This window comes from Ricinus communis, chromosome 3 (assembly GCF_019578655.1).
Source record: "Ricinus communis isolate WT05 ecotype wild-type chromosome 3, ASM1957865v1, whole genome shotgun sequence".
Taxonomy (NCBI): Eukaryota; Viridiplantae; Streptophyta; class Magnoliopsida; order Malpighiales; family Euphorbiaceae; genus Ricinus; species Ricinus communis.
Window position 1 is genome coordinate 2,921,165 of NC_063258.1, and position 60,948 is coordinate 2,982,112.

Sequence of the window (60,948 nt, forward strand, 5' to 3'; positions counted from 1 at the left end):
CACTTTTTCGGACGATTTTATGTCCATATAGGTTTCCTAAATGATAATAATTGTTTTTATCGATAATTATTTAAATTTTAAAAATAAAATCTGATATTTATCGATATATTCCTAAAATCTATCTCTTTCTCTAGGATTTTCTTTGAAATCCTACCTTTATAAATAGAAAGAGGAGCTTAGGATTTCAAGGAAAAGGCAAGAATTGAAATTCGATTGTAAGTGAGATTAAGATAAAAGAAACACTGAAAAAGAAAGAAAAGAGAGAATATCAAAAGAAAACAGAAATAGTTCTACTCTTGATCATAGTAGTCATTAGAAGATCCAAGCCACTGAAGAAAGAACCATTTTAGGAAACAAACCATTGAAGAAATATCATTTTTGAAAACTTTTTTTAATCAACAAAAGGTTTCTCTAAGCCAGATCCAGCTCCAGATTTCTACCTGGTTTTTTATTCAACTGCTTCCTCATCTCCCGAGACCCGTAGATCTAACATACATGGTGACAACTTGAGGGTTTCTTCCACCGTACATCTGTATCCATCATAAAAACTGGTTTTTTTATTCTTTTTTTGTCTCTTTTTTTTATAATATTTACTCTTAGAAATATGATTAGATTTTTTATCTTTAATAAACATGATTAGATCAGGTTTTCATGAATATGCATGTTAATAGGATTTTGAATCTGATAATAAGAACTAGGATTTTTTTAGATATGATATTTCGACAATCAGGGTTTTAGATTTAATTAAAACATGTTATACGGTTAATATTTAGGTCTGCCCTCAATATAATTTAGTAGTTAAGCCTAAATAAAAACATGATTCATTGCTTTGAAATTTACTGTCAATTTATAGGATTTTAGGATTTTTAGTAATTTAATTATTTAGCTTTTGCAACTTTATTTTTTTATCTTTTTACCTATTCTGTCTCATTCTAATTTTGTTTAAACATCTATGCATGTGAAAATTGCCTTTGGAATGTGGGATTGGACTGGCAAATGAGGAAAGATTGAAGAAAAACTGTTCGAAGTGCCTCCTGGACTCCAGAGCCGATCAGTTGAGTATAGATTGGCTTTTCATGCACAGCCAATCGGCTAACCATGCTGGCCCCAATATTTATTACTTTTAGCAGTTTTAGTATTTTTGGCCCCTATTCAGTTTTAGACCTTTCTGGTTCTATAATCGTAGTCGTAAGCAGGTTGTAATAGCTAGGGTTTTCTTTCCTGATTTATTTCATTTCTTATTATTTTGTTGTTTATTACATGTTAACCCAATATATAATTTCATGATTTGATTAATTGAAATGGGCCACTTAGACTTAAGATTGAAAACTGATCCAACACGAATTTGATAGTCTAATAGGTTAATCAACTTCAACTAGGCCTTAGCCTTAAAATTCAATTAAACTATTGGGCTTTGACATGTTTAGTTAGAGTTTGAACTTAGTTAGGGCTGAAATCACAAAGAATGGACCTTCTCATAATAAGTAGTCGAATAGGCTCAAAGGCTGGAATCTAACGAAGCATACCATGTAATTAGGCTAGAATAGGTGGGCCTCATGCATAATTGGTTAGTAAATTAGATTTATAACTTTAAATAAGGGTTGGGCTTCAATAAAATAGGCTAAACTCAGGTGTATTGTGTGTTGCTTTGGTATGCCTGTGTATAAAATGCTTGCATTTCTAGGGAATATTTTCTTAAACAATAAATTTAAAGACTAATATACACAAATAAAGAAGTTGTCTTCCCAATCCATCTATGGACTCTATGGCTTAAGCTTCCTTATGGAATCTGAGTAAAGCCACTCATTAGAAAAAGTGTCCCAATGATTACCCGGGTGGTGACTCCCATCTTCACGCCAGTCTCAATGATTAGTTAGCGTGTCCCCGATTAGGTTAAAAAGGCTTACAGTGTCGTGGTCACTAAAGACATTTAAGTGCGCGCTCGAAACTGTCATCCACAAAAAGATATTTGTTTGTATACTTGTAAGAGAATGAGGTTGCCTCCAAACTGTTGATGGGTTTTACACATATCTAACCCAATAATAGTTTCAACCAAGATGACGGGTATAGGATATGCTCCATTCTCCACTTGATTAATGACACTAGCAATCCTGATATCTCCCACTCCCTGAGGTGAAATTAACAGAAATTGAGCATAAAGGCAAAAGCCTAGCATCTGAATCCAAATAGGTGTTCCTCTTCATTTGTTCTCACAACAATAGATTAGAGAAGTAAGGGTAATATACTCACCAACAGAATGGGAGAGTACTTCAGCTGGGGGCACTTCAAATAGCTCCACCAACTTGCTAGGAAAGGATCATCAAGCTTTGGTAAAGTAATCGGATGAGAAGAATCCACAGGGCCTCCAAGAATGGTAGAAAACTCTTTAATCATGAGGTATAGCTCTTGCCCATTGAATCTAAAAATATGGTCTCTTAGACACCAAAAGTTAATAGTAGAATGGAGAAACCCATAACCAAGCTTGGTGTGTTGCATGGCTTTAAAGGATGAAAGATGCAATTTTCCAAGTTTTATCCAATTATCACTAGTTATGGTTTTGAGAAGGGTTTGTAGGATTTTGGCACTTTGTTGAGACATGTTTTTTGAATTTTGAAGATGAAAAATGAGTATGAGGGAAGTGTGAGGGATTCATGTGTATTTATAGGCCTAAAATCATAGTTAAATATGGACTATGCATCTACAGAGCTTAATCGACTGTGCGTAGAGCCAAATCGACTTAGCACATAGCTGAACAGCAATGTGATGTGCTTATGAGTTTTTCAATTTTTAAGGGCTTTTCAGGCATTTTTTTCAATCCCTAATTATGTGAAAATCCAACATATGCAATATAGTAAAGAAATTAAAAGTAAGAAATGGATTTTGACACCGAAAGCACAAAAATTTTATACATCTTTAAAAGTTTCAAGGTTTACATAAGGAAAAATGCAAAAAGGGGTACAAGCAATCAAAAGCCGAGGTTCTCTACCGAATCCCCCACCCATCATCTGAATCGGTTCCATCCCTTCAGTCAACAAGGTAGATAGCTGAAGCATCAGAGCGTCGATCTTGCATTGTTGAGCATCAATCTGACGTTGTTGGTCATCCAACTGCCCTTGCAAGCTCCCATGGTCTCTCTAAGGAAAATCCAAAAAGGAGATTAGTTAATATGTTTAATATGTGCATACATGCATACATATTGCATTTCATAATATATTATTCTTATCTGCCAATCCTCATCAAGGACAAAGAACTGCCTTCTCGCAGTGCCGACTAAGCGGTGTATATGCTCAAATTAGTCTCATTGAACCTATGTGATTATCATTATGTGTTACTAACTTTTTAGAAAAAGAGACATGAAAAGACAAAGAAGAATGTTTCTTACGTGTGTATAGGTACTTGGAGTAAACTCCGGCGGGAGGTAGTGCTCCATGGCAAGTCGGTGCTCTATTGCATCATGGGGACTCTAGTATGAGACCATTAGGTCTAGGAGGAATATAACACTCCTCAGAATCACGTCTGACATGGTTGTAGGAGGTGCTTAGTGCCAATAAAGGAACCAGAGATGTGGGAGGGCTTGGAGCGTCGGGCAATCGCCCCTAGGTCGGCTTAAAGGGCAACGAGGGCACGTAAAGATAAACTGTAGACAAAACAATTGGGTAAGAAGTGAAATATAAAAAAAAGAGATAAATGATTCGAAGTAAATCAGAAAAGTACCTGAGCCATGATGTCATTGTTAAACGACATAGTCCCCAGCAACTGAGGAATAAAGGAAGCATAGTTCGTCCTTCGGGAACGGATAATAAGATCCTTGGGCTCATCATATCTCACTAAACATGTCACTAGCTCCTCCCCGTTGAGATCCATTGTCCAGATCATAGAGAGAGGTATAGGCAAAGGAACTCGGCATTTGTTAGGGCCTCACTCCTACCCGTAAATCCTCTTACCTAAATAACATGCCTGACAGGTAGGTCCAGCTAATAGAATCCTCCTATGCTCGAGGTCAACAGCGGAGAGTATGTAGGGATCCTAGTGATGGCGCTCCCCCAAACAATCGCTCCAAATTTGTAAACCGAAAAGGTAAGTAACTTTATTCATAAATTGCAAATATGTTTAATAAATTTTTATTTACCTTGTTCCAAGTGAGGGAGTTGATCTACATGTAATGTATGTGAATCTAGGCTCATTTTAATGGGACGCTCCTGCTTGAGCCCTAACGACTCAAGCGAGGGAAAGTTAGTGATGTACAAATAGGTTGTGAGCCTACTAAAAGGTTGATCTCTAAGGCCCAAACCTATAAAACAAAAATTAGTAGTTGTGATGCAAATAAAAGGGGAAGGAGCAGAATAACAGATAAAGCAAAACTTACATATACGACGTGCCAAAAGCCGCAAATCCTCTTACTCTCGTGGACAGTAATGTTCATCTGATGATACATATAAGTGAGAGTCGATGACCGCCTAGGAGGAGACCTGATCTAAATCCCACAGAGGTGCTAGATAATGGAAGTTTTCAGTGAATGTCTTCAGTTACTGACTAAGGTGGTCTCGAAAAGATACCAAGAAAGCTCGAGCCATCTGATCCACCTCTCGAGCATTCTGAGGCATGAAGTCTCTATAATAAGAAAGAATGCTCTGGTAAACAATGCAACGGTTATTCTTAAATACTAGCAAGAACCCAAGTAAATTTGTAATATTGTGCTCCTGAATATCGGAGCATTAGTCGTGAATCGCGTTTAAGGGCATAAGGATACCCGTGAAGTCGACCCTTGTGATGACAGAAAAAAAGAGAGGATATAGTATTAACTCACCAACCAGAGTATGGGAGGTGTGAGTAGTGTCCATCCATCTCTCGAGAAGTGCGTATACAGAGGTGTGATCTGTCCTCCCAATAACCGACGGAAGTATAGCCACAAATCGATGAATGCCAGTATCGTCGATCCTAGCCTGGCAGAGGTTAGGACCTTGTCAAACCACTCATGAGCCCCATAGAAATTTTTGGCAAACCGAATCGATACAACATCACTCTAAAAAGGGCAAACACATGTATTAATACAATTCACGCATAAAAAGACTCTAAATAAGTAAGTATAGCATTTATATATCGATGGTAAAATTCCCCTAAAAACTCAATTTTAGCCCATAAACAGTCGATTTGGACTATGCAGAGTCGATCGCTTAGCATAGAGCCGATCGGCTCTGTGGGTTAGGGCACGCATTTTTTTTGACTTTTTACAAATTTATCATGTATTTTGAGCAAATAACTGCGTATCTAATACGTAAGTGATGGAAAGAAAGTCTAAAACTGGAAAAATGCCTCTCCAACAGCTGAAAACACCCGGTGAGTGTTTAATTTCGCTAAGAAAGGAATTTCCTCTCTTTTACAAACCTTAAGTCATTCTGGCGAGAAATCAATGGTGAGAACTCCTAGTTTGATGCAATTGGAGTAGGCTAAGAGAATCTAAAAGTAGAGGCTGCCATTTTGAGATCGATTTCGCAGAATTCGAATAAGAATTGCCTGAGAAATTGAAGAAAAAGCAAAAGAAGCTTTTAGAGAAAGCAAAAGGAAAATTGGATAAGGTGGTGTATGAATAAGAATGAGGGTATATATAAGCCTTAAAGAGGGTAAAAATGTCATTTTAGGCCCTTGGCCATTGAAAATTACGTTTTAGTCCCCCAATAAACTGGAATCCAACACGAGTTCCCAAGAGGCACATGGAGGGCTAGTTTGCATCCTTAGGAGGAAATTGTCCAAAATTTACGAGTTTGGTCCTTGACTCATCACAAGTTACTTTTTAGTCCCTGAGTGGGCCAAATACCAACATAGCTTCTGAAGGATGTTAATTGAGTCATATTGCACCCCAAGATGGGAATTTCTAATCAAAAGCTTCTAAAAGTGAAAAATTATCAAATTGACCCGTAGTGGTAAAATTATAGAAAACAGCCAAAGGGAAGTCTCTATAAAAATAAAATTAACGAGCATAGTACCCATATCAAAGGGTGTGGCTCCCATATCGAAGGGCGTGGTTCCCATATCAGCGGACGTGGTTCATAAATCGGCAAGCGTGGCTCCTAAATTAGCGGGCATGGTTCCCAAATCAATGGGCGTGGCTCCCAAACCGGCGGGCGTGGTTTCCAAATCAGTGGGCATGGTTTCCATATTTGTCAAAGCTGTGCTAAAAGCCAAACCGGCGGGCGTGGTTCCCAAATGGACGGGCATGGTTCCCATATTAACAGGCGTGGTTCCTAAATTTAAGCAAGCAAAGTCCTCAAAACTCAAGTAGTCATAGTCCCTACATCAAATCAAAATCCTTTTCAACTGTACGGGGCGTGGCTTCTACAATTCATCAAGATATCCTTTTTGTCATATCATTGATATTATGATTTATCTTAATTTATTTAAATGCATGCATGCTTATAAATTTCGACAAACCAGCACCCATTTTCTAGATCTAGATATCAAAGAAATTACGAAAAATCTAATGATGAAAGTTACTGCTTTTCTCGAGTCTCGGAAATTGAGAAGGAGTGAATCCAAAAGAATAATAGGATTAATTGGACTTAAAATTACTTTTCTAAAAATCAATTTAGACCCAATTGACAAAGAAATAAAGTTTAAAGGGTAAAAATGACAGGTTTTCACAAGTTTAGGACTAAATTATCAAATTTTCAGAACTTTTGCTCCTTAGAGCCAATTAGCTGAGTGTAGAGTCGAATCGGCTCTGTGTATAGCCGATTGGCTCTACACGAGTTTTGTTTTAGATTTTTATATGTTTTATGTGTATTTTTGACCTAAAACATCAAAAATTAGTAAAAGAAATTTCTACAAAGTATTTATGATAATTCTTGAAATTTTCTTAAATATTTAATGATGATAATTATTTGAAATAAAAAATAGATCTCTTTTTATTTGATATTAATCTAATAAAGGGATGGATAATCACAATCTCTTTTCTTTAATAATTAAAAAATTATCAGCATCCCCTAGGGTTTTGATAAGCATCATAATACACATGTTTTCATGCCCGATTGTTTACATTTTTTATGCATGATTATCCCGTTTTATGCTAGAATCACCTGTCTTTTGTTTCCTTTCTCATTTCAGGTCATTTTCGAAGGACATCATCAGTAATCGAAGGACATACGTGTGATTACAGACCAAAATCCATCAGATTGGGCGAGGAGTAGCATTTAGAGGGTTGAGCACGGCCTGGACTCCGGCCGTGCTGAATTACCAAGAGGCTATCCCCAATTGTGCCATTTCAACACGATTTCCGTAGCCACCACAACCTTCAGCACGGCCCGTGGTGGCCAACACGGGGAGAAACACGGCCGTGGTGAAACCCTACTTGGTGAGATCCATTGCGTACGGCTAGACTTGGCTGACCTTGAACACGGCCGTCTTTGAGTTAAATATATAAGAAAAATGAATTTTTCTTAGAAAGAGAGGGGAAGCGGTGACATAAAGCCCCCGGCTGGTTCGGTTTCGCATGATTGAGTGTGAGAGAGAGTTGCGGGGAGTAAGAATCCCGGAATCGCAAGGTTCCGAGTGCAAAACCGTAGTGGAAGCAATTCAAGAGGCAGTATGGGAGATTAATCAAAGTGTAGATCCAGATCTAGAGCTGTTTATCCAATTCGAGAGAAAAGGGTGTACATGTTTTATTTTCATTATTCTTTCATTGTAATTGGTTTCCTAGATTGTTTTAAACATGAACATGTTTAGCTAGACTGATTTAATCCATTGGGATTTCTTTACTATGTTGGCTTGATATTATATTGTTGGATTGTTTGAGTTGGTTTTGTATTCTTCTTATTTTTAGTATTAATAAGATTATGCATTATTCATGAGACGTTGTGAATTGTGATGTTTAGATTGCTTTATGAGATTGAGAAATCCGTTTGGCAATTGAAATTTTGAATAACAAGAACTGCTTAATAATCGCTTAGAGATAAGGATAATTAACTAGCCGGATTAAGAATTAACAAAGCTTAATAGAGGCGGATTAAAGCTTAATGCTAATTTAAGAATCAATCGTTAGGAAGAGATTCCAACTTTAGGTTATTAGGTTTAGGAATTCGGTTATCTCGAGAGAGAAACCGAGTTCGGTTAAGAATTTGTCCACGGGTAGCATAATTAGACTCACCGATCCTTTATCTTTTGTTCGGTTGCCAACTAATTTAGATTCCCTTTGGGTTTGTCTTCTTGTCTTGATTATTTCATTTATCAATTACTCTTGCATCTTCCTCAGAACTTAGCTTGTAGTTAATAGTTAGTTTAGAAATTATCATCATCCATTTTAGGTTAATATAACAAAGAACAAAGAAGTAACTCTGGGCTTTCGCTTTCCCGAGGAATACGACCTTGATACTCGCCATTAGTGCTAGACAGCATCGATAGGTACACTGCCTTAGATTGTAGCTAACACGAGTAGCAGCCATTAAGATTTTGGCGCCGTAGCCGGGGACTGTTTGAAAACTAGAGTGAAATTTGCTATTTGTTAATTTAGCCTTTTTCTTTTTCTTTTTCTTTCTTTCTTATTATTTTATTTTATTTGTACATATTTATTTAGCTTAAGTTTATGATTCAGATAGTGAATGATAAGGAGGTTCAATGCTAAATTCAAACTCTTTGTATGACACATTGGAAAATGGGATCAGGAACCAAGAGAGTGCTAAAAATTGGGATGCTCATGCATCTTTAGATGCTCGAGTGGAATCATTTTGCAGGGCTACCGATCAACTCTCTTCTCCTATCCTTTCATCTCAAGTCTTTTGTGAATTTTGTTGTGGTTTACATGTGTGTAATAATTGTCCATTGTATAGTGATGTTGCTCATTGTTCTTATAACTGTGAACAGGTGAATTATACAGGAAGTTGGCCAAATGACTCGTATGAAAGCACCTACAATCAAGAGTGGAGCACTCATTCACCCTTTGGATGGAGCTTAGATGGCCAAGAACCACTAGGAATTCAGTAACTACATCAGCAACCTAATCTTGCACCTTCAACTCAAGATGAAGAGTTAGTGTCAGAGGAGCTGATGATGAGGTTCATGACAAGTCTTGAGGAAAGATTCCAACAAACAGAGAGGGTACTTGAAGGTCAACAAGCCTCAATTAAGAACATAGAGCATCAATAGGCTTAATCTTCAAGTTACTAGCTGAAGAGCAATTGGGAACTCCATCAAACGCTACTGAATCCGAGGAGCATTTGAGCTCCATCACTTTGCGTTCAGGTGAGAATTTTTTTGGTTTATCTACTATGTTTGACGATGATGCTTCTGTGCAGGATGATTTCTTGAACATGGAGATGGAACCAGAAAAGGAAGAGGCGAGCATAATTCCTCTGAAAGACTATCAACAAGAATGTACAGTTGATGATGCTGAGTTGCAGTTAGAGGAATTGTTGGTAGATTTTCCACAAGTCCCTTTGATGATGGACGATAAGCACGAGTTATCCAATGATGAAGTCTTGGAGGAGCTTGAGTTTCTTCTAGCAAGTGAACCAAGCCAGGGACTGAAGAAAACCATCGACACTCCTGAAGAGATTGCCCAACCATCGATCCTTCCAATTGTTGAAACTTCGGCTTTCAAATTGGAAAAGCCCCTAGAGCATCATGACTACGTTCAATTATACGAGGAGCGAGTCTTGCCCATCATATTGGCAGCTTGCTCGATAGTCGGGAAGAGGAAATTGATGATTATCCCTCTAAGCGGATACTTGAAGACATTTGCTTGGAAGAAGGATAGATGGTCGTCGATCACGCCCATTTGCCTTTCACCATGAGTCCAGCTAAGAAGACTCATCACATAAAAAAGAAGCGCTTTTGGGAGGCACCCCAAACTTTATCTTTAATCTTTAATATTTTAACCTTTTGTTTTGAAACATTTTATTAGTTTTAGTTTTTATATTTTCAGTTTCGATTTTATTTCTTTATTTTATTATTTTCAGATTCTACCGAGGAGGCACTGAATTTCCACAACATCAGCCTCGATGGATGATCAGGGTAGTCCCCTAGATCTTTTTATTTTTCTGCATTTATTTACTTTATTTTTCATACATGTCATGCACTTGGATTGTATTGCCTTTGTTCTCTTAGTTGAGCATTCCATGCAGGGTATCCATAACATTTTACACTGAGGATAGTGTGTTCTTCAAGTGTGGGGTGCTTATGGGTAAACCTTAATCTCTCATATGGATTTTTAATATATCTGAAATTGCCATGGCTAGGTGTTGTGTATTTTTAGGGGATGTTAGGACACTGTGTTTTTATGCACTTGAGTATGCTATTTTGAAATTTGATTGATGACTTGATTTATAGAATTGTAGTTACTTTTCTTTGTTGTTCATTGTCCTTAGAAAATAATTTATGGTGTTTTACACATCAACCCTGCCGGGTTTAACCGGTGTTATTTAATTGTTTTTTCAAATTGTTGAATTTTAACTTAGAACATTGATAATATCATATGCATGTGTTTCTTAAGTAATGATTCAATTAATGATGTTGCGAACCAACTGCACCTAATACCACACCTGAAAGTGAGATTTTGAGCCAGTTGAGCATTCATTATACTTATGCTCTTTATATTTCTTGTTTGAGTGTGCATTGTACTTAACTTTGCTTCTAGAACTTGCTTTGTAATGCGTGTTGAAGTTACATGAATATTGTGAATACCATGAGATGATTTGGCCGATTTAGGATTCACCACATTTGACCAAAAGCCTATCACCTTATGTTTCCATTAGTTAGCCAGTTTTTGAGCCTTAACCTTTTCTTCATAATCTACACCTATACATTTCAATTATACCATTCTTTACATTTATCTTTCCTTTACCCTTATGCTGGAATTTCTTTCTATGATTTATTCAACTTTATGTGGGATTAAAATGCTAGTTGCTATGTTGGTAAATTCACTAAATCTTTTTAATATTTTAAATGCTCTCTTTGATCCAATTTGTATTTGTTATTCTTTATGTTTATTCGAGTTGTATGCAACGGTCGCTAATAAGCTGCTAGTTCATTATTATAAAAAAAAAGAGAAAAAAAAAAGAAGAAGAAGAAAAAAAATATATAATAAACAAATCTCTTTAATTATTTATCTTTTTATTGGATTTAGAGCATTTGCGAGCGTTATTCTATGAAGTAGGGATTTTAGTGAATGATTCTTTTTGTGATCTTAGGCATTTAATCCTTTAAGCATATACTATTGTTTATCGCACGAATTCCAGCACTTTCACACTTCTATCCAAATCTCCGTACCTTTACCTTAGCCCCATTTCAACCTTGGTAAAGACCCTTTGATTTTGGTATTTACTTATTCACAGTAGCGAAGATATGATTTATGAGCAAGCTTATGGTGAGCGGGTCTTGTGCATTTGCTTTGAGGGATTTGTTATTCACCTAATATACACTTTGAGCGACTTGAGTGATCCCTGTGAGGCATTGGTTCATGATGTTTGTGTTGAGTTGTCATTTAAGTTACTCATGCATTAATATTATTTCCATTCTTTGTTAATGATTTGTAATTTGATTTATGATTGAGTATCCTTTGAGATGTGTTGAATACTCTTTGTTGTGGACTAGGGGCATAAACTGAAAGGAATTGCTAACTGTAGTTTTATGGGGTGAGTTGTTAATTGCTTGAGGACAAGCAATAGCTTAAGTGTAGGGTAATTTGATAAGCATCATAATACACATGTTTTCATGCCCGATTGTTTACATTTTTTATGCATGATTATCCCGTTTTATGCTAGAATCACCTATCTTTTGTTTCCTTTCTCATTTCAGGTCATTTTCGAAGGACATCATCAGTAATCAAGGGACATATGTGTGATTACGGACCAAAATCCATCAGATTGGGCGAGGAGTAGCACCCAGAGGGTTGAGCACGGCCTGGAATCTGGCCGTGCTGAATTACCAAGAGGCTATCCCCAATTGTGCCATTTCAAAGACGGCTCAGAGCCACCACCTTGACGGCCGTGGTGGCCAACACGGGGAGAAACACGGCCGTGGTGAAACCCTACTTGGTAAGATCCACAGTTTCAGCACGGCCTTGAACACGGCCGTGCTGAGTTAAATATATAAGAAAAATGAATTTTTCTTAGAAAAGAGAGGGGGAAGAAGTGACATAAAGCCCTGGCGGCTGGTTCGGTTTCTGCACAGTATTGAGTGCGAGAGAGAGTTGAGGGGAGTAAGAATCCCGGAATCGCAAGGTTCCGAGTGCAAAACCATAGTGGAAGCAATTCAAGAGGCAGTTTGGGAGATTAATCAAAGTGTAGATCCAGATTTGGAGCTGTTCATCCAATTCGAGAGAAAATGGTGTACATGTTTTATTTTCATTATTCTTTCATTGTAATTGATTTCCTAGATTGTTTTAAACATGAACATGTTTAGCTAGACTGATTTAATCCATTGGGATTTCTTTACTATGTTGGCTTGATATTATATTGTTGGATTGTTTGAGTTGGTTTTGTATTCTTCTTGTTTTCAGTATTAATAAGATTATGCATTATTCATGAGACGTTGTGAATTGTGATGTTTAGATTGCTTTATGAGATTGAGAAATCCGTTTGGCAATTGGAATTTTGAATAACAAGAACTGGTTAATAATCGCTTAGGGATAAGGATAATTAACTAGCCGGATTAAGAATTAACAAAGCTTAATAGAGGCGGATTAAAGCTTAATGCTAATTTAAGAATCAATCGTTAGGAAGAGATTCCAACTTTAGGTTATTAGGTTTAGGAATTCGGTTATCTCGAGAGAGAAACCGAATTCGGTTAAGAATTTGTCCACGGGTAGCATAATTAAACTCACCGATCCTTTATCTTTTGTTCGGTTGCCAACTAGTTTAGATTCCCTTTGGGTTTGTCTTCTTGTCTTGATTATTTCATTTATCAATTACTCCTACATCTCCCTCAGAACTTAGCTTGTAGTTAATAGTTAGTTTAGAAATTATCATCATCCATTTTAGGTTAATATAACAAAGAACAAAGAAGTAACTCTGGGCTTTCACTTTCCCGAGGAATACGACCTTGATACTCGCCATTAGTGCTAGACTGCATCGATAGGTACACTGCCTTAGATTGTAGCTAACACGAGTAGCAGCCATCAGGTTTCTTAACTATACTCCCAAAATTAGTAAACCCGTTGAAGAACGACAAAAACTTTTCTAAAACCCAAAAAAGGCAAAACTGGATTCTCATCCCCTCTTTGATTCAACAGCCTCCTCAACTCTTGAGACTCATAAAACAACGATTAATAGTGACAATCTGAGGGTTCCCTACATCAACATTATCAACATCTCTTCTTTTCTTGCTTCTAATTTTATTTTTTTATTTATGAAAATATATTAGAAATGCTTTTTAATGATTATTCTACATAATTGCCCTGGTTAGATTAGGATTTCTTCTTTTCTAGCATTTGCTGATTTTATTGGATTTTGAATCTAATAATAAGAACACCTAGGGTTTAAATCTGATTTAATTAGGGTTTCAAATTTGATTGGATAATAATAAATATAATTAGGTTATATTTTCATTTTCTTATTAATTATACGTATTCTAAGTAATTTCTTTTCCCTTTATGCATGTAAAAAATCAATCTTGAGCTCGAGAATGTGAAAAATTGCAGAAAGCCACTTCAAGACTCTAGAGCCGATCAGCTAAATACGGAGTCGATTCAGCTATGCGCTGAGCTGATTGGCTCTTCACCCTGAGTCGATCATATTTGTGCATGTTTAGGTCGCTTTTCGATTTTCTTAATGTATTTTGGCATTTCTTGCACTATAACTTAGTTCTAGGATTTTCTTTAGGTGGGTTGTAATAGCTAGATTTATTTCTTGTTCTTTATTTTTATTTCTATCTGTGATGAATGCCAAATATATATTGTGTGATTGCCTAATTAAAACTGGTCAGATAGACTTAGGCCTTAAAACTAGACCTTGCATGAAAATTATAGTCCATTAGCTTAATTAAGATAGTAATTGGGCTTCAACTTAATATCTATATAGATTTAATGGACCTTGTTATATCTTAATTAGGTTAAATTGGGTGATATTAGATTTAGGATCACTGAATTGGGCCTCTTCATAAAACATAGTCAATTAGACTTAAAGACTGGAAATTAAAGCATAACTTATAATTAGGCTAGACTAGATGGGCCTTATATGTAATCAATTAGCAAATCAAGTTAATAACATTGAGTATAGGCTGAGCTTTAATAAGATATGCTGGGCTTAGATAGACCTCATATGCTGTAGTGCTTGATGTATAAAAATTATTTATATTGCATTTATAGGGAATAGTCCATTAAGTAAAAAAATTAAAAATAAATATACACAAATAAGGAAGTTGGCTTCTCGATCATCTCTGGATTTATGATGTAAGTTTTTTATGGAATCAAGAAACATCACTCATTAGTAAAAATGTCTCGGTTACCCGGACGGCGATTCTCATCTCCGCACTAGTTTCTATGACTAGTTAACATGTTTTTAATTATATTGAAAAGCCTTGCAGTACCGTAGTCGCTAAAGACACTTGGGTGCGCGCCCAAAATCGCCACGCATAGACTCTAAAAGGTGTATTTTAGCATTTTAAAATGAGAAAACACACAAAATGATAATCAAAAATAAAAAAGTTACCAATCGGGATTATGTAGAGCTAATTTTAAATTTGAATTATTATTAAGGAATCAAATGTACACAGAGTTGATTGCTTAGAGGGCCAAAAGTTCTAAGAGATCTTACATTTTAGTCCTTAAACTTTTAAAATATGCAATTTCACTCCTCAAATTTAATTTTTTCGATCAGTTAAGTTCAAATTCATTTAAAAAAATAATTTTCGTTCGATTATTCACAACTTTAATTGGAATTCAACCGTCTTCAATCTCTCAAGACTCGAGCAAAATAGTAACTTTTATCATCAGATTTTTTGTAATTCTCTCGATATCTAGATTCAGAAAATGGATGCTGATACTAGGGCTTCCTTTTCTATTTATAAGGAAGATTTAAGGAAACCCTAAAAATTTAGATATTCACTCTAGTTTGTTGATAAATATCCATAATTAAAAAACTTATTTTTGGACTTATAAAAAGTGTTTAGTGATAATTATTGATACAAATTAAATAAATCATTAAAATCATTAAGAATTCGAATTATTACCAATAAAATATTCTAGAAGATATGTTTTTATTCATTTTAGCATTTAAAAGTGAAAAATGCATAAAACGGCATCAAATTTCGAAATTGGAGCCAAATAGGACTATATAGAGCTAATGAGCTCAACACAGAGCCAATCGGCTCTATGTACAACCGATTCGACTGTATGCAGAGCCGAGTAGGTCGGCTTTATGTAGATCTTATTGGCTCTAGGTTGGAAATCTTTGAGGGATTTTCTAATTTGGCTCCTTAACTGTCAAAATTTGCAATTTCACCTTGTAAACTTAATTTTTTTGTCAATTTAATCCAAATTGATTTCAAGAGATTATTCATAACTCTAATTGGAATTTGGTTGTCTTCAACTCCCGAAGACTAAAGAAAAACAATAACTTTCATCATCGGATTTTCTGTAATTTTTTCAATATCTAGATCCGAAAAACGGGTGCTGACACACTTTAATTTGTAAATATACAAAAAAAATACTATAATATTTATAAATTAGTAAGTTCATACACTTGATTTAATAGAAAATTATAGAAGAAATTAAATGTTGAAACACTAAATTTATAAATTTTCATTAAATGAATAATTCTAATTTTATTTCATTCCTTACTTATTTCAAATCCTACTTTTGACTCTATTTAATTTTATGGTTTAGGTGCATATGTTGGCTAAGACTCATCCAATGACATGGTAGAAAAAAGCATATCCTTTGCACGTCCAAATACGAGGACATATATATAAATTTAGCTTCCCAAACACGCCATAAATTTTCCTACCAATATACTATATAGTAATAGACATGCAAAGGTAAAAAAGAAAAGGGTGAAGTTTCTACCCACCTTCCCTCTCTGAAGTGACAATTGGCATACAAGTCTCTGCTAGTTGCTATTTAAAGACAGACGCGAAAGCAATTCCAAACTTTCTGTGCAAGGAATTCTAAATTCTTTACACATGTGAAAGGGCTCGAGAGAGAATTCTCATTAATTTCTCTTGCTTGGACATCTTTTTTCTTTGTTTTTTCTTTTTTCTTTTCCGGCCCAGACAAACATTTTCGAATCATTTTCTTGTTATGGTGCTTGGTTGAAAATCGTTCTTTAATCCCATACCATGTGATCGCAGTTTCCTTATCTCTCAATCAATTAGTTAAACATATAAACAATTCTATCTGAAGTAATCCTACCTTTACCCATTTCAGAATTGTTGACTTGCTGCTTGCTGGCTGGCTTGTTTTGGTAATCAGGGTATGTTGACTTGCTGTTGTTATTGGTAGCTATTTAGCTGCAATTGCATTGCTATTTTCCATTTCTTTTAGGGTACACCCGTATTTGAAAATATTTCCTGAATCAAAAACTTTTTGACAAGAAAACAGAACAGATTTGGAGATTAAATGTTCCAGCTAGTTATGAATTCCCTTGTAATTTTCTTTTAAGTAATGCCAACAAATTCTTACCAGAAAAAGAAAATAGAAAATTTAAATTTGATAGAACTGGTGGCAGTCCTCTTATGAAACTTCATTCCTGGTGGTTGCAGAGGAAACAAGTGACTGTTCCTTTTATCCTTTCCCAGAAGTTTCTATGGGCACATATTAATCTTGGACAACTTCTCTGGTATGTGACACTTCTTCATATCACATTTTTCCTCTATTTATTTTGTTTCATGATTTCTATCACGTTACATAGGTGTCTAAGTCAGACAAACCTACTCGCAAGATACACATTTATTTGAATATAGTAATACTTGATTCAAAATTTAGAAGTTTATTCGAGTTTTAATTTAATAAATGATAATTTAAATATATAAATATATATAGCAATTATCAAATTGAGCTCAATTTTAATATTTAAATATAGAAAAATTGAAATTCCATTGAATTTTGAGTGAGTGTGAGTTGAGATTGACATTGTATTCACTCAACTCAGCAATAGATAACTTATTTCCTTCTATTTCGTCTTCTTTCACAAACTTAATATATAAGATAAAGATGCATACTTAATCCAAATTTTATCATTTTAATTTCTAACTTGAAATGGGATTATCCTCCAATGTCAATATTATAAAATGTTAAAATTCTGCTAAAAAATTACATAATTTATGAAATAGAATTACATAGAGAATTGAACGGTTTGAGTATTAAATTGCCCTTTGAACTTTCTGATTATGTTCTTTAAGTCATCTTCAATTAACTTTTTTTTGTCAAATTAGTAGATACATTTTTAGAAATAGTCAATTAGCCTCGTCAGCCTTTATCAAATGTCTGAAAGACATACTGTAGCCATCAAATTATGTAGATGCTATTTTTTAGTAATAATGAGTCAAGTAGTAGAATACACGTGAATAAAAAAAACTTCAGCTAAAATGGCTGAATCAGGTGATGGAAGCTGCAATTGGCTACTAAAATCAAGCCAATTAGGGGAGAGAACAGTAGAGAGGCGTGTTAGGGTAATGGCGACAACGAATTAGAAAGGAGAGCTAGGGGATCGAAGAAAAACTGCTAGATCTTTTATCAGGTATGAGAGTAACATTGTTTAGGAGAAATGTGCAGATTTTGAGGAACTGAGCAAATTATAAATTATTAACTAAATTAAAATATAAAAGTAACTTCTTTAGACCAAAATAACTTCTTTGCACTACCACCAGAGACAGGGGCGGTGGTGCATGGGTTCATTGTTGGTTGTGCGGTTTTAGGCTTTATTCATTACATTGTCTTATAACATTGTTCCTGATGGTCATAACCATGGGACTATCGTTGTTTTCAATTTAAACCCAAATAACTCTTATTTTTTATCTCAAAGAAATTGTGAAGATTGAAGAGTGACGAGTGAAGAAATTCTTTCACTTTTATAACCTATTACAAACCCTAGAAATGATTTAAAAAGGGAAGAAGGGGAAAACGCATAATTAGATGCCTTTTTGTCTTCTTCTTTTTTAATTACCATAGTTTTGAATGAACAATATATCTATGTCATTATACACATTATTAATAGCATACGCCTCATAAAATTTAGATAGATTTATATAAAATATTTAAGAAATCAAGATTCATTTATAAAATTATTAAAAGCTATTATCTTTTAATTTTTTAAATTATTACCGGCTAATAAAATCTATCAAAATTAATCTATCATGATCAACAATACCGTTTCACCACTACTAATATTGTTAAAACAAACAGCTTTTAATATATAACAAATTTATAATCCAACACTACCATTGTGCCTCTTTATCATCCTCTATTTATTATCTCTACTCATTATTTGAAAGATATATATATAAATTATCATTAGCATTTACAAACATAATCATTTATCACTATAACAAAATAAACATTAATTTCAGAGTCAAAATCATCGCCAACATCAATACAAATAAAAAAAAAATTACTATCAACATTAATTTTTTATTTGCTCTAAAAAAATCTAAAATATCTAAGAAAAGCTTAATGTATAAATTTAATCAAACAATTAAATTAATTATAATTTGATTATTTTGAACAAGGTCAAATATAGGCAAAATAAATTTGCTATAAAAGCTAATAAAACCTGACACAAAATTGAAGTGCCAAATTTAAACACCTTTCATATCCTTTTTCCAAAAAAAGTCACTTGGGGTTTGAGCTGCAATAAATTTGTAGAATGGAACCACGAAGCTTTCTACTCCTTTTGTTTCCCTAAAACTTTCAATTTTGATTTGTTGCTTTATATTGTGAAGAGCTACATATGGATTTGTAGGCAAAACACAGAAATTATTCCTATAATAACAGCAATAATTTAAATGGTTTATTAAATTCGTGAAATATAAAAGTTTAACCGTGAAAAGTTTTTATTTTTTAAATGAAATTAAATAAATTATTCCTTATTATTATTATTTTAAATATAAATATTTTTATTTAAATTTAAATTTCATTTAAGATATATTTATATAAAACAAATTTAATTAATAATAAAATAAATTTATATAATGGGACTCAATAAAAGATAGTAAAAGATGTAGTAGTTTAAAAATTAATAATATATAAAATTAGAAATTGATATATACTTAGCATTATATCATATAAATTTATTAATTAATATATTTATTATATCTAGATTAATTAATATTAGAAATATAACTAATTATTTTAAAATAGGAAGTTATTAATTACTAAATAAAATTCTTAAAATTAGTAATCATTATGTAATTAAAAATAACATATTAATATAGTAATTTAATATTTATGTATAAATAGTAATATTATATTAATTGTTTATTTTATATATAAACTTTTTTAATGTCTCAAAATTTGTATATATGTAGCTAATTTACTGAAAATATTAAATATAAAGTATTTATTCTCTTACACGAGAGGAGAGAGAAATTCACTTGACTTTTTTTGTTCCAAGATGGGATGGAGAAATAATAGATTGCTGATAAATAGAAAAAAGAAATAATATAAAAAAATTGTCCGTGTCATTATTCACGATGGTCACATTGCAACCGCGAGACGTGCCAGAAAATTCAGCCACGTTGTTGCTTTAAACTTGGGCAACATGACACTCATTGCCGTGTTGTCTCCCAAATCTTTAATGATTTTCATTATTTTATCTCTTTTTATGATTTCTTCCCTTTCCTTGGTTTTCCTTTTAGAATTAGATGCATTTAAGATTTGAAACAAAGTTTTAAAGTTTAATCTGGCTTCTAAACTTTAAGGTAAGGCCTAATTTAACAATTTTCTTTTTAATTTTTATAATAAATTTAGAGGCTAAAACCTTTTGAATATTTTCAGTATGGTATTTCTGTAGTGAGTAAGGTGCATATACTATGAAAAGGATCTGCCCATTGCTCAATTTGGCCACTTCATATTTTATTCATGCTCAATTTGATTTTTAAAAATATAATTTAACTATAATTTAATCATTTAATTGAATTTATATGTTGAGTTTTTCATATATATATTTTTTAATTTTAATTAGTTAGTTGAGTAAATATAGAACTTGGTTCCATGATTTTGACAATGACTTTAATCCCTTAGATTGTGCTTATTTCCTTGTAGTGATGATTATTGTATAAATCAGTGCTGATGGTCATTATACATGTATTATTTTTTCAATTGATGAACAAAATAATAGTATCAAGCCTGACAAAAAGACGATGTTGGCAATGTTCACTATAAATTATCATTTATGCTTTTATTTGATAGTAATAATTAGTTGACTATTGGCGAGCTAAAATATTATTAAAAATAATAATCAATGATTTTAATATTATATAAGAATTTTAATAAAAATACAATAAAATATTTAAATATTAGACAATTATATAACATGAATGATTTGCTAATAAATTTTACTATAATTATAATTCTGTAAATTATTGGCAATTTTAAGATAATCACAATTTTAATTTTTTTTAATAAAATACAATTCGAAAAAGTCAAGATAAATTTAAAATATAATACTTGCATAATTAAGAGTGAGGAAAAAATTTATAAATGAATGGATGAAGTTTTAAATTAAGTCATAAGAGAAAAAAGAGAAAACAATAACGTATTAAAAAAAATATGTCAAATCAAGAAAAATTATGGAGAATGTAAAAAGTGTCATATAAAAAGAATAAAACTATACTACAATATCTCATAATAAATTCTTGCAAGAAAAAAGTATAGAAATAACTTTAAAAAATAGAAAAGTACATCTCAGAAAAAAAGTATCTTTTAAAATATTATTTTTAATTATATAAAGAGATTATAAATTTAAATTTAACTAATTTGGTATATAAAAAGTTGAGAATGATAAAAGATATTTTTTTTTAATCCGTAAGAAATAAAGTTAGAATGAACATGAAAATAATAAAAAAATTGAGTTGAAAAATATAATTTATCACTTGTGACTAAAATAGAATAAATTTCAAGAAGAGAAAATAAATGACTAAAATATAAAAAGTTAAGGGTTTTTTTTTTGTTGAAAATAAAATATTAGAACTTACGGAAAAAGAATTATATGTGGAGCAATAGAAGAAAATAAAATAAAAAATTAGTATTAAAGAGCAATAAAAAAGAAAAAATAAAAAGTTGAAATGAAACTTTTAATTATTTTATTTTAAGAGAATAAAGTGAAAGTCCAAGAAGAATAGAATAATATACATCTCAATTAATAAAAAAAAAATAGAGAGAGCCATAGAGGAAAAAAGAATCTTGATTAAAACATTATTTTCATATATATAATAGTTATTTTGTTCATTCATATAATAGATTGTTATACATAAGGGTCAATTATTATGTTTTGTACTTAATTTTTAATAATTTCATTATAATTAAAGATAATTATCAATAAAGAGAATAAAAAAGTGTAAAGGAATAATAGAACAAAAAATTGAAATATGATAGGGTTACAAAATACATAAAATGGCAGCCAATTTTACTTTGCTTTGGTGTGTATAATTTTAATCTTAAATATTATATATATAATGAATTAAATTTAAAATAATATAATGATAAAGAATCAGTCTTAAAATAATAGTTTAAACTTTTAAATGATAAAAAAATTAAATATTTAATAATGAGATCATCAAAAACATATAACTAATTAATTTTTATAATACATAAAAACTATTGATGACTTTATCAATAAAAACTATTAATTTAAACTTTTAATATAATTAAGTAAAAATTAACAAAAAAATTACAAGCCTCAATAGCACATAATTATTTATCTTTATGAACCAATAAAAGGGTTGAATTGATGAATGGAAGATTGATAACAAATTAATATTTTAAAGGATTGAAAGAAGTAGAGAAGAAGGAAAACAAGTATTATGTTAACTAGCCTTATATCCACTCTCCAATATCCAATTATGAATTCATTGGAACATACACACAATAAAATGGAGGCTTTTTAAGCTCACTCCTAACATAGTATTTAGAGCTCACACCAAATCTTACACTTGTGTTTAAGGCTCACACACAACCTTACAAGAGTTTTTCCTAAAGGCTAACTCTCAAACACAATCCAAGTATTTTGACTAACACTCAAATCCCACAAGAGCATTCAAAGCTCTACAAGAACTGTTTCAAGTTTAGATATACAAGAAATTAATAATAAAAAAAGGTGTGACAAATATTAAGTAATAAATTGGCACAATTGAAGGTTGTTGATCAACCATAAAATAATCTTTCGAGAGAGTTTATTTATATCCCCTTAAAGCCAAAGAGCCATTACAAATAGGTTATAAACCAATATATTGCTTAAAGCTCTAGATGGTGCATTAACTGCACTATCGAACATAGTCACGATTGCTATATCCATATCGTGCTCACAACTAGCATATTATGATTAAGTCCGCTTATGTCGCAGTCATAATCCATGTGGCACTTTGTGATTCACCGTGTTAGAGATAACCATTAATGATCAATCTAATGGGCAATTTTTATATGAGGATGAGTGCCTTCTAGAACTTTAAGTTGGAAATAACTCATGGCACTCCAAGTTTCATACAATAATAGCATTAAAAATTAGGTTTGAAATTCCTTTTGCTTATGTGCCTTGTTGCTTTTGATTTGGGTTTAAACACACTCTTTTCTTTTTCATACTTGCAAGAACAATTTTAACTTTTTGCCCTTTGCTTATACATAAAGGATGTTTAGCTTTTTAAGGCTTGCCTTATGGAGCTTCCCCTTTTCATTTAAGATTGGGAGCTTTGGTGTGTGCCTTGGCCTTTTTATCAACACAATTTATAGTAGAGGTTTATGGTGTTGAGACCTTGATTTGCTCTTACTTTCCACAACCATAGCAAGTGAGATCAATTTCTTTTCCTTGTTATTGTTAAAGCTTGAGTTTGAGTTGGAGGATGACATTTTAAATGGTATTTTTTCTCTTTTTCTATTCTTCATGATCTCATTAACTCTCCTAGAAAGTATAGCCAATTCTTCATCCCCACTTTCATTTGATTCAGATGCACTTGAGCTATCACTCTCTTGATGTTGGTTTATTCTTGACTTCTCTTTTCTTTTCTTGCTCTTCTTCTTTCTTAAGAGTCATCTCATGGGTGAGTAATTTCTTAATAAGCTCATCCGCTGACACCTTCCATAAGTCCTCATTAGCTTTTTTCAGTGCTTGCCACCCTTGAACCATAGTTCTCTAGTAGTAAAATTTTGAGTAATTTGTTGTTAGTGTTAACAAATTCATAGTGCTTACCCAACTTTCTCAAGTTGTTGATGGTTCCAGTTGGTGATGCTCTCGTTTGGCTTCATCTTAAAGAGCTGATAGTCCATTACTAAGAGTTGTATCTTATTGGATTTTACTTATTTTGTACCCTCATAATAGTTCTTTAATGTCTTCCAAATCTTATAGGTGGTAGGAAGATGTTGGACTCTTTCACATCCCTCATTTGATAGAGAGCTAAGAAGGATGATCATGACTTTTTTATTTTTAGCATTTGCTTTTCTATGAGCTTCCACCCATTCAACTCTATTAAGAGAAATATCTACACATTGTTAGAGGCTTATATTCCTTTCTAATACAATCCCAAATGTTTACCATATCACTATCCAAGACTCTTTCATTGGCCATCTTGATCTTTGACTCTTGCACTTAAACTTAATAAAGAGTAATAAACTTTGATACTACTTGTAGTTCCAATGGTAACTTGGGGGGGGGGGGGGTGGAATTGGTTAGAATCAAAAGCCAAAAATCAAAACTTAAACAAATAAGGAATGAGACACAAGCACACAACACAAGAATTTTATAGTGGTTCGGCCAACTCTTGTCTACATCCACTCCTTAACTATCCTCTTGAGATTTTTACTAACAAATAGAATTATAATCTAACTTTATTTAAGTTTTTTTTCACAAGGCTAAGAATAAACCTAAGTATAGTTTTCAAGGTTCACACTCTAACCCAATCTAAGATTCTCAATCTTAGTTATAATAGCAGTTAATCCCTTACCTAAGTGCCAACCTAACCCTTTTAAGCTTTGAATATAAAAATTAATTACTCAACTACTCAAAGATTCAAGCCCTCTCTTGAATCTTCAATACAAGAAGAATTTAATATAGAAATAGAGGTTGTTGAGAGATATACCAAATATGAGGCTCAAGTAAATGCTCTTGCTAATCCTAAAACCATTAAAAATGATATTTTTTTATATAGTTTTAGGGAAAATAAAAATATTATACCCTCGTTACATGCAAATATAGCCATTTCAACAACCTTAAAAAATACAGGTTTATGGCTGGAAAGAAATGTTCAAGACCATGAATGTCTCAGCGCCAAATTCATATTTAAAATCTAAAGTTCGTCATGTCTATAAAGAAAAGTTCATGATTGAGAAGACATCTTTCATGATTGGGAATTTTTATTCATTGTTGGGAATATTTTCATGGCCAGAAACTTTGGTCGTGAAGGCTACTGGACTTATCAAGAAAAAGTTCTTCACAGGGTAAAACTTTCTTCACAGTTGCGAAGCTTTCTTTCACGACTGGAAATATTTCTTTATGGCCATGAAGGACTACATTCACAGTTACAAATGTTGGCCCTAAATGCTTTAACAATCTTGAAAATTGAAGGATGAAACATTCTTCATGGGTGTGACTTAATGTTCAAGAGCACGAAAATAGGTCTTCACAGCTAGGAAGGTTCCCCATGAACCCTTTTGTCCTTTTTGATGCGATTCTTTAGTTATTCATGGCTGAAAAGGTCAGATTTACGGCTGGGGAGACTCTTTCATGGCCGTGAAGTTGTCTTAACGTAGAAAAGAATCAAGAATTTGATTCAACTATCTTTGCACATAAACACTTAGTGAAAAGTTAGATAATCTTAATTATTTATGACTATTAAAATAAGATTAAGACTCTCAAGGTTTAACATTATTTATTTGCCCTTATAAACCAAGAAAGGGTAGGGTTGAAGTGGAGAATGAAGATTGATGATAAATTAAAATTTTAGAGGATTTAAATAAGTATAGAAGAAGGAATATAAGAATTTTAGTGGTTCGGGTGTTAATTATCCATTCCCCAATATCCAATTGCGTATTCCACTAGAACATACACATAATACAACTTAGTGTTTAGGACACACCCCAAATCTTACTTTTGTGCTTAAGACTCAAATACAACCTTATAACAATTTTTTTCTAGAGACTAACTTTCAAACCCAACTTAAGTATTTTGGCTAATAATCAAACCCTCAAAAAAGTATTTAAAAGTTTACAATAACCATTTCAAGGTTAGATACATAAGCAACTAATAGAAAAAAGGTGTGAAAAATGTTAAGCAATAAATTGACACAATTGAATATTAATAATCAATTATAAACTGACTTTTAGAGGGGGTATTCATATTCCTTTAAAGCTTAAAAATCGTTACAAATAGATTATAGGCCAGTACATTGCTTGAAGCTCTAGATAGTGCCTTAAATGCACTGTCAGAGCACACTCGTGGTAGCCACACCAATATCGTGCTTACAATAGGCATATTGCAATCAAAACACTTATGTTGCGGTTGCGATACTTAAAGGTGCAACAATTATAATCCTTGTGGCACTCTGTGATTCGTCGTGTCAGAGATAAGTGTTTGTGGTCTTTCTAATGGGCATGAACATTGAGGTTGCACTTGCTGCATTGCGGTCACGATCTCTCCTAAACAAGGAATTTAAGGTAGTAAGCCATGTCGTAGTCGCGATGAAAACCTCTATCTTTATTGCCTTCATTTTTTCATTTCTCACAGTTACGATATCCTTACTCGCGGTTATGATATGGCCTTTGCTCTAATGGCTACAAAAATATGAATGTCGTGGTCGTAACATGCTAATGATAGTCGTGATTTAGGAGACATGAGTGAAAATATGAAATCCTTAGGCATGATAAGTGCCTTCAAAATAAACACTCGAAAGCCAATGTTTAGGGGTGTAAACGAGCAGAGCTTTTCAATGTTTAGGCTCGGCTCCAGGAATTTAACTGAGCTCGAGCTAGATAATTTTTTTATGTTTTAGAACTCAAGCTCGGCTTATTGTAATTTTGATATGTTCGAGCTCGGCTTGTAATTGGCTCGATAGTACATATAAAGGAGCCGAACTCGAGCTCGACTCGTTATTAGCTTGGTATTTATATAAACGAGCTAAGCTCAGGCTCGACTCGATTCAAGCTCGTTAAGCAAGCTCGATTTCAAACTCATTAAGCAAGCTCGATTTTGCCAAACATATAGTTGTAAATTTTACAATTATAAATAAATTATATATAAATTCAGAAACTAAAATAATTAAATCAAGTTCTTGATAAAAAAGAAGAAGAAGAAAGAGTCCAACAAACTCAATAGAATTCTATCTCAAACTCATTTCAAAGCCATTATAATTCAGTCAGGACTAGGGGTACAAACAAGTTGAGTCTAGCTTCATAAGCTTCAAATTAAGCATATTACAAAAATATTTACCATATTAATTTATAATAATAGTTACTCTAGTACATTTCCTTTATGAGTTAGACTATAATACTTTTTATGTTATTTTATAAAATTTTCACTTTATTTACAAGCTTCACATTAAGCATATTGTAAAAATATTTATTCATGCTTCGTTAATTTACAAATGTATAGACTATTAATTTCTAAATATCTTTAAACATTTATATAATATATATTTGTTTATTCAACACTAAAACTACATAGTTTTATAATAATATCTTTAAGCATCTACATAATATATACTTGTTTATTTAACACTAAAACTAAATAGTTTTAAAATAAAACAACATAGTTTATGTTGATTTAAGTTAACTATATTATACACAAAACTATATTATTGTTTTCATATATAGTTTTTATTTTATATTCTATTTAAATTAATTTTTTGAAAAAATAAATAAATTGGTGAGACATTAATAATAATTAAATGTACATAATTAAACACCAATTTAGTTAACAATATTATTAAACTAGCACTTGATTTAATAACACTAAAATTATTCAATTAAAATATTTATAATTAAAACCTAATTTGTTGATATATATTATTACTTTAACCTAATAAGAGTTGAGTTCTTGTAACATATTTATTTATTTTTCAATTAGAATATATTATTTATTTATTTATTAAGCTAACGCATGAGCCAGCTTGCGAGCTACTTAAACGAGCCAGCTCGTGAGCTTAGGCGAGTCGAGCACTATGAATAAACTCAAACGAGCTTTTACTAAGCCAAGCTTCAAGTAGCTCGTGAGCGGCTCGGCTCATTCGCTGCCTTACCAACGTTAGAGTTACTCAATTTAGTTATCAAGGTCTAAATTAAGGGTGCTTAAGGTCTAAAAGAACTTAGGCTAACAATAATCATAAATTTTTTTAATGAATTAAAATATTTTTTTCTTAAGCATATTTTCTTGAGAGTTTTTAAAAATAAGCTAATAATTATTATAGTCAAAGGCTATTTTTTTTATATTTTCTTCATCATTTCTTTTAATTTTTTAAAGATGAAAATAAATATAAAATTAGAAATGAAGATGGAGATTAAAAATATAGAATATATAAATGATAAAATTGCGATTTATATTATAATGACTGTGGTGATAAATAATAATATTTTAATTCTTAAAAAAATATCACGAGACATAAAATCAATCTAAAGAAAATTATAAAATATAAAATTAGTAAAATATGAAAATTAAATTTTTTTAGTAATTTATAATTAATTGACGAGATGAAAATATTGTATTAATATTATTGGCTATTAGTATGATTTTAAAGATGAAAAGGAAAATAAAAAAATTAAAAATTTTTACCAATCTGTTAGAAACTGAGTTAGATGTTTGTAATAAATTTGTAATATCTTTGAAAATTTATATTTATTATTTTTCATTTCAAACTTAAAAATAATAAAATTTAAATTTATTTTGTCACTGACATGTGATTTGCCTTTTTAACTTATGGTTTAAGTTTAATTTAGCTTATTATATATATATATATATATATTTTGAAGGCAATCATTATTTATATTTTTAGATAGCACGTTTAACAATTTCTTTTAAAAGAAAACTATTTAAATATTTAAAAATTAAATAAATCGTAAAATAAAATTTAATAATAAAATTCGAGAGCTAAATCAAACTTTATCCTTTAAGATTTCTTACATGAATTCTTTAGTGAGTGCCTGGTTCTTCTGCCGCCCGGTTTTTACCGTTGCATGCCCCTTTTCAAGTTCGGAACGTTACTCTTTTTTTCTTTTTCTTTCTTTCTCTTGCTCTGGTGGTGGTATATATTGAAAATCCAACGGCAATAAGGAAACAGTCTTCTCTAGTATTTCCCATTGCAGAAATAATTTATTCAATATGAAGTATAAATTGAAACTTAAGACCACTATTTTTTAAGAATAAATAAGTTAATTATCTAATTTATGGTTATTATAAAAGTTAAATTAACAGTTATATGTATAAATATTTTCAAATAAAAGATTATTTCAAATCTTATGAATTTAAAATATTTATAATCAGAATAATAGTAATAGTAAACATCATCTTTTTTATTTGAATAAATGAACTAATGGCAAATACGATTATTATATAAAAAGAAATACATATTTTGGCTTTATAATAACAATTTGAATGATTAGAAGAAAAAAGAAAATGGAAAGTGTAAGGAACAATTTGTTTTCCACAGCTTGGCAAAACCGAAAGCCATGAGCTGAACAGGCAATAAATCGGTATTAAAGGCGAAAGGCAAGAATCTTGCTTACCGCTTATTCTGAGCAAGGAAAAGCTACAACGCCCTTTTTCGCTAGCTAAGAAAAAGAAAAAAAGAAAAATCCTTTGATTTATTATCAATTCTGGGAATTGCTTGTTTGCGACGGTACCATCAACACTGCTCGCAAAAATACAAAAGCCCTTTTGGACGGTGGTTACTGTTATATTGATGTTATTTCTCTCTCTCTATCTCAGACTTGGAGAGACACAGACAGGCTCAATAAGAAGAAGAGTTTTTATTTATTTATTTAAATTGTGGAGTTTGATATAGCAGCAGGTATGTCCTTCTGTTTATTACTATATTATTATTATTTTTATTATTATGTATTGGAAAAAAAAAGAAAAAGACAAACAGGGGCGGTGATATACTTTTACTGTGAAGTCGTTTTGTCGTTTCCGCCGATTACTAACTTCTTGTCACTAGTTCTTAATTTTTTTCTTTAGTTTCTAATTACTAATTTTTTTGAGTTTTTTTTTTAAAATATTTAGAAAACGCGTTTTGGTAAAAGCGACATTTTGTTCTAGAAAAAAGACAGAAAAAAAAAAATCTGGTATTGGGAAGTGAGACTTACAGTTGAAGCAAGATTTGGAAAAGAAATGATTTTTTAGAAGTGGTAAAAAAAAATTAGTGGAAGAATTTGAATGGTGAAGAAAAGATCCAGAAGGGGCTAACTGAACTAACGGTGCCATCTCTCCTGCGACAGTTGAAACAAAATGGAAACTATATTCAAGGGATCGCCGTACACGCGGCGACATGATCTAGAGGCTGGAGGAAGCCGCTCTATTGACGACGATGACTCCTCTAGTCCCTTTGATATTCCTAACACTAAAAATGCCTCTATTGAGCGTCTCCGTCGCTGGAGGGTATTTACTATTTTCCTTTTTCTTTTTTAATTTTAATTTTCTCCTGCTAAAATGATATGTTTGGACCGCTTATGTTGTCTTTTTTTTTTTTTTTTTCTTTTGTGCCTCATGTGTTCTCTGTTAAAATCTGTATGCAATGTACACTACTGTGGAGATGTAATAAATCCAGCTTCTCTTTACTAATTTTTTTTTTTTTGAATAAAATGTGTATGTGTGTGTTTTTTTTTTTAAATTTTGAAAAGAAAAGACTGTAGCATGTTTCTGTGAATTTTTTTTGCTGTACCTTGTTGTTCGCTGAAGGCTAATTGGTATGCATGTTTTTTTTTTGGGCAGCAAGCTGCACTTGTACTGAATGCTTCTCGGCGGTTCCGATACACCTTGGACTTGAAAAAGGAAGAAGAGAAACAGCAAATACTAAGAAAGATAAGAGCACATGCTCAAGTCATACGAGTACGTGAACTCTCTAACTTGAATGCTCTTCTTTTATTTATATTTTTATATGCATTTTGCATAAGCTTATGTTTTAACACATGTGTTTTCCTACCAGGCTGCGTATCGATTTAAAGCAGCTGGGGAGCAAGCAAATGGTATTTCTTTCGTTTTTCTTTTCTCCTTTTCTCTGTTTATTGTTTTAAATTCATGTTAATTATTGGATACTAAGTTGTGCAACAACTATGATGTATTGTAATATTAATTAGGCAGATAATTTTAGTCTTCTATTTTTTATTAGCCTTTGCACTTAACTCATGTGATTATTTGATTTAGAAAAAGATGCTTTGATACTTCTACCATGCTAGCTACTTTCCCATTTCAGATGATGATGATGTGTGTGTGTGTATGCTGCTCTGCCTATTGTACACTTTTAAACCGTTCATCCACTTTTGATATATGTTACATTGTTTGTCGCAAAGTTCAAAAGAATAGTAGGCTGAATTTTGGGACTTTATAGATCATTGCTTCTTGTTGGTATGAGCTTTATTATTTTCTTTTGCCCTGACAGGAACCATAGAATCACAGTCAATTCCCAAAGGTGATTTTGGAATTGGACAAGAAAAACTATCTACAATAACAAGAGATCATAAACTTGATGAGTTGGAGGAAATTGGGGGGGTAAATTTACCATAAATATTTTCTCGTGGTTTATTGTGGACTATTTTAGGCTTTATTTTATTTTCTCTCTTTTCTTGCATCAGGTAAAAGGGCTTTCTAATCTGTTAAAAACCAATATAGAGAAGGGAGTCCATGGTGATGATGCTGATTTACTTAAGCGCAAAAATGCATTTGGATCAAACACGTATCCTCAGAAAAAAGGAAGGAGTTTCTGGGTAAGCATAGATTTTTAGTTTCAAGTTGTTTTTCTTTTCTCTTTTCTTTTGCCTATTATAAGCTACTAGCGAAGAAATAATGAGGATTCTTAAATCTTCATTGACTATGTTGCAGATGTTCCTTTGGGAAGCTTGGCAAGATCTTACCTTGATCATATTGATGGTTGCTGCTGTGGCTTCTTTGGTGCTGGGTATAAAAACAGAGGTGGGTTTGCATAGGCTTGCTAATTATTTGTATTACTATTTTATTTATTTGTAATTTTTAGAAACTTATTTGTTGATGCTAGATAGCAGGACAATAAGTATGTAGTATTGATGAGCAAAACATTGTTTAATTGAAGGAAAAGAAGTTATGCATGTTCAAGGTTTATATACATACACAAATATATTACGTGCATCGCTATGCAAGCACAGGCATAGATTATTTCATAACAAGAAAATGCACCTAGGTTAACAAAACCAGATACTAATTTTCCATTTTTAGGTTGTAGAATAAGAGTAGTGAAAGTAACTGATTTAGTGGATTGGCCGAATTGGTTTGAAATTATCATAGACATCCTTATATTACCCATATGGTGAAGGAATATAAAGTAGGTAAGGCTCCATTTGTTTATCAGAAAATATTTAAAAATTTTAGAGGAAAGCTACTGCCCATTTTCTAGTGCTTGGTGCGTCTAGGCAAATTGGGCAATGGAAAACCTTTCCTATTTAAAGGGAAAGTCAAACCATTTTCAAGGACAGTGTCACTTCTTAAAAGAAGTCATTCCCAGATTTCTCAAACATATAAAAAATGGAAAAATTTAATAAAAAAACTACATAGGCAGTCAGGTAAACATCAACTAGTATATCAACTACCACCAATTACCTCTCATGATCACTTTTGTCATTTTGCAGTCCTTGGCGACAGCTCTAAGTTCATTTCTCTTGTAATTTTCTCTTTATTGATTATAGAAACTTAAAGGTTTAACAAGTGCATGTCTTTCATTGAAAGAAAATTGATATTTTCCAGTTTATTCTAATTACCAAAAACTAATTTTGTTAGGGAAATGTTTTCTGCAGAGAAAACTGCGCAGAAACAATTGTTTTCTGCAGAAACACAGGGAGTCTAATTTTGATGTTTTCTTTATGTGAGATTTGACTTTTGGTTCTTTCTACATGGTTACATAGTTCTAAGTGATCCTAGATACATAAGGTTTATAATTCAAATGTGAAAACTGTAAAAACTAAGGCTAGTACTCGATGAATGTTGTTGATGGAATATCTGATTTTTTTGTAAAAGGAAAAATCTCGTCTTAATGCGTAGCTTGTAGAAGCTCCTATGGACACTTTTTAAAAATTTTAGGACATGACATGGGAGGGAAACACTAATCTCTCTCTCTCTCTCTCTCTATATATATATATATATATATATATATATATATATTTAAATACAAGTTTTTATAATTATTCAAATTTAAACCATATAATAATAAAACTATATATTTCATATAAACAAAATTTGGTTCATTTTACTAATATCCTATACATAATATTTGATAGCAATTTTTTTATATGTGCGTGTCTTATATTTTTTTAATTACATTTTAAATATCATGGGATAATTAGATTAAAAAATTTAAGGCCAAGTGCATAATTATGCTCCCGAACTTTGGTCATTTAGTCAGTTTAATAATCTAATTTTTGATGTAACCTAATAGACACCTGAACTTATTGTTTGCGATATTTTAACACTTTGACATGTGTCTTCATTCATTCAGTACGTTCACATGTATTGCATAAATGTGTTTAAATACTACCAAAAAATAAAATTCAGGCGTATATTAGGTTAAATTGAAATCTAAAAGTGTTTAGATATTAAGAAAAGTAAGGTTCCGGTGTCTGTTAAGTTATACTGAAAGATAAAGTGTTCAATTGACTAATCAATACAAGTTCAGGGGCATAAATATGTATTTAACCAAAATTTAGTCTTAGGCTAATTGTGGAATTTAAATTTACGGGGTTAAATTCCTGTATAGTCTAATTTTTAAAATATTAAAATTGCCTTGTCATGCCCTAAAGTGTCCAAACTGTGTTTTTTTCCAAACTGTCTTTTAAATGTGTCCTATCCGTGTCGGTAAAAATAAAAATAATAAAATATCCCAACATGTACAGACCTGTGTAGGACACGTGTCCATTTTGGAGAAGTTTTTGACATGGACACTTCTACCTCTTAGAAGTGCTTCCTAGTTGTTCCTCATTACCTGGGGTATACGTAAAAGTGGCAATAGAAAATGTTTTTCGCTTGATGGAGAATGTAATTTCCTGTTTTCAAATTGATTCTGGTCTCCGAACTTATAATTCATCATTGCAAGTACTTGTACAGCCTTCTGCTTCCTTTTGTTCTTTTATCTTTTCGTTAATTATTGTTTTCATGTTCTCAATATTGGTCTCTTTTATATGCCATTTATGTGAACCTGATATATTCTTAGTACTTTACAGTTGTTTCATGTCTTGGACTTCATTTTGTCGTACAGGGTATCAAGGAGGGATGGTATGATGGGGCCAGCATTGCTTTTGCTGTTATTCTTGTCATTGTTGTGACAGGTACAGAGATGCAAGTGCAACCTTTCTCTTAATTGGTTTTGCTTTATGCATAATAGTCTAGTGGAGTCTGATATGTGAAGAAACTTCCTCTATCGCATGGGCAAATGTTCTTGGGACAATTGAGCATTTGATTTCTCACACATGTACAGACTAGTTAATCAATTGTAGATCCATTAAAATACTCTATTACAGCTGTTCATTATCTTAAGAAAAGTAGGGTTGTAATTGGGTATGTGTATTTGAGCTTAATAAAGATCTAGAAGCTTTTATTTTGCTGATTTGAGTAAATATACATATTGGCTAGTCTAAGTATGCCAAACTGTTTGCACAAACAAAAACATATGCACATACATGTTTTTATCTTTTAACTATTATGGGAGTATGATAATTTCAAAATGTATATGAAGAGCTTTAATGTTGTGTGAGTTGATGTTTTGTTTTTAAATTGAGTTTCTTCTTAATGGACAGTGGTCTGATGTCTATCCCACAAGCCCTTAATTGGTTTTGGTCAAGGAAGATTTTCTTTTCTTGTTAACATAGAAAGTGCATACTGTGTGGGATAGGGACTTGATGCCTGTATGTAAGTGTTGGTTCAATCCCATAGTTTTCCGCCTCCGAGGGAAGCATCATTTTGGGAGGCAGAGCATCAGGTTTTGAGTTTACTAGCAAGAACTAATTGAGAGACAGAGACCTTTAGAAAGAACTAATTTGAGAGATACAGACTGTAATTCTCTTGAATGCATCTCTCTCATAGTGGATTCTGTAGAGTAGCTGATTTGCTAAACCACCTTATAGCTTTTTTTTTTTCTTTCCTTATTTAGCTTTTATCACATAAATATCAGAGACGCTGCTGTATGCAAGCTCCTATTTTAATGCCTAAGGGTCCCTTTGCATGTCAGCAATGTAGGCTGCTTGCATTTTCCTGCAAGCATATTTATCTAAGTTTGTGTGTATTTATACTAGAAACTTCACAGCTGTGGGATTTTGTGTCAATTGTTGCTCCCTTGTTATTGTTCTGATACAAACAAGGGGATAAAGTGGTTGACTGTGGACATGATACCCCATGTATAGCTTATATAATAAGTAATTGTTCTTGTTTGATATCAATGTTCAGAGTTCTTCAACTTCCTATCCCTTTGGCTGGATAGGGTGGAAAGAAGGAATCATAACAGTACAACTAGTTAAATTTCTTTTATGACATTTACAAGGAGTAGCATAAATTAATTGACCATAGGGGTATTAAAGAAGATCGGGCTCATTTTGCTCTCCCTTTTTATTACCAATCTGCCCAAATTGCAGGGATTTTTCTTAAGATTGTCCATCGAAAGAGATAAAATGACATTTTTCCTTTATTAGTTGCTTTTTCTATTTGAGCATTGTAGGTCCCTTCTTCCTGACTTTTTCTCGTTTACAGTTCAGTCCTCCCTTTTCCTCCTCCACCAAATGCAGTGTTACTTCATTTGCTTGCTCCACTAATACATTAATGTCCACAAGATTCTTCTATGATGTGGATAATACTGGTGATGATCAGATAAAAGTGTATCTGTTGAGCTTTCTGCATGTTAATTGATAGTCAAGTCTCGCTTTCTATTCTAGTCATTATTTTTTTGTTCTTTGTTAAACAATTCCAACTTTAAGAAGCCATAAAAATATATTATTATATGCTATTCCTCTGTTGAAGATTATAACATTTAATTCCTTTGATCTTCAGCTGTCAGTGATTATAAACAATCTCTTCAGTTTCAAAATTTAAATGAGGAGAAGAGAAATATACATATGGAGGTGCAATTTCATAGCGCTAGAAGTTCCTCTTCACTTGAAATTTTCTTTTCATTTGTTATTTTTACTCATTCTTTTGTCTTTTACTATGAAATGTTTCTGCAGGTTATTAGAGGTGGGAAAAGAGTTGATGTTTCCATATATGATCTTGTTGTTGGGGATGTTGTGCCCCTCAACATTGGTGACCAGGTAGGTACATCAGCTCTATGTTCTTCTAATATATTTCACTTCCAGCTTCTTTGGCATATTGTGTTGACTCTTTGAATACATCTTTAGGTACCTGCTGATGGAATTCTAATTACTGGTCACTCTCTTGCAATTGATGAATCAAGCATGACTGGGGAAAGCAAGATTGTATGCCCCTTCCAACTTATCCATAAGTTTGTGAATTGGTTAATGGTGCCCTGTTTATTATATGTGATTATTAATTCTGCAGGTACACAAGAATTCTAGAGAACCATTTCTAATGTCTGGATGTAAAGTGGCAGATGGTAGTGGCACCATGCTGGTATAGTTCATTTTGTTTCTCTTTGCCAAGCCCAGTTTTTTATCAACCTCTTTAATTTCTTATAGGCAATTTATGAAGCTATTTTAGGTTGGATCTTAGCAAATAATTGGTTTGAGCAAGCACTTCTCTCTGTTTCTTCATGAGCGACTTGTGCTTTCCTGCTGATTTTCAGTACTGCAACCAAACAACATATAATAAACTGTTTTCTCAACCAATGTATGTGCAGAATAATTTCAGTGGAAGGTTATTGTGCATGAAACAAACTAATTGTGGCCTTGGCCTTTCTTAGAGTTATTTGGATATAATCTGATGGATGTCTGCAGATGTATTCTATCAATTACCTTGTATAGATAAGGCACCTGGATACTTCAACTATTTTGAAATGTTCTAGCTGCTAGTTTTTGATCTGTCAAAAGACTCCGCGCATTAGTTGCTGCGATAATAGTCCTGTAGTTATGCCTTTTTTGAAAAGCTTTGTAGTCTAAAAGGGGGAAAAGGAAAACAGAAAACGAGATACCTGAAGAAAGAGGTTTGGGACTGAATGCATTTCTGTAGGCTAATGGATTTGCAAACCATTACTTCTGGACTTATTGGAAGATTTTCACATATTTTAATATGTTCAGGCTATTTAAGTCTTTAAGATCTATTTCCTCCCTTTCGATATGAATGGGCAAAGGAGAAAGGGGGAAAAACACTGAACGTGGAAGAGGTTTAAGATCGAATCAGTTATTATGAGCTAATAGATTTATGAAATTATGGTTTACTTGCTGAAGAAAGCATCTTATTTGAACCCTCATCAACAAAGTTTAATGTGTTCTTGGTTGAGGATATTTTACAATGTACGTGGTCCTGTATTGAGGCTTTGGGCTAGGATATTGTAAAAGTTAGAAATCCAGATTTAATAGTGAGGGCGTTGACCATCATACTGGGGTTTATTTGTGCCTGCTTGCATGGATGTCGGCAACAAGAAGGTGCCATGTATTTCCTTTCCCCTTTGTAAGATGAGTCTTGGTATTCTATTGTCCCTCTCACCTCACCTCATGAGACTAAAAGGTCTATTTTTTTGGGTTCAGTTTTAGTTGATTATTTTCACTAGATTTTTTTCTAGTTGATAAACTCTTGGCCTGGCAATTGTGATGATATATTTAGCTAGGTCTGTCAATATATGTATATGTTGTCATTTCCTTTTTCCTAATTGGCACCAAGTCCATTGGATCTGATATTACAGAGTCCTCACCTTTTCTCTATGTTCTGTTATTTTGTGATTTTCCTGGAACTACATGGATGGTGCTCACTTCTGTTTAGAGATAGTTAGAATCATTAGGCGGCAGCAATGCAATCTTTCTTGTTTAGATATTGTTAGAATCTTTAGTATATTGCCTTCTTTTGAAAAAATTATCATTCAGTTATGACCGTCACACATTAGTTTATACGAAAAGGAATTATTGCAACAAATGTTGTTTTCTACTCGACATAAATTTGAAAAAACTTCTTCTTTTCCATTTAGCATAATAAAGGAACAAAAATTAAGAGACCTTGGTGGTCTCAACTTGTCTTCATGGTTTCAATATTTTCTTTTTCCAGGTGACAAGTGTGGGGATTAACACTGAATGGGGGTTACTTATGGCTAGCATTTCAGAAGATACTGGTGAAGAAACACCGTTGCAGGTTGCTCTTCTCATTATTTCTGCAATTTCATTTTTCCTAGTTAAGTTCGGTATTATAATCTCGGCTTATTTGTGATTAATGCTGGTAGGTGCGCTTGAATGGGGTTGCGACCTTCATTGGGATTGTTGGATTGACAGTAGCTTTTCTTGTCTTGATTGTCCTTATAGTTAGGTAACTGAGCTCTCTGTTGCTGCCTCTGCCTCTGGGTGTTTCCACGTTTGCATTTGTTTTTATTTTTTTGTAATTTGTTTTGCAACAGATTCTTTACAGGCCATACAAAGAATGCAGATGGAAGTCGTCAGTTTACAGCTGGTAAAACCAGTGTTGGTGATGCAGTGGATGGAGCCATTAAAATTCTTACTGTTGCGGTATGTGAACTTCTGATGAAATGCTCTTCATATGTGCATTTCTGGTGGTCAGCTAATGTTTGAAGTTCTTTTAGGTAACCATTGTTGTAGTTGCAGTGCCTGAAGGGCTTCCCTTGGCTGTTACTTTAACGTAAGTTTCTTTATATAGAATTTCTCTATACCCTGTTCAGCACTCTTTGATTTTAAGATGAGTTATTATTTTTTCTTTCAAAGTTTCTCTTTCATTATCATTTGTGATTGTGTGGGTTATTGGTTTTTGTAGCAGATTAATTTCCAACTTTCTTTAAGGCAGATTATGATTCTGAATTTGCTGCTTCCATTGTGATATTTACAATTTACTTTGCAACTTTTTTCAAAAATTTTCTTTCTGATGCAGGCTTGCCTACTCTATGAGAAAAATGATGGCAGATAAAGCCTTGGTAGGTTGATTTTAGTTTGTCAGTTTTTTTTCTCCTCTTCAACTTTCACCACCTGTGCTAAATAGAGGTTGTACTGCAGGTGCGTAGGCTTGCAGCCTGTGAAACCATGGGCTCTGCAACAACCATTTGCAGTGACAAAACTGGAACTTTGACCTTGAATCAGGTAAATTATAATGCAGATTTAGCATAGTATGAACTTTGAAGGTTTATATATTTTCATTGTAAAGTGGGTGTATGTGGAGAATGGGTCACCACATTAGATATTTCTAGAGATGCATGAAGTTCATTTGCATATGAATACTTTTCCTTTATGTAGTTAAATTTCCTAGAGCCATATAATGGAATAGTAACCGGTTTCCTGTTGTGAATTTCTGTTTGATCTCCTCAAGAGTTCATACCTGGTTTCAAACCATTTTAATAATGAGTGCCTGTTAATATTGAGTGGGTGTGTTTTGAAAGAAAATGTTCAGCTGCATGTTTGATTTGTTCTGAGGAAAGAGTTTGTTGCTGCACCTTTTCTGTTGGGCCATCTGTTATATGGAGGTGTACATAAAGTCTTCCTATATTTTCCACCTGCTTGAATGAGCAATGTGTTTCTTTTATTTACAGATGACTGTTGTTGATGCTTATGTTGGTGGTAAAAAAATTGATCCCCCGGATAACAAGTCACAACTGTCTCCTAACCTGTTCTCCTTACTGATTGAAGGCGTGTCGCAGAACACAAATGGAAGTGTTTTTATTCCTGAGGTACAAATATATAGTTTTTTCTATATTTATTTGTATTCGTATCTTTACTTTCTAACTACAATGAAAGAAAGCAGAAAATCCAGCTATTATAGCATCACTGGAATCATGATGAGTCATTCCTTTTTGGCAGGATGGAGGAGAGACTGAGGTTTCTGGATCGCCAACAGAAAAAGCTATTCTTGTTTGGGGAGTCAAGGTTTCTTTTATGACTTAAATCTTTTTTGCCAGTGGTGAACTATAAGTTTCTAAACTCAGAATGGTTCTTTGCTCATAGCTGGGGATGAATTTTCAAGCCTCCCGATCAGAATCAACTATTATTCATGTTTTCCCATTCAACTCTCAGAAAAAAAGAGGCGGTGTGGCACTGCAATTGGTAATTTTGCTGGATTGCATCATAGTTTAGGGATAGCTGTTTTTTAGAAATGAAACAATATTTTCTAGTAATTTTCAGATTGATTTTGGAAAAAATAAACTTAACTGGCCTTTAAACTTAAGAGTGGCGGGTTCAAAGGCTAGATATTGAGGTACTTAGTATTCTAAGTGGTCGAATTGCCATTGAGTTGTTTTTAGTGATGAAACAACATTTTCTAGTAATTTTCGGATTGATTTTGGAAAAAATAAACTTAACTGGCCTTTAAACTTAAGAGTGGCGGGTTCAAAGGCTAGATATTGAGGTACTTAGTATTCTAAGTGGTCGAATTGCCATTGAGTTACTCTTAACTGTCTGTCAGATTTGCTTCCCCAATATCTGGCCTATTTTTCTTTTCTGTTATCTTAGTTGAGCTGATCGTGATGATTTTAAAAGAATGGACCAAACTAACATTGCAAAATTTTGTTCTTCTATGGATTAAGAAACTCAATTATCTTTTACAGGAGTCGTTTGGATATATTTGTTAAGCAAAACATGAATAGCTAAATTATAAAGCATTTATTTATAAAGCATTTATTTATTTATCTTTTGATTTTCTTGTATTTGTTAAGACTTCCTTCAATAATAATGTTACAGAATAGCCTTTATATGTGTATTCCTTAACCTTCTGGATATCTATGTTACTTATGGACTTTTGCCAATAAAAATATAAATGCTTTTTGGCCAAACTAGAATCATAGTAAATGCAATGATTAAAATCTGTTCTGCTGTTGCAATTCAGTGACTTCTTTTCCAAAATTCTGTTGTATTTTACAGCCTGATTCTGAAGTGCATATACATTGGAAGGGGGCTGCCGAAATAGTTTTAGCCTCCTGCACAACATACATGGATGGAAATGATCAACTAGTACCGTTGGATGATGAAAAGGTTTCTCCAAATGCTTATGTTCTGAAAGTTCCATTTGTTAGAAATAGTTGGTTGTAGTCCTCCTGTGTCTAATTGCTATACTAAACATTTTAGACAAGTTTTTTTCTTGTTTGTTTTTGTTAGAAGTTATATTTATTCTACATTGCTCGTTATTGGGCTGTTATAGTGTATATAAGTGGATTGGACACCCTCTTTCTTTGAGTTAGCTTTTGGGAATGAGTTCTAGCCAAGCCCATTTATCATGGTATCAGAGCCGGCCTTTGGTCTGCGATGATGGGTATGAACCCAGCCCGTTTATATGACACACTAAGCGTGAGGGAGGGTGTTTGAAGTTATATTTATCCCATAATGCTCGGTTATTGGGCTGTTATAGTGTATATAAGTGGATTGGGCACCCTCTTCCTTTGAGCTAGCTTTTGGGAATGAATCCTACTCAAGCCCATTTATCAGTTTTAAATCTTACAAAAGAGGCTTCTATTATTTTTGGTTTCATGTATGATATTTTAGACGATACCATGTGAAAAACTGGCTACTCTTTGCAGGCTTTATTTTTCAAGAAATCTATTGAAGATATGGCAGCTCACAGTTTGCGTTGTATTGCTATTGCTTATCGACCTTATGAGATGGATAAAATTCCAGTTAATGAACAAGACCTGACTCAATGGCAGTTGCCTGAGGATAATCTTGTGTTGCTAGCTATAGTTGGCTTAAAGGTACTAATTTTGATTGAACTTATAGGGATGCCTGTTTTGATGGTTCAATTTATTTCTTTTTCTGCTTTTTGGGTTTTGTTGTCTTATTTATTTTGGTCATTCTTTTATTTCGTTTTATTTTTGCTGACATTAGGATTTAACAATTTACAAAATGCCAGATAAGACTCTTAATGTTGTCACATTGTCCTGTAGACCCATTTTGCATGTGTTGTAATATAACTACCTTATTGCATGAACCCTTGCACAATCTAATTGTGCATATTTATAATTTAATCTTATCAAAGATAATTACTGAATGATGATTTTTTAATTTGTAATATAGTGATCTTGAAACGATACTGTAATTGGTCACTGAGGCAAATGTGAAATGAAGCAACAGTAGCATTATCATTCTTTAACCAAAAAAGTCTATTCCTTAAGGTATTTTAGAATCTTTTTCTTATTTTATTCTTGACAAAACAATTAACTTCGTCTGCAAACACAGTAGAGCTTCAATAGAAGGGAAAAGGAAATAAAATCAGAACACATAAAACTGAAGCAATGGTTAATCCATTTTCTTGTACACTCTGCATCTATCTATCGCACAGAAACACATATGCGGACACATATGTATATGTAGTTAGTACAACATTTCAATATTATGTGATTCTTTCATTTATTACAAAGGCATTTGAACTAATTCCGTTGCAAACATCTTTATTTGTAATAATTTTATTGCAATTTTCCAATTGTTAGTAGAGTTAACAAGTTCAATCTTCTATGGGATAAATTACATTGGAAACTGAACTTGCCACATTTCTTTTTTGGAAAAAGAATTTTAATTTTTTTAATATTCAAATATGAATTTCACTGCATTTAGCAGCATTTTTAGAATTTTACTCGTAGAGTTATGGCATAAAGATCTCTTTTGGGTTGCTTATGTGGCATCTAAGTATAATAAGTTTAGTAAAATTAGAATTGAAGTTGTTGCTTGCATATGGATTTCACAAAGATTTGTAGATGCTCCGAGCATCACCCAAGAATGTAAAGACCTGTTTAGCATAATAATTTGTTTTGAGACTCAATGCAGGACCCTTGTCGCCCTGGAGTCAAAGAAGCTGTGCAACTATGTCAAGATGCTGGTGTGAAGGTATGCTTATGATGCCAAAGTTAATTGAAATAGTGAAGACATTCTATTGTGATTATGTCTTTAATGAGAATTTCTCAGTTCATTGTGGTATTGTCTGTCCTTTGTCTTTCCAATTTATGATTTTATTTTGGGAAAAGGTGCATTTTTACCCCCCATGTTTCTTGTGTTGAGTAGATTAGCCTCTAAAATATTTTTCGGCACAAATAAACCCTTAAACTAATGAAAACCTTGAATCTATACCCCTCTCCCAACTTAATATTTAACAGATACTAACCCTGTTAATAATTAAACATAAAATATACTTAAAATGATAATGTAGCATTATAAAATAAATAATTAATTAAAAATAAAACAAAAAATATTACAATTATTTCTTTTCACCCTTACCCACCTCTACTATGGGTACCACCACAACCACTGACACCACCGGCCATGGTAGTGGTTCTCTCAACTGCAAATCAGGCCCATTCTTTGGTGTTTGGTTCTCTCTAATCCTTGCTCATGTATCTTTTTTCTTTATCTCACTGCTCATCACCACTTTCTATTAAATCCCTCTTGGTCTCGTGGCCGCTTGCTTTCTAATCAGTGTTTGGGCTTCTCTTTAGTTCAAGTGTCTTCAGCTTGACAACCATGGCTGCTTAATGAATTAAAGTCGTAGAAGTAAACAACTCTCTGTTTTACTGGTGACAAAGGATCAATGGTTACGATATGGCTGGCATATGCCGGAAAATGAAGATACTTTCATTTCAAATCTTCAAAGAATCATTCAATTCCTGCATCAATTGAACGGCTTACCCACTCTCTTCCGTTCAAGTGTCTACTCTTTGCACTATGCTTTTAGTGAACGGTTTGAAGTTCAAACTGCAGAATTCAAATTTTTGAAGCTTTTGGAGTTGATAATCATAGGATTCAGATCTGTAATAATAATAATGAGGAGGACGACGATTGCAGTTTTGAGGTTCCTATTTTGGATGGTTCGGTGAAAAAATGGGTGCAGGGAGGATCGAGGATGCTAGTTTAGTATAGGCAGTTGATGAATGGGGAAATAAAAGAGAGATTGTCTTTGTATTTGATTGAATCAGTTTTTGTTGCATGTCCTTCCGAAAAACAACATGGGATTGATTTTCTCAGGTTTATTAATCAACTTTCTGTCAGTGTGTTAATCAACTTTCTGTCAGTGTGTTCTTTCTTTAAGATAATTCTTACATTAAAGAAATAGCCTCATCAAGAACTTTTTGCGTATATGAAGAGGTTTGGTTTTGTATTTTTGCATTAGTGGGTAAATTCTTTTAGTATGATCGCCTGAGTTGTGAGTACTATTTGTAGTTGAGAACCACTAGCATGACTGGTGATGGTAGTGGTTGTGGCGGCAGTGACGGTGGAGGGTGGGTAAGGGTGAAAACAAGTAATTGCATTCTCTTTTGTTTTATCTTTAATGAATTATGTAAATAATGTGTTAGCCAATCACTCATTGACACATAAATTGTTATTTTTTTATTTTTAATTACAGCGGGTGATTATATTTCACATCATCATTTTTAACATTTCTTATGTTTAATTATTAATAGAGTTAGTGTCTGTTAAATATTAAGTTGGGAGAAGGGCATAGATTCAAGGTTTTCATTAGTTTAAGGATTTATTTGCTCCTATAAATAGTTTTGGGGCTAATCTGCTCTATGCACGAAACTTTATGGGCAAAAATGCACCTTCTCCCTTTAATTTTTCTTTTCAGTTCTGATGTTTCCTTAAGAAAAAAACTACATGGTTATCCTTTTGGGAATTGCAATTAGATACAAACCCAGTATTGCATTCTTGCAATTATTGTTAACTTCAGCACACTAATATTGCAACTTACAATAGTAATTTGAAGAAGTCTTAAATTATCTTTACTTCTCCATAGGTGCGCATGGTCACTGGTGATAATATTCAAACTGCTAGAGCAATTGCTTTGGAATGTGGGATTCTAGGTTCAGATGAAGATGCAGTGGAGCCTATTCTTATTGAAGGAAAAGTTTTTCGGGCCTACTCAGATGAAGAAAGGGAAAAAGTTGCCGAGAGGATATCTGTATGACCATGGATCTATCTTAAAAGTTCTTTTTGTATCTTCATATGCCTATTCATGTCGTAATAGTATTACTTGTGGTGGTAGGTATGTTAGAACTTTATGCTTGACCTAATTGGATGTGTAGGTAATGGGACGATCTTCTCCGAATGACAAGCTTCTGCTTGTGCAAGCATTGAGAAAGAGGAAACATGTTGTTGCCGTAACTGGGGATGGTACAAATGATGCACCTGCTTTGCATGAGGTTTGTTTGGTTCTTATCCTTAAAACTCATGAACTATTTTATGTCGGAGAGCATTTCTTTAGGCAACTTGTTAGGATAAAACACTTATCCTGGCAATCGTGCTATTGTAACTTGGTTTATTATCACCTGAAGCTCTAGATATTTGGTGTTTGTCTTTTTGTTGACGAGTCTCAACATTTGGCTAATCTTATACAACAATGATCATTCTATATTTTTGTTTTCTTCAATCTTTTGTGCATCTAAACTCGGTGTTTTTTATTTTTATCTTTTACTTATTTAAAGTGTTGTTATTCTTGTAGTCAATTAAATGTTATGGTTAACATTTTATTTTCAGGCGGATATTGGCCTTTCAATGGGGATTCAAGGAACAGAAGTTGCCAAGGAGAATTCAGATATTATTATCCTGGATGATAACTTTGCATCAGTTGTGAAGGTTAGCTATGTTTATATATTTCCCTGACTTTAATTTGATTATTTGAACTTTGAAGTATTTTCCAGAGATCCAACTACTGTATCAGGATTAGAATCAGGCTTTTGTAACCATATTTCCCAAATGTTACATTAATGAGGTCCCAGCATGCTATTCTGCATTTCATATATAATTGAACCCTTCTGTTAGTTTGATGATTGAGAATAAAACTTCTCTTCAACTAATACAATGTAAAATGTTTTTGAATCTGTGAAACTGTCAATAATTTAGGGTATCTGTTTTATGTAGGTTGTACGATGGGGTAGATCCGTATATGCAAATATTCAGAAATTTATCCAGTTTCAGCTTACTGTTAATGTTGCTGCTCTCATTATAAATGTTGTAGCTGCAGTTTCATCTGGTGATGTCCCATTAAATGCTGTTCAGGTTTGTGCTCTCTCTCATTCTTGACTATAAAAAAAGGTCACAGATACAAAAGAAAAAGGGACTAACTAATACTCCTTTTCTGTCTGACTTGGTTTCCTTTTCTTCTTGTACAGCTTCTCTGGGTTAACCTTATCATGGATACTCTTGGAGCGCTGGCATTGGCAACTGAACCACCTACGGATCATTTAATGCATAGGCCTCCTGTTGGTCGCAGGTAAAAATTATTACAAGGGCTGGCTCTTTGTCAGACTAATATCTGTTTGAGGATCTTCAGAACTGAACTGAACTTGACCTGTACTGAATTGGAGCTCATATCTAAAGAGTTAAGGTGGTTGAAAATAAAATATTAGGAAAATAAGGAATTCTAGTCAGTTGGTAGCAAGAGTCGGTATTGGTTCTTATTCTTTTTGAATTTTAGATCTTCTCTTTCACAGTTACAGTACAGATTCTGAGGTGGATAGTGTGATATTTGGTATGCATAGTTTATCTAATTAGCTTAGATTTATACTTAGTACTTCGATTTTTGCCTTAATGTATAGTACTTCATTTACAGAATTCGAGGCCGCTTTCGCTATTCATCTCTCTGTTCTTCGACCTGATTGATGGTGCTCTATATAACTTGAGCATATCTACATCTGCCTGATGTTAACCTCTTTGTCAGATCTAAGTTGTCCCCTCAATCTGAAAACATGTTCAATTAGAATAATTTATGCTGCCTAATGTCATACTTGTCTTGGTTTTATGATTTCTTTTAAATTTTCTCCTTGCTCATGATGCTAGAGGTTTTGAACTAATGAACAATACAGAAATTCCTTGGAAATTAAGCCATCTATATACTGATTATTGATTTAAATTTACTTGTTCATGTTTTATACATTTAGTTATTTTCATCCAAACCAAATTAACTAGCAAATTTTCCTTTGCAATTTGGACTCTTATGTCATTGTGCTCAGGGAACCTCTAATAACCAACATCATGTGGAGGAACCTGCTGATACAGGTATATGTGGTTTAATTTGTTTTATTCTGGTTAGAGTTACAACTGTTGTGAAGTAGATGGTTAACAAGTATGTTCTCAGTATTTGATTTAGGTTTAATGATGATATGTTTCTTTCTTTTCTTCTTTTCTTCTTCTTCTTCTTCTTCTTCTTCTTCTTCTTCTTTTTTTATTTTTTTTATTTTTCCTTTTGGGAAATCCAGGCAGCATACCAGGTGATCGTGTTGCTTGTCCTTAATTTCCATGGAAAGAGTTTATTGGGTTTGAAGAATGATGACCCTGAGCATGCAAACAAAGTGAAGGATACCTTGATATTCAATGCATTTGTGCTCTGTCAAGTGAGTATCTTAATTCAATAGATTTGCAAAGTGGCAATTTTTGAACTTAAACTTTCTGTTCTTGACTTCAACACTCTCTCTCTCTCTCTCTCTCTCTCTCTCTCTCTCTCTCTCTCTCTCTCTCTCTCTCTACATGTACTCACACACAAAGTTTCAATAATTGGTGCACTTACCTATTTCAGATTGGCAAGCAGTTATAATTCTTGTGTGCCATGTTTAGGTCTCAACTCTTCTTAGCTGTTGTTCTCTGACACTACGAAGAGCTAATTGTTTGAACTACAGATATTCAATGAATTTAATGCTCTCTCTCTCTCTCTCTCTCTCTCTCTCTCTCTACATGTACTCACACACAAAGTTTCAATAATTGGTGCACTTACCTATTTCAGATTGGCAAGCAGTTATAATTCTTGTGTGCCATGTTTAGGTCTCAACTCTTCTTAGCTGTTGTTCTCTGACACTACGAAGAGCTAATTGTTTGAACTACAGATATTCAATGAATTTAATGCCCGGAAGCCAGATGAGCTAAATGTTTTTGATGGAATCACAAAGAATCATCTTTTCATGGGGATCGTTGCAGTAACACTTGTTCTTCAGGTAGGACTAACTAAATTCTTTAGTTTGATTCTTGGACTTTTTGTAACTTCTGTGGTGATTTATTTACTTATTTCTAACTTCTGGGTTATTCCTTATTGTAGGTCATTATAATCGAGTTTATCGGGAAATTCACTTCAACCGTAAGACTTAATTGGAAGCAGTGGGTGATTTCTCTTGTTATTGCCTTTATCAGGTAGGCTGGGGACCAAGAATTTGTCAATTTTAAGCATAGCTGCTGAATGGACTTAATACAGCAAAACTTGATAACGGAAACTGGGTGTATCACTTTTTGTATTATGCTTTGACTAATGAGATTGTTTATTTTCTTCCCCAATAGTTGGCCTTTGGCTCTTGTTGGCAAACTGATACCTGTTCCAGAAACTCCCTTGCACAAGTTCTTTTCCAGGTGTTTTCGACGAGGGAACTCCCAGAGTATGAATCTGCTTATAAATAACTCATTCTTGTGCCAGAGATTTTACTGATATTATTACATAAAATCTCAAATCCTTTTCCCGTTTATCTTTCAGGTGATTCAGTTTAAGGCACAAAGGACTTCTGCTATCAATCTATCCAAATACAAAGTGTTCCAAAAGGCGGGTTTTTTCCTTTTTCGGTTGGTTTTGTAGTTTGGTGCAGATTTACACGTTTACAGTTTTTATTGAAAGAAAGAAAATGGTAGATAGTAATGTCTTCTTTATAAATTTTGTGAATTCTTTTTCTTCTCACAATGTCTTGCCTAGATCTTCTAACCCAGATGACGGGACTCGAAATAGTAGAGAACACTTTTCCTTTTTCAGACGGATTGCGATTGTACATATAAATTTTAATTCAAAAAAAGCTCGTCTTTCGTGTTTTTCCATAATCTTCTCGAATGCTGTATTAAATATAAAAGCAGGGACAAAGGGTCATTTTGGCGGTTCAGCTCGTCACAAGGTCAAATAAGAATTGTAACTTTTTCAGTAAATTGACCCCTTAATTTTTATCTTAATTAAGTAATTAAATTTAAATTACAAAAACTAAATTAAAAAATATATTAGTAAAATAATATATACATTAATTCATCAATAAATAAAATAAGAAAAAAATTCATTAATTAAAGCATTAACTACCACTACTGTCGTCTTCACAGCTATCGTTGCTGTTGCTGCTAACAATGGACTTTCTATCGCTGCTTACCACCAACATAACCCATTCACTGCTACAAAGGTGAACCGTAGGATCATAGGCAGTGACAAGTGATTTGCTTACTTTTTCGTATTTTTGTGAGAGAGATTACAAATTAGTTGGTCCACTTTCTTTTCTTTACGCATTGAATTCATGACCGTGCATCGGGCATAAATTAGTTTAAATGACTTGAAAACGATAAGTTATGGGTTTATTTACCGAAAAAGATAAGATTCCCACCTTATCTTTTCTATCTCTTTGTATTTAGGCTCCTCTATATAAAGAGAAGTTGAGAGTAATGGAAATGGGAAAGTTTTTTCTTTCATCTATCAATATAATATTCTTCTTTATTCTCATGGCTTTCTAAATTCTTCATTTTTTCCTCTCGATCCATTGGCTATGAGCTATTTGCTTGCACGATCTGTTATTCTATGATTCAAAAGGACTAACTCGGCTATAAGAATCCAAAAGAGCAGAAATACCTCTCATAGCAAAGGTGCCTCTATACGGTCTTAGCTTGAGGATTTCTTCTGCCTTGAGTTTACAGTATGAGAATCATAGAATGAGCAGCTCTCGGCTCCATTTGGGAATGAGCAGCTCTCAGCTCCATTTGGTATCAGAGCCATGGTGACAGAGAAGAGAAACCCAACTATCATGACTTCAGAAATCACTACTCATACCTCTACTCTACAACTCTCTCCTTCTTGCAGAAAAACTATATCCAATAAGATTGACCATCTTGTGGAAATTTCTTATATACCTGAAAATGTTCAAATCGAAAACACTCTTGTACCCATTATCAACCCATATAATATCTTCAAGAAACAGAACTTTATCAGAAAAACCTTCAACCAAATCATCCACAAACAACCTTTATCTGTTAAGGAGTATGTTCAATCTTCCTCTCTTTCACAATGTTCTCTTACCTATACCACTCAGGAGCAGTATATTACTCTTGAGATTCCTACTTCCTTCATAGAACAATCGAAGAAACAGGGATACACACATCTCCATCTTGGAGCTGTCAGACTAGTCCTCTCATATCATGGCAGGATGGGTCTACCAGTTACGGCCCGTATGTCACTTTTGGATACCGGATATCTTAGATATGAGCATGCAGTAATCGGAACTATAGTCACAACACTTAACACTGGAAGTGTTGTTTTGACTTTCTTCCCCAATTTTAATCTATCTCTTAATGATCCCTATTTGTCAACTGCACTCAAGGTCCAAGTCCAAATCATTGGAGCAAATCAAGTGACCGATGCTCTCTCTGCTGCCCTGCACCACCAGATTGTCTACAGATTACAGGACCATGCCTTTAATCTCCAGATCCCAGGCTTCCAAGCCTCCTATGATGCTTTGTTTATTATGGCTGACTTTGGCCAAATTCCTACAATAGTCCAGGCCCTAAGGCAGCTGGAAAGAGAAGATCTGCAGAAGTTAATTCCAACTGAATGGGTGACCAATTATGAGAAACTCTAGGCATCTCAGACCAAGCCTGTTCAGGCCACTGACCCTCTTTTTGTTAACCAAAAAGATGGTACTGTAAAGACGATTTTCACAAAAATGGAAGTCTTCTTCTACACCTTCTATCTTCCAGGCATCAATGATACAGCCTGTGTCTAGATCTAGGGAAAAGATCCCTATTCACTCATTTCAGTCCTCTGGACATCATATTTATGCTGCCAGAATCAAGGGACACTTTATCTGGGATGTTGACCCAGGAATGTGCAGATCAGGATGCATCTGCGGAGATGATCTCGATTTTACTGAACCATGTTTTCAACGCTCTAAGCAAACTCCAAGAGACATGACTCTAGAAACTCCATGTTCAGTCATGGAACTAAGGCTAGATGACAGAGATCCAGACGGTCCTTGGATTGGCATCCATAGGAAATAAAAAGAAAATCAGGGTAAAGCTCCTCTTCCTATGTATAAGGAAGCCTTAGAACTTCTTGCAAAGAGAAGGAAAGACTGTCCTTGACATCACCTTTGACGAGATGAAGGTACTTTTGGCCTAAATGGGAATTGTGTTTGGGAAAAAGCCTTCTACTACTTGTAGAGAAGAGACTCATTCTGATCTACTAGAAGTTCAACCACCCCATGCAATGCAAAGCTGTTTCATGTTCCAGCCTGAAGATTTCCCCTCCCTAGGGAAGTCTGAAAATAAAAGATCGGAGATCCTTCCCTCAAGGATTACTCCCTCAGGATCCATAGAGCCTCTCACTCCACCAGAAGAGGTCCTAAATTGGCAGACCTCAAATTTCATAGTTCATAATTCTTATCTAAAGAAGATAGATGGAAAATTGGATCAGGCTCTTCATTTGGCTCACAAGTTGGACCAGAAGTTGGACACCTTCTCTCAAGAAGTACTCCAACTATATTCTTCTTTAACTGCCAAATATCAAGCCTTGGATAGAGAGCTTCAATTTCCTCAATCGATTAGCTTTCATCCAGAAGGAAAAAGAAATTACAAGGCTCAAAAGGCAGATTGATCAGATTGAACATGACCTTAGAAAAGATCAGTCTTCTACAATCCCTTTCTTTACATCAGCAGCTTCTACATCTTCTGCTATTGCCCCCTCATACTATTCTTCATTTCCTTTCCTCCCACAGCCAGAACAAGAAGGAACTCTTTACCAACCCTTTGGTACCTTCTCACATCTATACCCAAAAGGCTCCATAACTCAACAAAAGAAAATATCTCCTCCTCCAGTTTCTAAAGAAAATAAATTGCCAGACCAATCACTCATCAGCCCTTATGATTCTGATTCTTCCTCAAATACCTCTGAGATGGCTGATATCACAGAAATTCTCATGAATACCTCTACTACTGAACCCAGTCCAGAAGTAGTGGAGCCTGAGGATGGCACAGAGGATGCACAGTCATATTTTGCTCCTACTAGAGCTTCATACCCGAGGTCAAAACCGACAACTGGCACGGGACCTTGGTTCACCTTTGATGATTTGCCTCCATCAAAATGGAGGGATAAGCTTTCTGAATTTTTGGCATGGATTGATCTCCAAATGACTTTTGATGGTGCCACACTTAAAAAGGTCCTTTCTGAATTTGTTACGAGATTCATAAGGAGTTTAAGAGATTGGTTTCAGTCACAGCCTGAGTATACCAAGCTCCAATTTGTGACGCTACCAACTCCATCAGCTGCAGTCACAGTACTCCATAATCACTTCCTTGGAAGTTATGATCTCATTATACGACAATAAAAATAAGAATACTTTGATTGAAAATGTTATTCGTTGAAGATCAAGGATCTGGAAAGACATTATTCTGCTATGTCTAAGTTATATTATGTCATTGGAGGGCATGACGGTGATGATACATTGAAATATACTTTCATCACCTCATTACCAGATGAAATACAACTAGAAGTCAACAACATGATCGCCGCAACAAAAAAACCAGCCACCTCCATTACCCTTGGAGAAATCTAGCAGTTCACTCTCTCTTCCATCAAGAGATTATGTGACCAGCAAGAATTGTTCAGAAAGTTGTCTCAGCGAGATTTGATTGTTCAAAAGGCCTGTAACAAAAGCCACCTTAAGATTAAATGCAAGGCTTCAAATTGCGTCTGCTCTAGTCACAAGAAGAAAATCAGACATCATTTCCAAAAATACCCGCACAGCTGAAACAAAGAATTCAGAGGAAAAAGGCCACGCTCAAAAGGATTCAGATATTTTCGGAGAAAGAGGAATCAAGGCCACAAATCAGACAGATGCTACATCTGCCGAAAGAAAGGGCACTATGCTAGGAATTGCCCCCAAAATCCGGAAAAATCAGCGAGGATGACACAACAAGTTAGCATGTTTATGTCTCTACCAGATTCATTTGAAGAAGATATAGAGTCGCTCTTATCAGAACAAGACGATCTTACTCTAGAAAGTCTCTTTGGAATAGAAGCAGAATATTCAGACTCTACTGAATCTTCAGAGTCCTCTTCAGATTCTGATGATAGTGAGATTCCAATTCTGATGATCAGTCTCTCCTCAAAAGAAGAGAAGGACATTCTAACAAATGTGATACAGTACCCTTTCTCTCCATATCCACTCCCTGAGTTATCTCAGCTTGCTACCAAAATTACTCTAGTTCCTTATGTTCCTATACAAGTTTTGCCTTCAAAGTATGCAAAACCTGTTCCAGTTATAGCTTTCTTTGACACTAGAGCTCAAAGAAGCATGATGAATCCCGAAGTCCTCCCATCTGAATACTGAAAATCTCATGTTCAGTTTTTCAGAGCAGCAAATGGTCAAACTTTCAAGACTATCCTGATCACAAAGCAAAAAATTGGGATACAGTTTTTTCCTGATTGTGTGGTATGGACGCACATCATTGGCTCAGATCTCCCAAACAAAGATCTCTTAATAGGGTTTGATGTTTATCATCAAGCTCAAAGGCTTCAAATTCTTCCTAATGGAATAAAGTTCAAGAGGCAATTTCGTCCATACACAGATACCTCTAATCTGTTCACTATAGCAGATACAGAATCACCATTCTTGCAATACAAAGAAAAACTCCTTCCTTTTTATCCAGAATCTCATTCACATTTCCAACATCCTTTTCCCTTGTGGAAAAATCCCCAGTTCTATATCAGCCTCCCTTTCAAGCTCAATGAAGACATCAACCCAACAAAGGCCACCCATCTAGGCATGTCTCCTACAGATTTAGCCCTTGCCAGATCGGAATGCTTGACTCTGTTACAACAAGGCCTTATTGAGCCCACAACCTCACAATGGGCCTGTCAAGCCTTTTATGTGGAAAAAAGATTTGAAAAATTAAGGGGGAAAAAAAACTTGTTATTGATTACAAGCCTCTGAATCATTTTTTGCAAGACAACAAATTTCCTCTCCCTCGAATTTCGAACCTAAAAGTCCACATTCAAAAGGCCCAGTTCTATTCAAAATTTGACATCAAGGCTGGATTTTGGCAATTGGGTATCCATCCCTCAGAAAGATACAAAACAACCTTTTGTATCCCAAACGCCCAATATCAATGGACAGTCATGCCTTTTGGGCTCAAAACAGCTCCTTCATAGTTCCAAAAAATAATGATAGAAATATTTGGGCCCATCCTTTACTCCTCCCATATCTACATTGATGACATTCTCCTATTCTCAGAGACAGCTGAGGAACATCATCAACTCCTGAAGTAATTCCTTGCTATCATCCAAAAGTATGGAATCTGCTGTCAGAAAAAAAGAATATTATTGGCCAGCAAGAGATAGAGTTTCTTGGCATGCATTTCAAAGACGGCCAATACACGTATGGTCCACACTTGATAAAAGAGCTTGATTACTTTCCAGATGAGAATCTCTCTGTAAAACAAATACAACAATTTCTTGGGATACTCAACTATGTCAGGGAAGCCATACCACACCTGTCCAGTTACACATGTCATCTTTCCAAAATGCTAAAAAAAGACCCTCCCCCTTGGGGAACAGAACAGACTACAACTGTCTAGAGAGTAAAAGAATTGGCTCACGATCCTCCACCCCTCACCATTCCATCTACAGGAAATCTTATCCTACAGGCGGACGCATCTGATCATGCGTGGGGGGCCATTCTTCTTAAAAATCTCAACAAGGAACAACTGTGTGGTTATGCATCAGGACAATTTTCTCCATCAGAAAAGCATTACCACTCAACATACAAAGTTTGAGTTTTCCTGATTAGTCAACACTTCTTGGTTCGGATGGATAATTCTTCATTTCCAAAAATCCTTGAGTCTAACTAAAAGACCTTACCAGAACCTCAATTATTGAGGTTAAAATCATGGTTCAACAGATATGATTTTGAAGTTCAGCATATAAAAGGGACGAGAAATCTCATCCCAAATTTCTTATCCAGATTGTCAAAACCACAACCAAAACACCAACCTATTGTCCTCCTCACCTCAACAGTGAATCTTCCTATAATCTTCATGGCCTCTTCATCCTCAAAAAACCCCCTGCAACCTCCCTCACCACCAGATCTTCCCACAAATCTCACAATAAAACAGGTCAATGATTTTGCCAAAAATATGATGTTTCATTATTTGGCAACTATCCAATAAACTTTCTCGCTACCAACCCAACCCAGTTTCTTTTATCCAGATTACCCTTGATGCTTAATTTATCACCTTTCTCCTACCCATCCAAAAATTGAAAGTGAACTATGGTTTCTATAGTGTCTTTCCACAATCTGTTATCATGCTATAGAAATACCAGTCATGGATCTCCTATACTTCTTCAATATTGAATATGGTAGAGACATAGACATGCTAACTTGCTGTATCATCCTCGCTGATTTTTCCAAATTTTGGGGGCAGTTCCTAGCATAGTGCCCTTTCTTTCGGCGGATGTAGCATCTGTCTGATTTGTGGTCTTGATTCCTCTTTTTCCAGAAATATCTGAATCCTTTTGAGCGTGGCCTTTTTCCTCTGAATCCTTTATTTCTGCTGTGCAGGTATTTTTGGAAATGATGTCCGATTTTCTTCTTGTGACTGGAGCAGATGCAATTTGAAGCCTTGCATTTAATCTTGAGGTGGCTTTTGTTACGGGCCTTTTGAACAATCAAATCTCGTTGAGACAACCTTCTGAACAATTCTTGCTGGTCACATAATCTCTTGATGGAAGAGAGAGTGAACTGCCAGATTTCTCCAAGGGTAATGGAGGTGACTGGTTTCTTTGTTGCGGCGATCATGTTGTTTACTTCTGATTGTATTTCATCTGGTAATAAGGTGATGAAAGTATATTTCAATGTATCATCACCGTCATGCCCTCCAATGACATAATATAACTTGGACATAGCAGAATAATGTCTTTCCAGATCCTTGATCTTCAACGAACAATATTTTCAATCAAAGTATTCTTGTTTTTATTGTCGTATAATGAGATCATAACTTCCAAGGAACTGATTATGGAGGACTGTGACCGCAACTGATGGAGTTGGTAGCATCACAAATTGGAGCCTGGTATACTCAGGCTGTGACTAAAACCAATCTCTTAAACTCCCTGTGAATCTCGTAACAAATTCAGCAAGGACCTTTTTAAGTATGGCACCATCAAAAGTCATTTGGAGATCAATCCATGCCAAAAATTCAGAAAGTTTATCCCTCTATTTTGATGGAGGCAAATCATCAAAGGTGAACCAAGGTCCCGTGCCAGTTGTCGGTTTTAACCTCGGGTATGAAGCTCTAGTAAGAGCAAAATATGACTGTGCATCCTCTGTGCCATCCTCAGGCTCCACTACTTCTAGACTGGGTTCAGTAGTAGAAGTATTCATTAGAATTTCTGTGATATCAGCCATCTCAGAGGTATTTGAGGAAGAATCAGAATCATAAGGGCTGATGAGTGATTGGTATGACAATTTATTTTCTTTAGAAAGTGGAGGAGGAGATATTTTCTTTTGTTGAGTTATGGAACCTTTTGGGTATAGATGTGAGAAGGTACCAAAGGGTTGGTAAAGAGTTCCTTCTTGTTCTGGCTGTGGGAGGAAAGGAAATGAAGAATAGTATGAGGGGGCAATGGCAGAAGATGTAGAAGCTGCTGATGTAAAGAAAGGGATTGTAGAAGACTGATCTTTTCTAAGGTCATGTTCAATCTGATCAATCTGCCTTTTGAGCCTTGTAATTTCTTTTTCCTTCTGGATGAAAGCTGGTGTAATCGGTTGAGGAACTCGAACCTCTCTATTCAAGGCTTGATATTTGGCAGTTAAAGAAGAATATAGTTGGAGTACTTCTTGAGAGAAGGTGTCCAACTTCTGGTCCAACTTGTGAGCCAAATGAAGAGCCTGATCCAATTTTTTATCTATCTTCTTTAGATAAGAATTATGAACTATGGAATTTGAGGTCTGCCAATTTAGGACCTCTTCTGGTGGAGTGAGAGGCTCTATGGATCCTGAGGGAGTAATCCTTGAGGGGAGGATCTCCGATCTTTTATTTTCGGATTTCCCTAGGGAAGGGAAATCTTCAGGCTGGAACATGAAACAGCTTTGGATTGCATGGGGTGGTTGAACTTCTAGTAGATCAGAATGAGTCTCTTCTCTGCAAGTAGTAGAAGGCTTTTTCCCAAACACAATTCCCATTTAGGCCAAAAGTACCTTCATCTCGTCAAAGGTGATGTCAAGGACAGTCTTTCCTTCTCTTGCGAGAAATTCTAAGGCTTCCTTATATATAGGAAGATGAGCTTTACCCTGATTTTCTTTTTATTTCCTATGGATGCCAATCCAAGGACCGTCTGGATCTCGGTCATCTAGCCTTAGTTCCATGACTGAACATGGAGTTTCTGGAGTCATGTCTCTTGGAGTTTGCTTAGAGCGTTGAAAACATGGTTCAGCAAAATCGAGATCATCTCCGCAAATGCATCCTGATCTGCACATTCCTGGGTCAACATCCCAGATAAAGTGTCCCTTGATTCTGGCAGCATAAATATGATATCCAGAGGACTGAAATGAGTGAATAGGAATCTTTTCCCTAGATCTAGACACAGGCTGTATCATTGATGCCTGGATGATAGAAGGTGCAGAAGAAGACTCTTCCGTTTTTGTGAAAATCGTCTTTACAGTACCATCTTTTTGGTTAACAAAAAGAGGGTCAGTGGCCTGAACAAGCTTGGTCTGAGATGCCTAGAGTTTCTCATAATTGGTCACCCATTCAGTTGGAATTAACTTCTGCAGATCTTCTCTTTCCAGCTGCCTTAGGGCCTGGACTATTGTATGAGTTTGGCTAGAGTCAGCCATAATAAACAAAGCATCATAGGAGGCTTGGAAGCCTAGGATCTGGAGATTAAAGGCATGGTCCTGTAATCTGTAGACAATCTGGTGGTGCAGGGTAGCAGAGAGAGCATCGGTCACTTGATTTGCTCCAATGATTTGGACTTGTACCTTGATTGCAGTTGACAAATAGTGATCATTAAGAGATAGATTAAAATTGGGGAAGAAAGTCAAAACAACACTTTTAAAAAATATACTTAATTTATTAAAATAAATATCCACCTAAAATTAAATTTCAAATTTCTTACTTCATTATAAATTTTAATGAATAAATTTTGTTTAGTTCTAATGTAATACTAGAGCTTCTTATTTTAATCTTAATAGTTAAAAATCATATAGCAAAATTAAATGAATTTGTGTAATGTGAATAGTCTACACATAAGATGTTTAACAAAGATAATTTAGTAAGATGACAAAAAATACATAGTGTCAAATATAAATAAAAATGCAAAAGGTACATATAAACTTTTAAAACGTTCCACCAAAGTAAATTAAATTCTTAAATTCAAAATAATTCAATTACACTTTTAAAAGTTTGAAAAACAAAATAGTTACATCATTGGAGCTAATTCTTTCTATTTCATCGCTTTCTACTTTTTTCAACTAATAATAGTAGTTTTGATTTTTCTTTATTAAAGTGAAAATAAGTTATTATTTTATGTTTCTTACCCACTAAAAATAAAGTAATACTTTCTCACATGTAAAAATTATAAATTGAAAAGGCAATTATTTTAGCACACAAACTAACTAGTTCTCATGCCATTAGACAGTAAAATAGACAAAATTAGCACCAAAAGATATATAATTGTTCTAATACTTTTTAAACTTTTTAGATGTAATGGAGTTATTTTGAAATTTAGAGATTTAATTGTACTTTATCTTTACTTTTTTTTCTATAAGAAAAACTTTCTTAATCTATACGCGGACTGCCTTTTTAGAACCGAGGAAATAGCTTGCATATTTTTTTTGCCTTACTTTGCTAATGAAATGAACCACAAGATATCTCCTTGTCAAGAAAAGAATCTCACGACTCTACGGCAGCTAGAAGCTAGGTGTGAATACTTTTCCCTAAATTATATTCCTCAGGCATCTGGGTTCTCCAAGGTATCCAAGAAACTGCCTCCAGTCTCATCTCTAACCAAATCCATGATTTGAATCAGGCCATGAATCGCATTAATGGCCTAATTAGCCAATCCTTTGTAGGGAGCCTGCACGAACACTGTTAGCGCTTTCAGTTCCTCTAATTCTAAACGCACCAGATAGATATTTTGGATTCTGAAATGCTCCAAAACATTTCAACCAGATTAATGTAGAGAGGTGTTATGGTGTTACATGATGATTGAGTGGATCATATGTTTTCAGATAGTTTTAAACTGGAGACCATTTTTCGAAATATGATTTCAGATGGTTTTAAACTAGAGACCCTTTTTCGATTACGCATCCTCTATAATACCTTGAACAGCAAAACAATGATAGCCACTTCTTGAAATTACACAAGCTACTAGTTCGCTTCAAGTAACTTAAAGATAAAATGCCTCCGCCTAGAAGCTAATCAGGCTCATTCATGCTAAAAAACTTGGAAGTACAGATCACACACTTTATGGAGAACTAGAGTTTAGGTACCTTTGAATACCTCATGACACCACTTGATCTACATAAAAGAAAGAAAATTGCTATTCTTGAAATTTGAATAATTGCACAGGTAAAAAATAATTGTAATAATCAATATTCGTGATACACGTATTCGTGTATTAGATTTAAAAGGTCTTTCTTGACACTTAACTACATGTTTTTTCGTTTTAATATTAATATAATATGGAATGAAAAATGTAAAATCTAGAAAAGAAAAGGATAATTGAAATTACTAGTCTTAGAATCTAGTTGTACAAAAAAAAAAAAAAAGATTTTCTTTTTTGAGTGATTTGATCGTGCAATACTTTTTTTCTTCTTATTTTATTATATTAGATTGGAGATATTATGTGAATGAATCAGCTAATAAATCTAATAAGTTAAATTCAAATTTAAAATAAAAATAGAAAAAAGTAAAAAAAAAAAAGTAAAAAGGAAAAGGTATTCTAAAGAAAAATAGTCATTTTTATTTTAAAATGTAAAAAACGATACAAATTTGATACAAATATACAAATACTAAATAAATAAACTAAATAAACTAAAAGAAACTATCAAAATAGAAATAATGTTCCAATTTTTTTTATTATTTTGTAGTAATTTCCGTAGTGATTCCAAGAAAGTTTTTGAATGAAGTTATACAACATAGTTTTTTTATTAATTTTTATTAATATTATTAATATTTTTATTTTTATTTATTTATTAATATTATTTAATTATTTAATAAATTAATATTTAATTATTGTAATATTAGTTTTCTATTTTATTCTATAGTTGTCTAAGGAATCTCTCGATTCGGAATCAAGAGAATATAAGCGGATGTCATAGATGATAAATTGATTTCTTTCTCTACCTATATCATATCACTCTATTTTTTGAGTGTTGTCTATAATCTATAATGATAATGATTGATAAATAAAAATAAATAAAAAGTGCTCAATTGAACTTTTTCTTTCAATTGGTATTTTTGTTTATCTTTGTATCTTTTATCTTTCAAAAAATCGAACTTAGGAAAGTACTTTTGCTTTACAAGTATATGTATAAAAAGGTTTATTTAGTTTCTATATGCTTATTATAACTAGTTATTTCGGTTTTCTACTAGCGGCTTTAACTATAACCTCAGTTCTATTTATTGGTCTGAGCAAGATACGACTTATTTGAAATAAATTGAATGAACAATTTATAAAAAAATTTATAAAAAGAAAAGGAAATTTTTCGGCAGTATTCCATCTATTCTCTAGTTCTTTACCGTGTTAATTTTCAATTCTTGCTTATTGAGATTTATCGGTGATATGGATTAATATTTAAGGATAGATATTACCTTTCTTTCGCCTTTTTTTTCAAATAAATTGAAATGATTGAAGTTTTTCTATTTGGAATTGTCTTAGGTCTAATTCCTATTACTTTGGCCGGATTATTCATAATTGCATATTTACAATACAGGCGTGGTGATCAGTTGGATCTTTAATTAATTAATTAATTAACACCTTATTTTTTTGACCTCCTCTTTTCTTTAATCCATAGGAGGTCAAATTCAGATTGCTCTTCAATTTTTTCTGTATAAAATTTGACCTAAGAAAACAAGAACATAATCACGCTCTGTAGGATTTGAACCTACAACATTGGGTTTTGGAAACCCACGTTCTACCGAACTGAACTAAGAGCACTTTCTTATCCCAATCACAAAAAAATCAGACTATAAGTAAAAAGATTCTTTTTTTAACTACTCCAATATATCTTGAATGCCTATACTATCATATATAATATGATAAAAATAAAAGATTAAGTATAGCCAAGTTTAATTGATCTCAATTGATCTCTCGTTATTACTCAGATATGAAGTAATAGGTAGGGGTGACAAGATTTGAACCCGTGACATTTTGTACCCGAAACAAACGCGCTACCAAGCTGCACTACATCCCTTTCAATTGGTTTACAATGTTATTGTAAAGAATACCCGTTTTGTTTTCCACATACTTATTTCATTTTCTCCATTGATATACTTTTTCTTTTTGATCTCATATCATATATTATATTCATATATTATAT

General features: G+C 33.6%; 1 protein-coding gene and 1 non-coding gene across 5 annotated transcripts; one reads left to right on the top strand and one right to left on the bottom strand.

Annotated features, from left to right (window-relative positions):
• The first annotated feature begins 16,108 nt into the window (after nucleotides 1–16,108).
• Nucleotides 16,109–48,199, top strand: LOC8258078 (calcium-transporting ATPase 10, plasma membrane-type). Of its 4 annotated transcripts, none has more exons than XM_025157183.2 (37): nucleotides 16,109–16,397; nucleotides 16,687–16,763; nucleotides 29,046–29,127; nucleotides 29,340–29,714; nucleotides 30,048–30,164; nucleotides 30,262–30,301; nucleotides 30,715–30,824; nucleotides 30,908–31,039; nucleotides 31,155–31,244; nucleotides 33,553–33,622; nucleotides 35,334–35,404; nucleotides 35,507–35,590; nucleotides 35,678–35,755; nucleotides 35,838–35,909; nucleotides 37,494–37,577; nucleotides 37,666–37,748; nucleotides 37,837–37,945; nucleotides 38,020–38,075; nucleotides 38,322–38,364; nucleotides 38,444–38,527; nucleotides 38,974–39,111; nucleotides 39,242–39,307; nucleotides 39,386–39,484; nucleotides 40,298–40,408; nucleotides 40,951–41,121; nucleotides 42,191–42,250; nucleotides 44,151–44,315; nucleotides 44,440–44,556; nucleotides 44,891–44,989; nucleotides 45,275–45,412; nucleotides 45,526–45,626; nucleotides 46,366–46,411; nucleotides 46,612–46,746; nucleotides 47,233–47,340; nucleotides 47,442–47,533; nucleotides 47,678–47,772; nucleotides 47,868–48,199. In XM_025157183.2, the coding sequence occupies exons 4-37, from the start codon at nucleotides 29,565–29,567 to the stop codon at nucleotides 47,879–47,881; spliced, it is 3,228 nt and encodes a 1,075-aa protein (XP_025012951.2). In that variant the 5' UTR covers nucleotides 16,109–16,397; nucleotides 16,687–16,763; nucleotides 29,046–29,127; nucleotides 29,340–29,564; the 3' UTR covers nucleotides 47,882–48,199. The 4 variants fall into 4 exon arrangements, with proteins under 4 accessions (XP_025012951.2, XP_025012952.2, XP_015574145.2 ...); XM_025157184.2 differs by having other exon boundaries at nucleotides 29,555–29,714; XM_015718659.3 differs by lacking the exons at nucleotides 16,109–16,397; nucleotides 16,687–16,763 and having other exon boundaries at nucleotides 28,986–29,127.
• Nucleotides 48,200–60,492: 12,293 nt separating this feature from the next.
• Nucleotides 60,493–60,566, bottom strand: TRNAW-CCA. The gene has a single exon. It is a non-coding gene; the product is annotated as a tRNA-Trp (tRNA).
• Between the last annotated feature and the right edge of the window lie 382 nt (nucleotides 60,567–60,948).

Excerpts from the sequence above, each read along its gene's own strand:
- LOC8258078 (XM_025157183.2), top strand. The coding sequence starts at position 29,565 with ATGGAAACTATATTCAAGGGATCGCCGTACACGCGGCGACATGATCTA. Across the intron at positions 39,485-40,297 it reads GCGGTGTGGCACTGCAATTG|CCTGATTCTGAAGTGCATAT; the intron begins GTAATTTTGCTG and ends TGTATTTTACAG. Across the intron at positions 44,557-44,890 it reads ATGCACCTGCTTTGCATGAG|GCGGATATTGGCCTTTCAAT; the intron begins GTTTGTTTGGTT and ends TTTTATTTTCAG.